Below are 72,089 nucleotides of genomic sequence, written 5' to 3'. Positions count from 1 at the left end.
ATGGGATCATCTCATTACTTGACAGCTGTAAATGTGCTATATAAGCTCCCACCTCAGAGCTGTTCACTTTCCAAGCTCAGAAGCTGTTGCTTACTGCATTTGGAAGACAAGATTGCGCTTTATGCAGGTTGCAAGTGTTTGGAGCAAACTCTCTATCCAGTGTTACCTCATTGGAACAATGTCTCTCACCATTGACAGATCACTTCTGTTATTTCAAGTTCACCTGCCATCTATTCCAACAGCATCGGTGCCATTGAAACTTTCTCACCTTGGTCCTCAGAATCCCACCACGATCAATCCCAGCACCAGCAGCACCAGACACACCAGCAGCACCAACAACACCATCCTTCTTCGCAATCAACTGATGCGGCACAGGGCAGAAGGCATCAGCACCTGACCACATTGCTGCCTGGGATGCCAGGGATGGCCTCACCATGGCCACATTTACTTCACTTGATGCTGTACACCCTGCCTGCCATATAATGCGGCAAGTTGGCACCACCACACACCAACACCATAAAGCATCCCTACAATGCCCAAGCCATTCCTTTCAGACTCATCACCATTGGAGTGGGGGGGGGGGGGGCGGGTACATAATGGGCTGGATTTTGACAGGCCCGAGGAGGTGGGTTTGGAGGCGGGTCAGGTGGGAAAGTTCCAAAAAATGGCGGCGGGCTCCGATCCCGCCTCCAGCCCACCTCTGTGCAACTTTCCCAAAAGCGGGCTTTCAGGCCCCGTTTCGGTCCCGACTCCAAGAGGCGGGATAGGCCTTTAAGGCCCTTAACAACCACTTAAGTGCCTCTATAATGCCATTTTGAGAGGCCTTTCTGAGTTTAACACATTTCCCGCGTGCTGCACGTCTCCCCTGGAACACGCCAGTTAATCCTGGCGGGCTCACAAGTGGATGGCTTACTAACAGCTGCAGCTCCACCATTAAAAAGGAGCTTTCTACAATGACCATTTGCAGGTGGCAGAACTTTGTTTTCTCAGGTCTGGGAGAACTTTTAGCAGGCCTGCTCATTTTGGAAGTTTTGAAGCTGAGATCCATCTCCAGTGTGACCTCTTGGCAAACCCCTCTCCCCACCTTGACTGAGCGCTTCCTCAATTAAGGTATATACCTGCAGCATGGGAACCATTTATTTCCTTTCCTCCTGGACCTCAAATTCGGATGAAGACCAGTCGTGGCAGCAGCAGAACCCGGAACAACAGTAGCACCAACAGCAGGAGCAACAACAGGAGCACCAACCTGCTGCTCACCCATCTGAAGCTTCACAGGCCAGAAGGTGCCAGCGCAGGGAAGGACGTCGCCGCAGGAGATACCCCCAAAACAGGGTTTACAGAGGATGAGCTACCTCAACATGACTGAGCAGCAGTGCCAAAGGAGGCTCAGACTTTCACGAGAGGTAGTGGGTGACATCTTCGCAATGCTGCAGCAAGACCTGGAGCCCAGAGGAGTGGGTGGACACCCCTTACCAGTGGCCGTCAAATTCATCACCGCACTTAACTTTTTTGCTTCAGGTTCATTCCAGGGATCAACAGCAGACATCAGCGGCATCTCCCAGACGGCCGCACACACTTGCATCACACAGGTAACCGATGCCCTTTTTGCCAATGCACACAATTACATCAACTTCTCCAAGGGCCAAGCAAGTGTAACGATGCGTGCGGTTGGATTTGCTAATCTGGCAGGTTTTCCAAGGGTGCAGGGCATCATAGACTGCACACATGTGGCCCTTAAGGCACCCCATCACAATCCAGGAATATTTGTCAACCGCAAGGGCTTCCACTCCCTCAACGTGCAGCTGATGTGTAACCACAATAAGGACATTTTGCATGTTTGTGCAAAGTACCTTGGCAGTTGCCATGACTCCTTCATTCTGCGACAGTCTAGTGTTCCTCCGCTCTTCAGTCCGCCAGACCAACTTTGCGGATGGCTACATGGAGACAAGGGCTATCCCCTGAATACGTGGCTAATGACGCCGTTCAGGAGGCCATCCAACGAAGCTGAGGAGAGCTACAACTCCAGCCACATTTCCACCAGATCCATAATCAAGCAAACCATCGGCTTGCTGAAGATGCGATTAAGATGTCTTGATAGATCAGGTGGAGCCCTCAGTACTCAGCAGCCAGGGTCTCCAGAATCGTCGTGGTCTGCTGTGCACTTCACAACATGGCACAGCATCATGGCTTGCAGCTGCCTGAGGTACAAGTGGCTCATCACTTAGCCTCCTCAGATGAAGATGAGGAGGAGGAGGAGGAGGAGAGTGACAACGAACAGCTTGTGGAGGCGGATCAACCAGCGCCAGCAGCACGCAAGAACATTGCTGACTGGGATGCAAGGGGTGCACTGATCTTGGCCAGATTTACTGCCCAATGAAACACATTTGCCTCACACCTTCTTACCACACCATTGACAATAGACAAGAACCTGCAGCTTCCTATCTCTCTGACCACCATACTAACAATTCCAAGTCACTCTGAGCCCTCAATGTGGAAGTCCCATTTGCGAAATGACACAGCCCACAATGTCAAGAGTTTGCCATCAAGTCATTTTATCACATAAATTCACGGATGGCATTTCAGAATTAAACACAACAGAACACCCAAGTGACTACCCTCGTGACTACTTGTGCTTTATCTTCCTCTTACGCGTGCTCCTACGTGGTGCTTCCCCTGTGGCTTCAGCAGATGTGGAGGCCCCTTGTTCACTTTCATGCTGCTCCTGCCTCGACACCTTTGGCAGGCATCTTCTGGGGTTGCGAGCCTGTGAGGGCTCGCCAACAGTCTGCTGCTCCTGCGACTGTGCAGGAGCTGAGACGCCCATTTCAGTTGGGTGAGGACTCTGGTAGGGCTCTGACCGAGCGCACTGCAGTGGCATGGTCGTGTGAGCGCTTGGAGAAGCGCCTCAACTTCCTTGTTGTCTGCCACCAACATCCCTCTCATAGGTCAGCCCCACTTCAGAGCTAGCAAGTGGCTTGACAGCATGTTGCTGCACTTCAGGGGAGCCATGAGGACCTGTTTCTGCACTGGCAGGCTTGCTCCAGAGGATTTCCACGAAGGTTTGGTTTCTCTGCTCAATAGCTGACCATCGCTCCTCTAGAGATGTCAGTCTATTCTGAACAATGACCTTGTTTTCAAGACCCTGGCGACTTAGGTCCTCCATGGCCCTAGCCATCCTTTCCTCTACCATAGCCATCCTCTCCTCTATGGTAGCCAGCCTTACCACGGAGGTAGCCATCCTTTCCACGGAGGTTGCCATCCTTTCCGTGGTGATGCGTTCATGCGCCAATGCCTCCACAAAGGCTCTGCCCATGTTAACGATGGACTCCTCCATCCGCTCCACCCTGGAGACAAAACTTGCCAGAGACTCCTGCACCTGTTCCTGGAGTTCCAGCACCACTCTCCTTCTGGATGGACCCGGAGGCACAGGGTCGACATGCAGCTGAGCCGAGCTGGGAGAGTCCTGTGCCCACCGACGAGTACTCTCCACTGCTGTCCCTGTCTCCACCATCTGCTAATGCTCATTTGTGAGCTGTGATACATCAGGTGACAACACTACTCTATCTCCCGAAGGTCCCACCGAGGTGTGAGTGTCTGCCCTGGTGCTGGGTGCGCTTAATTCTGCTGACGCTGCACCCTTAGATGTTGCAGCTTCCTCTAATGAGTCTGGTGGCTCAGGCTGTTCCTCCTGGATAGTGGGGAGGGGGGCCTGTTGATGGTCCTATGGGGGATTAAAGGAAAGCGTTAGACATGTGAGATAAACATTGCATGCACGTTGAATTGTTCAGATGATCATAAGTCAATCTGTTTGAGCATTAGAAACAAGATCAGTCGCTCATGTAATGTCAATGAGGGAGAGATGAAAAACTATTCTGTCGCCAACTTGCTCTGATGCGCCCGTCTGCCCGTCCCCCACTTGCACATCCTCCTCGGCTCCCACGATCTCCAGGGCCGCCTCCTCCCAGGTGGTGAGCTGGGCTACTGAAGGTGGCCCTTCTCCTGTCTTCGCCCTTTCCCTCTTTTTGTGGGCTCTCTTTTCCTGCAATGAGGGACACAAGTGGAGTTTGAGTGAGAATGAAGGCGTGAGTGTACAGTGAAGGGATAATTACTAGTCCTAGCCCCTTTAGGGCTACCCCGGATCAGGCGTATTCCTCAGAAGTTCACTTTCAACTAAAGTTTGAGGTAGCCGAATCCTAAAGACGCTTAATTGGGTCTAAAGGTCCAGATTATCTCTCCCTAAAGGAAAGGAACAACCTGAAGATGTTACCATCCTCCAGATAGCACTTTTAATAAGTTTAGCTAGACTGTAACGTTCTGGATATTATGAGGGTCTGGAAAACTCCCTCAGAATTCTGCAACTGCTCACCAAAGAGCGTACAGAGATTGAGTTTGCGAGTTTGATACAGAAGTATTATATGAGACAATTCTAAAAATATATAGATTTATTAAAGAACCTACATGTAATTACAGTAGGTGTTTCAATCACATCATTAACAGTTCCAAAAAGAGTAAGCTTACAATTCTTATTAGAAATCTTAACTTCTCTACAGTTTTACAGATCTTAGTCTTATTCCAGGATATCCACCAAAATCAAATACAGTACCATTGATCCCTGAGATACAAAGGGGTGTAGACTTACAGAGCCTGCCTCTGAAGCCGAGAATCGCTTTGCCCCTTTACAGCGAGTCTACCATCCCATTTGAAAGTTCAATATTTATATCCTTTTTCAGTGGTATTTCCTTTGAAGTTTTCTGCTGATGTAAGCTAATTATCTCTAGTCATTTTTCTGCTGACTTCTGCTATTCTTACCGTCAGTTCAGCTGGTAGCATTAAGAATCGTGTCTCTATCCTAGGTGTTTGGAGCTTATCATAAAAAATGGTGTAACAGCAGGTGCATTTCACTTGATGTCATCTTTACGAAGCCATATACTTCTGCTTCTTTTATGTGCCTGTTTATGAAGTGTACTTTAGAACACCTTAACCAGGATGTACCATTGTCTGCCCCTAAAGATTCAGACCATCGGGAGCCTCCAACCTCCTGTTTCAATAAGGTTATTGATTCAGTGTCAACAACTTATCTTATCTCTATTACCAGAATGCTGTAACAGTTTTAGATTGTTGAGGCTTCCAGATTTCCAGGCCTAGTTTGTCATGTTTTAATAAGGCTAGAATTCTTTCATAGAATGGTATATTTTTCTGAATAGCTAAATGGCTTATTCCTTCACAAGAGAATCCATAGCATAGATGCTTAGAAGGACACAAAGACGGAGTGAGGTCCCAAGACCAAGGGTGCTCCCCGTGTGTTGTAAGTTGTTGTCATAGCTTAACAGTGAAAGGGAGTGTGAGGGCAGCATAGTCAAATAGTTAAGTGAATGTGAACATACAGAGGGAGGGAATGGTTAAGGGTGCAGGGATGAAAGGGCCAAGTGGGAAGTGGAGGAGAAGGTTGACAATGCAGGGTGCTGGTGATGAGAGGCGATGGGGATCAGATTGAGGGTCATGGTGATGTAATACTCACTTGTCCTGTGTGGAGAAGGTCATGAAACCTCTTTCTACACTGCAGCCAGGTTCTGCTGCACATTGAGATGGCACTGACCTCCTCTGCCACTTGCAGCCACACAGCTTTGGTCTGCTGGGGAGGTTTCTTCCTCCCTGAAGAAGGAAACAGCACTTCCTTATGTGCTCTTGCTCCCTCCACCAGGGCTTGGAGGTAGTCCTCATCAAGTTGCACACTTGAGCCTTGAGCTTGCCATGGTTGCATCAATAATCCTTCAGAAGTCTCAGCAACAAAGTAGTTAGGCAGAAAATGAACCAAGGCTGCTTGCAGGCCTTAAATGCAGCTGCATAGATGGCATCATCGGAGGCAAGTTTCAGGACCAAAAGCCTCATTGTGCCAGGGGTTCCCACACACTGGAAATCAAGTGCCCAATTAGGGCAAAATCGCTCAATTGTCCCACCTCACATCGGAGGCAGGGGCGGGACCCGCCGACCACCTGACCCGCCCCCAATGACAAAATCCAGCCCAATGTCTCACCATTCACTGCAACTCACTAAGCCACTTCCAAAGGTGCACAGAAATCTGTCCAAGAATGCAAAGTGTTGAAAATAAAGGTTTCAATGTTTGACACCACATTAACAGAAATTTTACATGAACATTGGCATCCAAGTGCCTACCCCTGTGTGTTGTTAGTTGGTCTGCTTGCACTAGGATGAGGGTGAGTGTGAAGGGTGGCTGGAGAGGTGGGAAAGTGATAATGTAGATAGAGGGGGATGGGTGGAGGTGCAAGGTAAGTTGGTGTAAGTAAGAATGTGCAGGAGTAGGGTAGGCAAGCCAGAGTGATGGGGATGTGATTAGTGGCACAGCAGGATGAGGTTGAGTGTGGCTTTGCATTAACGTTCATGATCTACTGAGATCATTGAAAGGTTTGCACCACTGCAACCTGGTCCTCCTGATGACATCCCTGCTTGTGTCCTCCTGTGCAATGTGCAACCAGGCTGTGTTGATCTCCTGGGCAGGTCTCTTCCGCCCATTGAAAGAGATGAGAATCTCCCGGCATGCTGTGAATCCCTCCATTAACAGATGGAGGGAGACATGGGAAAGCCTGGAAGCAGCCCTGCACCTCTGTGCAGCACTTGTCAGTGTTTGCAGCACCTCAATGCTGTAGATCACTGACAGCACAACTGTCAATATCAATTTGCACATGGCCCCTTTAAGGAAACTGGCTGATGACATGTCATCAAATGACATCATCAGACCCGCTTCCTTCAATTGGCTGGCAAACGCGCTGGGCAGGCTTAACAAGCCCAATCAATATAATGATTCTACAGAGCTGGCTGGAGCCAGCAGCGGGGTCGGGACCTGCCACAGACGTCGCCCGCCCTGGACCCGCCGAGGTTTGGGAAATCGCTGCCTACGTGTTTGGCACAACAGGAGAAACTGAACTACTTGGAGGCAGATTTGCCAACAGAGAAGATGCAAGAATTCTATTGGAGGCTAGAGAGGCCAAGGATGTTGATCAATGCTCTATGCTCAATCCATATTTATGTTTTCTGACTCAAACAGTTCCCAATCATCCAGACTAGGACTTGATGCCAAGCTGCAGAATTCTCTATTGAGCTTCTTCTAACACATCCATGACTGACACCAGGTGTGAGAGGAGATTTACAATGACAGCTCTGCACAGGGCTGAAATATAGCAATGAAATCATAGAATTTTATAATGATACAGTACAGAAGGAAGCCATTTGGCCCATCGAGCTTGCTCTTTGGTAGAGCTATCCAAAACCTGTAAATGTTTTCCCTTCAAGTATTTATCCACTTCCTTTTTGATAGTTATTATTGAATTTGCTTCCACCAACCTTTTGGGCAGTGCATTCCAGATCACAACAACTCAGTAAAAGAAGATCTGTCACTAGGCAGGAGATTTTTACATTATTTTCTCCTATTGCACAGATGAGCGAGTACGCCACATTTTCTTTGGGCTTAACCCTTCCACTAACCTATACCTAAATTGCAGATTGAGCAAATTAATTCAAGACAGCATTAGCCTGTTTCTCTATTTGCCACAATTTTGCTTACTTTTCAACATTAACATTTCACACTTGTGTTGCAGGAATGTCTAGTTCCTATCAAAAGACTGAGGTCCACTCAGGCGATGAAATAAATGAGGTTTAATGAAAACTAACAGGGGGAAAAATTGGGTGAGTAGTGCCACCTGTTAGCGCCTAAAGAGGCAGTCAGTAGCTGTAGCGCCACTGGCTGCGCCTCCCGTGATATTCAGCAGGGGCGCTAATGGTGGCGTTAGCCATTTGCGCTGCGGCGCCACCGCTGACGTCATCGGTGTGCGCAGTGCCCCATTCGCGCCCCGTTCACGATATTTGGTAGCGAACGCCGCAGTTGCGCCGTTCGCTACCCGCGCCCGTATCACGGGGCCTTACTGTGCCGGCAGCGGCACAATTTAAGGTGGAGGTGCGGGGCGACCGCCTTTTTCGGCGGCCGCCTGCCAGCACCTCCGTCCCTGGCCTCCTGATGCCCACCCCCCCCCCCCCCGCGGCATTGCGGACTGTTTCCCGAGAGCCCGGCACTTATCCTTGGTGCCGGGCTCGTTTGCTGGCACTCGCGAGCGGGGATCGCACTGTTGCAGGCCCCTCCCCCTTAACAATTGGAGGAAGGCCTGCAGTACCGCAGCGTGCCGTGCCGCAGCGTGTGGCGTTGTGGCACGTTGCACTGCGATATTCAGTTTCAGCGCCCTAAGAGGGACGCGGAGCACCTCGAGCCTCGTCCCGTCTCCCTCTAGGGGCAATGGAACTGAATATCTGACAATCGCTAAAGCCTCGAACGCTGCGCTAAATCCTGCGCTCAGGCGACTTTTGCGCCACTTTGGCGCCCCAACCCAATTTCTAGGCCATAGAGTTTAACGGATAATTACAGGAGAACATCGAATATAGGTCTAGTCAGTTCAGAGGCTCCATGAAGACTGCTTGGGCGGTCCCGTGGCTGATGTCATGATGTCATCACGTTTTTCCTGCCGGTGGGGGATCACGTGATGAACGGCGTGACGTCATCGCGTTTACCCGCACTATTAAAGTGATCGTGCTCTGTACATGTAAACAGTGAAAACAAAGATACAGACTCAGGCTGTAGCTAACATATTATTAAAGGGAATTATATACAATTGATCGGAGTCCCTTAGTGAATCCGCCACAGTGTGACATTTTTTGAACGAAACAGACAAGGCAAGTATAGCTCAACAGAAATATTAACAAAACCATGAAATAATTATCGGTATTGGCATATAGCATGATCGTGTAGCACATTGGAACTCCAATATGTAGCATGATGGTTTGCAGGTTTGATTCTCTCACCCCGTTGCTCCACCGTTCCTGCTCTCAGCTCCACCACTGGAAAAGGGGATAGGAAAACAATCAGAGGAAGCTCCATCCATGAGCTGCTTTTGTGCACTTCAGGGTAGTTTGGCCAAGGCTTTGGAGTAGTTTGGCTGACTGCTTCTTAGGCTGTAGTCATAGAATGGCCCATCGAGCCTGCGCCGGAGTAACCCTGCTGCAGTTGTACAGGGCCTTGTTGAGACCACACCTTGAGTATTGTGTGCAGTTTTGGTCGCCTTATCGGAGGAAGGATGTTCTTGCCATGGAGGGAGTGCAGCGAAGAGTCACCAGACTGATCCCTGGGATGGCAGGAATGACGTATGAAGAGAGATTCGGTCGATTGGGCTTGTATTCGCTAGAGTTTAGAACAATGAGAGGGGATCTCATTGAAACTTATAAAATTCTAACAGGACTGGACAGACTAGATGCAGGAAGGATGTTCCCGATGTCGGGGAGTCCAGAACCAGGGGGCACAGTCTAAGGATAAGGGGTAAGCCATTTAGGACTGAGATGAGGAGGAATTTCTTCACCCAGAGAGTGGTGAACCTGTGGAATTCTCTACCACACAAGGCAGTTGAGGCCAATTCATTAAATATATTCAAGAAGGAGTTAGATATATTTCTTAAGGCTAAAGGGATCAAGGGATATGGGGAGAGAGCAGGGACAGGGTACTGAATTTGGATGATCAGCCATGATCTCATTAAATGGCGGAGCAGGCTTGAGGGGCTGAATGGCCTACTCCTGCTCCTATCTTCTATGTTTCTATGTTTCTAACCCCTTTTTATTGTCAGATTAACCCTATTAAATCAATGTGTGGTTTGGAGCGAGCAGTTGGGGAGGGTGTGAGGAGAAAATAAATAGCGGGATTCCATGCCAAAAGAAAAAGGTGAAAAACATTTATTGGAAAGAGTTTCACACCAGGCAAAACTTAGCATAGCATCTGCATTCTAAAAGTGAAAGGGTTAAACAGCATGTTGGCAAGCAAGCCCTCACCCTACTAACAACAACTTGCATTTATATAGCGGCCAAAAGTTTCTACTTTGGTCGCAATCGGTAATCCGGGTGCAAATTGCGCTCAAAATTGTGCAAATTTTCAGAAGTGTTTTTTTGCTCAGGTTGCTGCTCAATCTCATTTGCATATTGCCGAATGTAAAATCTGCCATGAACCAGCGCAATCGGGCAACGTTTTAGAATGTAAATTTTTTTTTTTTTAATTGTATTAAAAAAAATTCTTGATATATTTAAGAGTGAAGCCTGGTGCAGTTTTATTAATACTGCGCAAATGGGTTTATCATAAAAAATAAGCATTTTTAATCAGAGTGTCTATTCCACCACCCAATTTTAAGTAACTGAAAATGACTTTAAAAACTATACAGGACCATGTACTAGCTACATTGATGTACAGTATGATTTTGGGCCTCATCATTCAGAACCTTTAAGTGTGACTGTGGTACGTCAGCTGTACCATTCAATATCAGTCCCATTTTTGTTGGAAAACAGATAACTTTGAAGCAACCTAAATAGAAGTTTTCAAAATTATTCAGGGGATGGATAAAATTGATTCTACAATTATTTACAGTGACAAAGGGGTGAAATCCTTTGGGGCATCATTTAAAAAAAACCAGAATAAGTAAAAAGTTAATTCAGGAAGAACTATTTCACACGAGAAGTGGTGGCCCAATAAAGAATAAGCTACGAGGGAAGGCAAGAGATATAAGTGGGCTCAAGAAAAAGCTAGATACGTTGCTGAAGAATGGAGATTGAAGTATCTGGTGAAAAGGCAGGAAGTCGAGGTCACGATCAACTAAAAAAAGGGCAGGTTTGTTGGGACACATGGGCCCAGAAATTCGGGTCGGGGGCTTCCCGCGGGTGCAAGCCTCCGACCTGCACTTACCTTGCGCGCTGGCCGTTGAGCTGTGGGCCCCCCTGGGATTCCAACCCTGGGCCTCCTCCAACTGCTGGCGTGCAGTGCTTGCGTATCCCAGGGGCGCAGTTAGTTCGATGCATCCCCTGGGATCATGTGGGCCATGGGGAGCCAATCGGAGCAGGGAATGCTTCATTCATAAGTTTGACAGGAAGTGCTGTCAAACTTATAAATACTACGAGCCCGAAAACATCACTAAATCTTCAAATAAATTTAAAAAAACATCACATTTTTAAAATAAACTATAAATTACATGAAATAACTATTTTAAACAATAATTTGTTTATAAGAATAAACTTACCTTTCTTTAAAGTATTTAAAAATAATAAACCTGTGGAAAAAATGTTTTAATTTTAATTAATTCCCCACTTACCTTGTAAAAAGCAGGCCTTGCGACTGCTTTTTAAATGTCTAACTTCTGGAGACGTACCCTCCTGGGAAAACCTGCAAAAAAACCGTAAGTTTGATGCGCACGTGCAGCCTCTCCTGCGCATGTGTTCGACCTCTGAACCCCTTCTTTCAGGGGAACGGAAGTGCCGGTTTCCCGCGCATGCGCAGTGCATGCAGGAAACCGGCACTTCCATTGGGCTTGCGGGTGAGTACCCCATGCGTACTCACCCGTGGAGACCCGAAGTTCTGGGCCATGGATATTTTCCTTTTCCTGAAATTCCCTTCAGCCTGCATTTATATCACAACTGCAGCCCTGGTGTGAAGCAATTTTCCTTTGCACCAATGCTAAAGTTGTAGGGTAAATCTGCAATTGAAACCCAACCTGACTGCAGAGGGAAACAAAGTAGACTTTTTCCTTTGTTCTGGAATTGGGTTGGGTTTGACTGGGTTCACAGAAGAAGTTCTGAGTGTTAGTTTGAAGTAAAACCACTTTGCACTGACCTAGAGCTGTAATGTGCCTTTTCAAAGTATTTTGTAGAGTTGGGAAGTGGAATGGATTGGTCACCAGAGGTCAATTCCGCTGAAATTTCAGTCAGTGATTACATCGGGGAGCTCCATAAAATGAGAGAAGAATGGGGGAGGAAAGATCAAGTGAGGATTGAGAATGAGAATGAAGAGAAAGGATGAACTCAAAGAAAGTCCAAAGATGTGCAGGTTAGGTTGATTTGGCTATGATAAATTGACCCTTAGAGTTAGGGGGGATTAAATACGTGGGGTTACGGGGATAGGGTGGGATATGTGTCGGTGCAGGCTCGATGGGCCGAAATGGCCTCTATCTGCACTGCAGATTCTGTGATTCTGTGATTGATTCTGTGAAAAAATAAATCCATGCAGGAGATGTACAAGTCATTAAGCAGACCAAGAGCAGCTGATAACAAAATGAGCAGTCAGCAGCAGAGGGTTGGGGCTGTGTACGGTGCTAAAAAATGTTTCCAGCATTGGTAGTCGAGAGCCACAAAGCGTAACCCCCATGCAGGTTATGAGTAGAATCAAATAAGCTGTGGGTCTAGTTTCTATGGCAACAGTTTCAGATATTTATGTGAACACTTGTGATTTCTTGTTTTAAAAGTACACAAGAAGGAACTTTGCCTGAACCTGGGTTTTATAATTCGGGACCAGATAGACACTCACAGAAAATTCAATTGACCTCAGTAGGATTAATAAGGATTTCTGATGGGAGATCAGAAAAGGGAGTGGCTTGAAGCCCAGTTCTTCTAGGTTGAAAACGGCTCTCTTTGAATTATTGTCTGCTTGGGAGTTAGTTGTGTGCTATTAAATTTTGGTTGGTAAGCAGCTATTCCCATTTGTAGTTTTTTTTTTCAGCTTCCCCCCCACCTCCAAGTAATTTAGAAGAAAAAATGTAGTGGCTAATTGGTTTCAAAAAGTACAGATTTTCATGCAAAGTTTCCCCAATGGAGACTTTATAGCAACACACGGATGCACATGGGCACATAGGAAGTACGAGCTGCCTGATGCCTGCAGTCTCAGCTCTGCTGAGTCCTTTTCATGTGCTCAGTGGGTAGAAAAGATTTTTTTTCCCCTTGTCTTCTCCTCATGTCTTATCAAACGGACTTTCTTTTTCCACACACCTTTGAATGAATCCAAAATATAAACCTTCAAAGACAAATATACCATTGCAAGGCTACAGAGGTGCAATAAGAACCAGAAATATTGAAAACGCACAGTAGGTTAATCAACATATAAAAGAAAAGGGTAGGTCAACTTTTAACGGTGACCTTTAATCAGAACTAATGAAGGTTCTAATGAAGGTTGTACATGAAACATTAACCTGTACTCCTCCAGATACTAATTGACCTGCTGTGCATTGTCAGCACTTTGTCTTTTTCAGATTTACAGCATTTGTAGTATTTCTTCTTATTTCTACTAAAAAAAAAGCACATTCCTTTGCAAACGGCTGTGCTATGTAAATGTTTGATTCCAAACCCAATTTATATGCCTCATGTGAATTTGCTTCTGCTTGATAAAAGGCAGCTCACTGAAAAACCCAAATCCTGACAGTAAAACTGAACATTTTTATTTCACCAAGTGTGCATATTTCAGTCTTCTATTGTATTATCTACAAGATTGAATAGCTTTATTTTGTGGTAGTTCAGCAGTTTCTGCGGCTGTGGAATGTAAGAGGAAGGATTATAAGATTTACAGATAGTGGATTTCCCCACACAACATTTATCTTTATTACAGATGACAAGTTGATAAAATTTGCACATATTTTTGCATGCCATTTTATTAACTTCTCTCTGTGTTCTGCCTTATTAAAGCACCTTCTCTTCCATTTTAAAATGGACTGAATTTCAAATTGGAGATGGCGCAAGTAATGAACATGAACATCATAATAAACTCTGGTGAGAAAGATATAGATAGGTGAAGAGTAACTTTACTGTGCAGTTTGTATGTTGATGAGTTGAGGCACATTAAATGCAACCATTCATCTTGTCAAAGCAAAATGGTTTTGCTTGTCAAAATGACAATAGTTCCAAATATTCAATGTTGCATATTTCCTTCATAAAAGAATTAGTAATATGATTATTTTTAATTGATTGGCCATTTTATTTTGAAAATGAATTAACTCTTAGATTGCTGGAAGGTGCAGGGAAACTAGTCTTCCCGGGTCAGAGAAGTTTATAGGTCGCGCATTGATTATGAAACGGAAATTAGAGATTGGAGGAGTAACCTTATTACTGTAATATTAACCATATACTACAAAAATTAAACAGCTAAAAAATTAACAGAATATGAAACATTTTTAAATACTTAGGAGGTCATTTGCAGCATCAGCAGGGGTAGAAACTAGCAGTTCTGACGAAGGTCATCGACTTGAAACATCGGGGGTGATTTTGCCAGCCCTGGGGAGGCGGGTTTGGAGGCAGGACTGCCAGGAAAATGGCAGAATCTAGGGGCGGGCACCCATCCCACCCCCAACCTGCCTCCGTGCCATCTTCCCAGGAGGCGGGTACCCGACTCGCGCTGGGTTCTGTCTCCTGGAGGCGGGAAGGGGATCACAGCCACTTAACTGCCTGTTAACAGGTAGTTAACAGTAACAGGCAGTTAAGAGGATTATCCCCATTTTTCCAGCGGAGGTGCGGGCTTCCCGACGTCAGGAAACCCTGCCAGGGTCAGCGAGGCGAGCAGTGGGTCGGAGGGGGTCGGAGGGGTCCAAAAGTGCGTTGTGGAGGTGAGTGATGGGTGCAAGTGTGGAGAGGTAAGTATGTGAGGTGAGTGAAAAGTGATAAAAAAGTTTCCTTACCTTTGTTTCTTCCTGCAGGCTTCAGTCGTTGGGGATGCGGAGGCTCTGCATCTCAATGGCAGAGATGACAGAATAACTGCTGCATTCTCCGATGCAGCAGCCATCTGCTTTCTGCTCAGAAAAGAGGTTTGGTGAGCCTTGAGTACAAGAATTCACTGAACATCAGAGAATGTCAGTTTTTGACAGCTTCTCAAATCTGTCAAACGATGACAATTCATCTGCCAAAAACTTTTGACAGATGAAACGTCATACGCAGACGTTCTCTGTAACTGGCTTCCCGCTGGGCGGGCTTAACAAGGTCAATCAAGGGAAAATAGCGTGATGGAGGCGGGACTAAAACCCAACAAGCAGCAGTCCCGCCTCCAACGTGCCCCCATTGGCAAAATCACCCCCATTAACTCTGTTTCTCTCTCTACAGATGCTGCCTGACCTGCTGCGTATTTCCAGCATTTTCTGTTTTTATTTTAAAAACCGGTGGATTAGCTACCAGTTATACACCCTGCCTGATTTACCTTTCTATTGAAAGCAATAAAAAGGGAAATTGAGCTGGGTGTATGACAGGTGACTAATCCCCTCACTCCCCCCATCCTTTTTCTTCCATTCTTTATGATTTAATCTTATTTAACTTTTCATAACTATTTTTTGCCTTTATGTCTCTTGTATGGATCTGAATTGGAAAACTTATCAAGCCTGGGTCATTTTGACTTAACTTGCCCAGCTGTATACTTCGGTCGGTGTGTAAAATGGGCGGCCGATCTGATTGCGTCAGTTTCCTGCCAAGTGGGTTAGGTTAAAATTAACCTTTTGATTCTGAATGAAAACCAAGTACATAGGCCATAATTTCAGCCAACTGCAGGCATCTAAGAAAGACTTACATTTATATAGCACCTTTCATGACCACCGGATGTCCCACAGAGCTAATGAATTACTTTTTGAAGTGTAGTCACTGTTGTAATGTAGGAAACACAGCAGCCAACATACACACAGCAAGCTCCCACAAACAGCCTAGATTTTTGTGCTGGTTTCAGGAGCGAGACTTGAACCCACAACCTTCTGATTCAGAGGCTGAGGGTGCTGCCAACTGAGCCACAGCTGACATGAACAATTAGCCATTGTAAAGATAAACATGTTCACAGTATGTGTGCAACTAGGTCAATCCTTAACATGTGTTATAGCATCTAACAACAACATAATACTGCAAGTGAATTATCTCGTGCACAGCACGGGTAGCCCTATTGCTCCTCAATAAGATAACCTGTCTGTGTTACCAGAAGGATTAAGGTATGTTGAAGCATGCTACCTAACCTTAGCAGTGTACCAATATTAAATAGCTTTTAAAACATCTTTTTGATTTTTTCCCCCACACGCATCTCTCCTCCTTCCCCTGTTGGAAGGATAGCTTGGTGCAGCTGGCGACAGTTCCATACCTGTCAGCTGTGGCTCAGTGGGTAACATCCTCGCCTCTGAGTCAGAAGGTTGTGAGTTTAAGTCCCACTCCAGGGGCTTGAGCACAAAAATCTAGGCTGACACTCCAGTGCAGTGCTGAGGGAGTGCTACACTGTTGGGGGTGCCATCTTTCAAATGAAATGTTAAACCGAGGCCCTGTCTACTCTCTCAGGTGATCCCATGGCACTATTTTGAAGAAGAGCAGGGGAGTTCTCCCTGGTATCCTGGCCAATTTCTATCCCTCAACCAACATAACAAAAACAGATTATCTGGTCGTCATCACATTGCTGTTTGTGGGACCCTGCTGTGCACAAATTGGCTTGTTGCGTTTCCTACATTACAACCGTGACTACATTTCAAATAGTACTTCATTGGCTGTAAGGTGCTTAAGGAATGCCCAGTGGTTGTGAAAAGCGCTATATAAATGCAAGTCTTTCTAGATGCTTTCAATGCTACTCCTTGATTAACTCACCGGATTAGTGCAGAAGGAGGTCCTTGCCCCACCTCGAGCTAGATTTCTCCCCCTCCTCATGGGAAAAGTGGTACAATTTGCCCTCGAGAACTCTAGAAAAAAACCTAAGATTGAATGCCAGTCACATAGGAGATTATAACTCAGATCTCCAAGACAAAATAACAACCCTCTCGCACAGCTTCTGGGCTGGCCCCAGATACAATCTTAAAATTCAGATTGAGTGTGCAGCAGAAAAACATGTCGAATGCTTAAATTCTAAATTTAGTTTCATTGCTCAAGGGATAAAAGTAAACTATCTGACAATCTATGCCGTGCTATACTGTCCTAGTTTATCCTCCAATGTCATAATTTGTAATTCTTTCAAAAGTCTTCAGCACATTTCTGAAAGAATGATTTATTACACACTGATAGAACATACTTTGAATGTTGAACAATTCAATATTTGCTCTTTTGAGAGCAGTTCATTCATTCACTATTGAAATTGTTTTGCTGATAAAATTGACCCTCCAAACAAATATTGGAGAATTATATATATATATTTTTTTAATGCAGTGGTTTCACTCTTCCCAGCTTATTTCTCTTGCCATCTGAACTGAAAGCAAATTCTTTCTCTCCATTATTTTCAAATGAATTTCTGTCCCCAGCTAGCAGCTTCAAACTGCAAATGCATTGCAGAATGAATAGTTTTCAGACTTCAAAGCTGATGTGGGTTGAGAAGAGATTAGCAGTGGTGATGACATTGACAAATCAGATATATTAAGTCTCTGCTGGAGGGGATCTGTTGACGGAAGAGCAGGGCCTTTGCAGAAGGCATGCTGCAGTCTTTCATGCGTTTCAAAAAGGGTAAATATTACAAAAAAACGAAGGCAAATTTGATAGGCACTGCAGCAACCTACGAGTCTTGGTGCAGTTTTGGAAAAAGAACATACAAAAGGAATTGAGCACTTGCAGGTAGATCATTTTATTTTCCAGAGGTTTTACTAAGGAGACTTTCTGATGCATTGTTTGTAATATCAAGTAGAAATGTTGGGCCAGAATTACCTGTCACATTAATGGTGAGGATAACGGTGCTCACCGTTATTTATGCAGAAATCACACAGCAACTTCAGGAGAAGGTAGATGCGCGGTTAAAGGGTAAAGCCCAGAAGTTGCTGTTCGAGGTGTGCTGCTCCGCTGTTAGCTTTGCGAAAATGGCATCTCGCTGTCTGGCTCACCATTGAAATGCATTGAACTATGTTAAGTTGCTTATTTGCACGGTAGATACAAAGCAAACTCATCATTTCAGTCTAAGTACCCTTTTTAAACGGTGTGGTTAAGTCTTAATTACTGCCAAACAACCTCTCTGACACTGAAAATTTACTATTACAAGTGCGCCGTCTCATTCCTTCAGCTTTTAATTGTTGTTGGAGATTTTAAAAATTAATTAAATTAAATTCTCTCTTTTTCTCTCCCTCTCTTAATCCAGTCTTTCTTTCCCTCTCTGTATTTCGCTTTCTTTACCTTTCTTTAACTGACCTGACATTTAATTCACCATTCTAACTTACACTTTCTTCTCAGTCCTTACATGGGCGATATCAGGATACTTCAATCTAATTGGTTAAGGAGATACAGAATTGTTTGCACTGTTCAGACAGATCCCAGATGCCCTGTAGAGGGCGCCGTGCCTTTTCCATCTCCCTCTTACAGCAACCTCTGGTGCAAAGTCTGATGGAAATGAAACGGGCAAGGACAAGTCACCGTTTGTTCGCTGGCTATAGTAAATTCTGGCCCGTTTTTCTTTTGTAAATGGTGCTTTGTTAGCATGAAACAAATGAAGGCATATAGCATTTAATTATTAAAACCTATAATTATGGGAGAGAAATGCAACTCACAGCCGCCCATTTTGCTGGCATAAAATTGAAGTGAGACCTCTGAGTTTCACGTTGTGATCTGTCACACCTGAACTGCATCGGAAGTTATCAGATGCCTATTGACCTGGGCGACTTATAGCCATCGAGGACGCCTGCATGGAAACAGCAGGGGGGCTATTAAATATAAGTAAATTAGGGTCCGGTGCCTGGTTGCCTGGTTAAGGGCCCTTCTGCCAAATTGACCTTTTGGAGCGCCGTAGTCATTCATTCTAAAACCCACACACAAAACCTTGCCAGCAGCAGTCGGAAGGAAGCTGCACCAGCATTATTTAAAGGTATCCGGAGCTGCATTCAGATAACTCTCTGGTTAGTGGCTTTAGACTGCTTGTGGACTTATGTCTATTTCTGGCTCAGTTAGTTACTCTAGCGGATTTCAAAAATTGTTGCAAGTTATTTTTTGGAGCGGCAGGAGAATCTCTGCCCCAGGACTTGTGCACAGTTATTCTTTCAAGATGGCTGTCCTCCTTGGTGGGCCATTGGGGCTGGAGGATGAGGAGGAGGATGAGCAGCAAGTCAATGTAAAGACCTACAGCTGCTGGGAGAAGAGGGCGCAGGAGGGGAGAGTGTCGAAGGCCTTACACCACGCGAGTGTACAGGAACAGAACACCTCGCCTCTAATTAACTGACAACCAGCGTGTCCCACAGCTCCACTTCACCAAGGAGGTTGTAGCAGAGCTACGTCACCTGTTGCAGCACCAACTACAGCCTAGCTCTAGGTCACATATTTCATTGCCTGTGACTCACAAGATGTCTGTAGACATTAATTTCTAAACCTCAGGCTTCACCAGGTAACATTAGCAACATCAGTCAATTTGCAGTGCAATGCCTGCATCAAGCAAGTCACAAATGCACTCATCGCCAAGCAAAACAAGCTCATCTCTTTCCCCATGGAGGCAGTGAAGCAGGAACAGGGCCCTGAGCTGCAGAAACATCAATCCACAGAAACAGTCTATACCAAAGAATCTGATTCCAAGTGGTTCATTTTAAAATTGACATCAAACAAATTGGAATATTAAAGATTGTGCCAACCCCTAGTGCCTGTCCCAAGCGCTCCTTTCTGCCTAATATGGTACTCCTACAAGGTGCGATAATCCTGTGGATGCAACATGGGAGGTGGAAGGTGGTTGCTTATCCACTGAGTGCACGTGAGATGGCCGTGGTGGGTGACCTCAAGGAGCTCTGGCTTTAGGGGGTTCAGCTGCAGACTGCAACACCTCTGGGCAGTCTGGCCCAATCTCCCATCTGACATCAGTGTGGGCACTGGTGGAGGGGCTGGTGTGGGAGCAGGTGTGCTGCCACCTTTAGAGATGACCAGTCCATGCCTCTCCCAAGGCGCAACTGCCATTTTCATGGGGTTCCGCCTCAGCACTCCCACTGCTCTGCATGAGAACAGAACACAGAAGTGATGTGACAGTTTGGAAGTCCCTATCCATGCAAGCTGAAGGAGATGTTCGAACCCAGGGCCATAATGTCAACAGCCTGAGCTTTCACCAAAGCAGTCAGAGCTGTCACCATAGGTTCCATAACTGAGGACCCCACTGCAGTGAGCATAGTGTAACCACGCGCTCCATAGTTGACTGTATCATTTCCATGCTCTGCGTGGTGACCCCACACAAGTTAGAGGTGAACTCTTCCATGTTGTCCGACATTGAGCACAGGCTTACTGGCAGGCAGTCGAATGGACTGAAAAGTTGGTAGCGCATAGCCATGGCTGCACCTTTGAAGTCAACCTCTGTGCCCTCCTGTAAGGTTGTTCCTATCTTCCTGCCCTTGGTCTTGCACACTTGTGCTTGGTGAATCCTCCAGTCCATGCGGGTGCCAATGTCTGCGCTAGTGCCTGAAAGGGTAAGGTCAAGTGACAGTGTGTTTTTAGGAGGACTGTCCTCCTCTTCCACTCCTGGAAGTGAGCCTGTTAGTTGTGATGGACCTGGAAAGAGAAGAGAAGAGAAGGATAAGGGTTAGCAGAGACAGATGAGTGCGAGCTCAAAACATCACCAGGTTATCATACAGAGTGTTTGAGGGAGAGAGTTCAGTGAGAAGAGAAAAGGAAGGTAAGATGGCCAAACACCCTACAGAGCTTATCCTCTACCCTCGCCCTCTGCCCACTAGTTCCAATGCAGTCTCTTCCAAGGGGCACAGGATTTGTACGGATGGTGGCCCTCCTCTTGTTCTCATCTGTTCCCTGGTATTGTGTGGCAGCTTGTCCTGCAAGAAGAAAGGGAATGTGTTACCGTGTGGCCTGCTGAAAGCTTGTGAAGATGTGCGTGTCAGGGTAGAGCCGTGTGAATGGTGCATGAAAGATGCCACAGGTGTGGGGAAGTGAGGGGTGTAACTGAGAGATCAGTAGCAGGTATGGAGTGTAAAAGTAACAGCAGAAGGAGGTTCAGTGAAGTGTGCTGCCTGTGATGGAGGAGAGTGAATGGAAATGGTAGAGGAAAGACTTGAGAGAGCTGGGGCTACAGGTGGTGCAAGGCTAAGGATGGAGTAAGAGAGATGTGAGTCGGAGTGTTACCTTAGCAGCTCTGGTGAGTTCATTGCATTATTACGGCATTGAAGCCAGGTCCTGAGCACCATGCTCCTTGTATTAACCTGCTCTGCCACCTTTGACCACCTCTGCTGGGCAATATTCTTTGGCACTCTGCTCCCATCAGCTGGAAAGAGCAGCTCTCTCCTTCTGGCCACCTCCTCATGAAGACCTCCAGAGCGGTAGCAGAAAATCGAAGTGCCCTTGCAGAACATGTTTTAGCCGCCATCTTCACTTTGCAACAATGACCGAGAGAGGCAGATTGCCTTTAAATGGGGTCACAGCTGCCCGACTTAGCCCCGCCCCCCCAACGCCCACTCAATCAGCGAGCTGCCAATCAACCGCGTGAGCGATGCCCATTTTGCACGTGTGTTTGCTGCAAGTTGAATTTCTGCCCAAGGGCACAAACAACAGAATTACATGGAATATATCGCACAACTAGTCTGTGTTGGTGCTTGTACTCCGCATGAGCCTCCTCCCATTCCATTTACCTCATCTCAGCTTTCCAGACTATCTTCCTGTTCCTTTTCTCTCATGTACTCGCCTATTTTCCTTTTGAAAGCATCTAAGTTATTTGCCTCAAATCACTCCTTCTGGTAGCAAGTTCCACATTCTAACCACTCTCTGAGTAAATAAATTTCTCCTTATTTCCTTATGGGATTTATTAATAACTATCTTGTATTTACGGCCCCTAATTTTAGATTCTCCCACAATTGGTAACATTCCATCCATTTGTTGCACTTTCTCCAGTGCTTCTATGTCCTTATTCTAGTATGGAAACCAGAACCGTGCACAGTACTCTAAGTGCGTCCTGACCAGGGTCCTATACAAGTTTAACATAACTTCACTACTTTTGAAATCTATACCCCTAGAGATAAATCCCAGTGTATTGTTTGCAAATTATTGCAGCAAAGCAATTAAAAATGCTATGAAAAGGGGAGGGGATTTGAGGAGAATTATTTTCACCCAGAGGGTGGTGAGGGTTTGGAACTTACTGCCTGAAAGGGTGGTAGAGGCAGAGGCCCTCATCACATTTAAAAATTACTTGGATATGCACTTGAAATGCCGTAACCTACAAGGGCACGGACAAAGTGCTGGAAAGTGGGATTAGGGTGGATAGCTCTTTGTCAGCCAACACAGACACGATGGGCCAAATGATCTTTCTATGATTCTCTATGAGTCTATGAAAGGATATCACTCCAATAAGGAAGGCAAAGGTTGCGTTGTTAGTTTGCCAGCTTTGGTCAATATCATTTTCAGGCTCTCACTTTGTTGATGGGAAAGTTAAATAACAATAATTGGGAAGAAATGTGATTTTTGGACTTGAGCACCAAGATCAATACTTAATTTAGCGAACCTTAGGGTCCTTGTTGCTGTCCGAGAACCAGGCAACTCATGAAGCTTAGTATATTATACTGTGCAAGCCATGATATTAAAACAATGTTGGCATCAGAAGAAGAAATGCTTTTGTGGCAAATAAAAATAATCTTGGCCAATGGAGCAACTGAAGAAATGTTACACTACCAGATGTGAAAGTGGCATGTTTAGCCTTAGCAATGGGAGGATCTCTAGTGGTTTGTTCTGTGGTTCATCAGAAAGCCTCCTGAACCTTTAGTGAACCTAGATCATAGCAATAGTCCCTGGGATAATGTTACTTCGAGCCAACAGGCAATCGGTAACTTAACACTACTGAATGCATATGACTTAAACATTTATTTGGATTTTAGAAGTGTTACTCATCATCGTTTTAAAAATGTATTTAATTAACATGTTGCCATTTTCTCTCCTCATATAAAACTGCAAATTTCCTTTATTGGAACACTATACAAAACTGTTTAAAGAAAGAAAGAAAGATTTGCATTTATATAGCACCTTTCAAGGCCACCGGACATCTCAAAGCACTTTACAGTTAATGAAGTACTTTTCTTATGAAGTGGAGTCACTGTTGTAATGTTTAGCACCATGGGATTGTGTACAATATAGAGGAGGGTAGCTCTAGTTATATAAAATTCATTAGTGACACCAAAGAATGGATCAGAGGACTGATGTAATGGAGATTGATAACAAAGGGATCTGGCCAAATTAGCAGATGGAAAAAACAATGGCAGATGAATTTTAATGTGGATAAATATACAGTTGGAACAGCAATCACAAAACATGCACTGGGAATTTCCTTGAGGGTTCTCCTGATTTCCTGCTATAACTTTGGCAGGAAATGGCAGAAACCCCGGATACACTTTGTAAACAGGATTTCTACCGATCTTCTGCTGAAGTTACAGCGGCCGAATGAGAGAATTCTCGAAGAAATTCCTGGCAAGATACATCTTGGAGACAAGGTAGAAAAATAAGGATTTGGTTTTGATTATTGACCATTTTGTGAAAGTATCCAGTCAATATGAAAATCTTTTCAACTAACCAGCTCTTTGATGGGAGTAGCCATTCCATTCTGACCCTTCCCTTTTTCAGAATTGCATAGGCATCTTATCGAGAGCCATATTTTGCCTCTGTTGCCATGGCGACTGGGTCAAAACTGGCACCAACTGATGTATGAAAAGTGTTTGGGGACGAAATTCCCCTCGTTTGCGCCACCGATAGGAGGCACTAATGGGGCGCAAATGGCTTTGTGCGTCCCTGAGGTGATAACCACACCTCCCGCGAAATTCGGCAGGAGGTTAGCGGCGGCACTACCGGTTTTCACCCCGATCTTCTGCGCCCGGAGATCATGACGTCATCTCCGGGCGCATCGCCCTGTTAGCTCTTCCAATGCAAAATTCCCATTTTTCGCCTGCCTGTGCACCTCTGTTTTTTAGCGACAGGTTCGTCAGGCGTTTTCCAGTCGGGAGGCCTGTGGAGGAGCGCTATTTAAAGGCGTCCACTTCCGGTTGTTGTTTGTGTCGGCCAGGACATCAAACTTTTTGCTGCTCAGAAGCAAAGAGCGCCTTTTGATTATTGGAAGCGTGTTTGAGATTTCAGAGTTTGCTGCTGAATAAGGAATCTTCATTTGCATTAGGGTGTGATTTGTTGGTTATTAGGCAGTTCTTCTCAGAGCAATGAAGAGGGTCTGCAGTCTGTGTCTGTTCTCCTCGAAGCAAGCAAATCTGCAAATGAGCATCTGGTGAATGATCGGACCTCCCCTTTAAAAGCTGCAAAGAAGCAGCGCAAGTGATCAAATCTGTTTGGAACTCACCTGAAATTCGGCAGCTCTCTGGTGTTAGCGCCCCTGTAGCACCCCACTGACGACATTAACGCTTGATTTAATGCCCCTCTCCCTTCCTGGGGCGAAGTCAGGAAATTTAGGTGAGGTTCAGAATCATTAGCGCTGGGCGCTAACTTTTCAAACATTTTGCAGTTAGCGCCCCCAATTTTGCCCCCTTTGACCCTTAAACCCATAACGACATTTAAAATATAATCCCACCTTTGAGAAGTCAGTCTACATCACTAAAGCACTTTACTTGGACAATGAACAGCTAGCTCTATGCCAAGTGCACAAAGTTATGCTGACGATCACTTGAGGCACCTGACAAATGCTGTTTCTGTTGTAGCTATCCTGATCAGATTATATCATGGCTTAGTACCCCGGCGATGCACTGTAATTGTTTCCAGCACTTGTGTGGCTGTTTTCGCAGATGTATATGTCAGTTAGTAACCGACAGTATTAGCATGACTGGCTTCTTCAAGAAGAGCCAAATGAATAAATGCATGCAGTTCCAGAATTCAATGTTAGGGTAGTATCTTTCTTCAAAAGAACTGTGGATAGAATTTCTGTGGGGGTTCTCCTGATCTCCCTCCATAACTTCAGCAGGAGATCAATGGAACTCCCGGAGAAATGGTCTAAAAAGCTGTTTCCCAGGTTTCTTCAGGGTTTTTTTTCCCACCTTCCACTGAAGTTATGGTGGGAGGTCAAGAGAACCCTAATGGAAATTGTACTCCTGTTTTTAAGCTAAGAAATGCAGTATGGAGGAAACTCCCATAAACTATGGACCGAAATGCTCAATTTTTGTCACAGCATGGATAACTTAGATGTGAGAAGGTTATCTTTCATGGATTGTGACCACGTAACTAGATTTGAGCACACAATTAACAAACCTAGCGTGAGATTAGATATTAGGGCCTAGAAATTCGGTAGCATCCAATTTTGGGCACTTTACCCTCCGAGTCTGACAGCCCGCACTCAAATGGGAAGGTCCAAGGAGCCTGGGAATTTCAGCCTCGGACCTCATTGTCATGTCGATGGCACTGGAGGAGCCCACACAGGTTGAAGCTCCAATTCCAGGTAAGTGATTGGTTTGCATAACATGGGTCTGGAGGAGGAACGGGTGGGCCTTGGAGTCCATGATCGGAGGGCTGTCGGGGGTCGGGTAAGAAGATCGGTAGGCCTGCAGTGCTGTTGGGGGGTCGGAGGAAGATCGGGGAGGTGGCCTGGAGGTCAGAGTCGGGAGTGAAGTTGGAGATCTCGGGACCGGGAGCGGCAACGATAATGATAATGATAAATAGTTACCTTTTTTAAATTCAGTGCTGTTTAGCGTTGGTTTTCCCCAGAGTAAACATCGCTGGCGCTGGCTGCCTCAGACGCAAACCAAATTTGCAAGGGGTAGCAGAAGCAGATGTTAGGCCCCTTATTTGAAAACGTTAATGGCCTAACGCCTGCTTCAGATGTGGGTAAACGACGCCTCTTGTTTGGCCCTTCCTAAAATGGTGTCCGCTGTGGCCCGCGCTGGATGTGGGCAGAAGCGAGGCGGCTGCCATTTTTTTGCCGAAACTGGCCTTAACTGCTGGAGCTAAGCAGGGGAACTTCTTCCCCCAGATTGATTTTTTTCTTTCTGCAGAGTAGTAGGTATGTGCAATATACTCTCTGAAAATGCAATTAATGTTCTGTCAGTTAAGTTCTTTTAGAAAGAGTTGGAGAAACATTTGATTAAGAATGGGGCAGTAGGTTGTAAGAATGTGTTTAGATGTAGGTGATTAAATGCTCAATGAAAGACTATACTGTTGTGACCATGGAAATGTAATCGATAGAATATAACTGGTCAGCACTGACTAATGTAGTTTACCAAGTTATGTTGATAACCTAGAGTTTGATTAGATTTTCAGGTTAAGGAGAAATTTTGCAGAGCTTTGCCTACTTGGAAATGTCATCTGTCGTAAGTCTTCTCCCTAAGAAGGTTAAGTAAGATAGAGTCCAGGGCATGTCAAATTGTGCAATGAGCTGTACAAGGACCAGGCTTGATAGAGCAAGTGGGGTAGAATTTCCATGGGGGTTTTCCTGATCCCCCCCACTGTAGTTTTGGTAGAAAATCAGGGGAACCCCTGGAGAAAAGACTTAAACAGCTGTTTATGGTGTTTCTATTGAGGTTACGATGGGAGATCAGAAGAACCCTTGTGAACATTCTACCCCAATTTCTTCTCATTTCATATTTTCTTACTTCTCATTTTCATATTAACAACAGAAGCCAAAACATTATTATTCAGTACTTTTATTACCAGGCACTAGTTATCTTGCTTCATCTCCACCAAAGAAAGAGTCACATTCAGTTTAACCCCTGCAACAGTAAAAGCTGAGAATTCACTCACATCCCATCGGAGATGTAACTTATGGATATCAAGCGGTCAACTCGCAAACATTTACTATAACTTGAAATAGCTGACTGATCACTTTATCAGAGGAGAATTATATATATTTTATATAAATACACATGTATAATACACCCATTAAATGCACACATATGCATCAGTGTTTGCTTCATTGTGCTGTGCATAATTGATAGGCCAGAAAAATGGTCATTATGGTCACAATGGACATCAAAGAACCTTTATGGGAAACATAACTTATTAATTGTAGCAGTAGAGAACTTAACCTGAAGGTTATGACATTAATCCATAGATTAGATTGCCTATTTTTGGTGGTTACATTTCTCTTTTTTTGGACTGGCTAACTAAAGCATTATGCATTAGTAGAGTGCTCCATTTCAAGCGATGAAAATACTGACTGGATTGCTTGCTTACAGGTACACATTAGGGCTGATTTTCAAATGTAGCACATATCAGACGGGTAGCGGGTGGAGCAATTGCACTGGCTGCCCGATCCCTTTTCATGGTTGGGTCTCATCTGAATCAAACCAGTGAGCTCTACCAGCACTGATCGGGAAGGGGAAGGGCCTGAAGCTTAATGTTGAAGGATTGTGGAGGCAATCCAGGGAGGGAGCCACTGAGAGGTTGGCAGCAGGTGGGAAGATATTTGTGGGGGCCAGGGATACCCCACAAAAAAATCAATGGCACCATGGTTTCTGCCCCCCTTTTCGGAGTGCCCTGCAGCGGCTGCTTAAACCGTTGGTTAGATTGCTCTGCGTCGTGTTCTGCCCATTGGTACCTGGTAATTGCATCAGCATCCCACAACTGTAGGATTCGAAGTTAAATATTGAAATAAGGCTCCAGCCTGCCTTGGGTGGGAGTGCTGTCCACCCAATTTTAGGCCTGCTCAAAAATCGAGTCAAAAACCCGCAATTTCAGGCAGAAGTTTTATTTTAATTTTTGTCCTGCTACCACCCCATTCATGTTAAAAGTTTTAGTGATAGTGAGATGGAAATCATCCCCATTGTCTGTCAGCTAATTAAAGAAATGGTTAAAGGAAAAACATATGATGGATGGAACAGCAAGAAATGTAAAAAGTGAAATAGCACTGGGAAAAGCAAATAAATAAATAATAATAAAAGGTGACTGCCAAACGAAAATGAGAACCCATAGTGACTTTGAACAGGGATTATAGCCCTACTGACAAATATCCAATCAAGACTAGGGGTACAGTAGCATAGTGGTTATGTTACAAGAGGCTTGGACTAATGATCTGGAGACAAGAATTCAAATCCCACTATGGCAGCTAGGGCATTGAAATTCAGTTAATTGAATAAAAAAGCCACTCCTAGTAATGATGATCCATGAAGCTACTGGATTGTTGTAAAAGCCCATCTGGTTCACGAATGTCCTTACCCGGTCTGGGCCTATATGTGACTCCAGACCCACAGCAATGTGGTTGACTCTTAACTGCCCTCTGAAATGGCCTAGCAAGCCACTCAGTTGTACTGTGGGCGTACCTTCAAGACACGGACTGCAGCGGTTCAAGAAGGTGGCTCACCACCACCTTCTCGAGAGCAATGAGGGATGGGCAATAAATGCTGGTCTTGCCAGCGGCGCCCCCATCCCAAAAACAAATATTAAAAAAAAATTAAGATTTGGATGCAACACCTTTTTCTAAAAACAAAATGGTGTTCTATGTCATGAGATTACATATTCCTTTGCACAAGTGCAGTTGCTATCCCAACACAAGTTTTCTTTACACAGTGACTAATTGCTATGTCTCAAGTTACAACAACAAAGGTAATTGATATTTTATTTATTTCTCTTCTATTTCCCTTACACCTATTTGTGAAATGCCGAGGAATGCTTCTTATGTTAAAGATGTTATATAATTGAAAGTTGTTGGCATTCCTTTTTTAAAGTACAAAAATGCTAAACAAATATGCAATTTTTATGGATTTTAATAAGAATTCTTACTGATGGAATATTCAAGTACAGATCCATCTCCCTGGTATGCATGGGACTGTACTCACTTTTTGTTTTGGTAGTCTGAGGGTGGCGCATTATCAGTCTAGACTTCTCTGTGATCTAAGGAATAATTTAATCGTGTTTTTGAGCTAAAGACCTCAAAATGAATGCTTGCCTCTAAAATACACACACTGCGCATGAATAAACATGTATGAAGTAGTCAAACACGCAAGTGTTAGTAACACGTGAGTGAGACTAGGTTAAAAAGTATCAAAGGTTCTTTTCTTTCACTTGGAGGTAACTATTTTTTGGTGTTCCTTCCTGGCAGTAATTTGATAGAAAGTGTGGTACTGATATAATTATGAGCCAACTGAGATCCCAATGTGAGGGCAGAATGATAGAAAAGATGCTACTGTGCTATTACACATGACAATTTTTAGCATTAATATATGGCAGTTTTAGACCATGTTAAACAGCACTACAGACATTTCACATTGCTCTCCAGTACTACTTAATGTAAAACCTTATCTCGGCTTATTGTGTCTGCTACCATAATCAGTTTTGCTATGTTGTAAATGAGTGGTGACTGTACCCTGATTGCCTAATCATTCTTTTATCCATAATATGAATGTATATGTAATGGACTAGTTAGTTTAGACAAGTAAAAAAATTAAAATATAAAAGTGTAGGATCGCACCATGCTTTGTGAACTAAACACTAAAGCCGTAATAGGCAAAGTTGAATTGGGTTGCGTGATACTTGTAACAAACTTATTAATGTATTCATCTGAAATTCCTTTCTCCAATATTGTAACTTATTTACAGGTTTATGCATTTGTTAAAATATCAGACAATGACATTACAGATGAATGTCTGAATGCATTTGTTATTAATATTGCATGACACAGTCTCAGCCCATTTGACTGCGAACAATACCCTCGATATTAGTCACCAAAAGTTAATTTTTCCAATAGTCTAATAACACCCAAAAACAAAGCATTGAGGATTGCAGGTCGACATTCAGAAATTTGTACATATTTTCAGTTTTGGGAGTAGACTATTTCAATCTTGCATGGTTCTGCACCACAGAGACTGCGAACAGTTGCCTTACAGCAACTTAATTCTACTAAAAAGGGACATTGCCTGCTTCAAACAATTTTTCCCTTCTTTCATTCATCCAGTATTTCTTACTTCAGGTTCAGTAGCATGTGCAGGGTAATCTGGAGTTCAAAAATAATGCCATGAGAAGATCAGCAAGTTGCAGCCTCCTCCATTTAGCCTCCTAGGTCTAACACTTTAGCTCCTTTGGACTGTGTAATGTTGCGAAAACCATATGTTTCAGAAACATTTACAGCATTTTCACTTTTTTTTACTAATGTTGCACAGTACAATGTCAATGCCAAGGATTTGCAAAATAATGAGGACCATTCCTGTCTTAGCCTTTGGAACATTTGCTCATATTAACTCCTGAAAATAAATATTGATAAGAGCAACTCCTGCATCCTCATTCAGGCAATTACAGAGTCATTATTATGGCACTGAAAGTCTGGAAGCCAATAATCCTGGGATGCCCTAGTGGATTTTGATCGAGAGCCCAGAACACAACCTCAGGTATAACTGACCTGGAAGTAACCTGGGAACTCTATTTCCCTGAACTTCTTTTCCTCTTTCTATCACTAACAGCACAAGTAATACAGTATTATATTGTTAAGAGATATAACAATTTTGAACTGTGACAAATAGATGAAAAAATTACATCTACAACACAGAAACAGGCCATTCGCTCCAACTGGTCTATGCCAGTGTTATTGCTCCGCAAAAGGCCAATGAACAAAGAATGTGGTGCCTGTGTGACTCCAAGAACTAAAAATTTGAGTATGTTTGAAAGTTGATTTTTTCCCAAGTACAACTTTAGTTTGATTGAAACCCTGGGGGAGAAATTCGGTTTGTTGCGTCACCTATTAGCGCCTAAAGAGGCCGAGAAGTGGGGCGGTAACCAACTAGCGCCCGGGCGCAGCGAACCCTGCGCCTCCTCCCATATTGAGCGGACATTTTGCGCCGGCGCTAAACCTTAGCACCCGCTCACGGGCGCAGGCAGATCATGACATCATTTCAGTGTGCAACGCCTTTTGGGCGCTCCGGACCGGAAATCCAGTGGTGCGCCCCTCCGTTCTGCCTGGTGCTAATAAGGACAGCTTACCTGGAACGTTCCCCAGTTGCTGTGGGGCTGGGGGGGTGTTCTTTAAAAGGGACTGCTGTGGTATAAAAGTGGCAGCCATTTTTGGAGCACAACTTCTTCGAGAGTTAGAGAGAGTTGCTGAGCTGCACATTGAGAGCCATTTCACCACTGAGCCAGCGCTGGCAGAAGAACTTCAGCCTTCTGACCATCACCTTGCTGTTGGTGAGCATATCAAATGGGGAGACTTTCTGTGCGCACTTATTATGGGGGCTGCATTGGAGGGGACCGTCCTGCTGCTAAATCATCTGGAAAGGGCACAGAGACGCAGGGAGAGAGGGGCAGGCCTGGCCAGACGGAGGAGGGCCAACAGACGTCGCCACACCAGACCTTATGCTGCCAGGGTTTTCCGACAGCAGTTTTCCTACTTGAACATGTCGGAGGAGCAGTGTATCAGAAGGCTGCGCTTTAGAAAGGAGGTGGTGACTGAGCTGTGCCACCTGCTTCAGCCAGATCTGCAGCCTCAGATAAGGTGCAGGACATCTCTGTCGGTGGCTGTGAAGATGACTGTTGCCCTAAATTTCTACGCAAGCGGCTCCTTTCAGGCCGCAACTGGGGACATAGCCAACATATCGCAGTTTGCGGTGCATTGCAGCATCCGTCAAGTGACTGATGCCCTGCTTAAAAGGAGGCGGCAGTACATCTCCTTCCCAATGACCCCGGACAAGCAGCGGGAGCGCGCAGAGGGCTTCGCAGCAATAGCAGACTTCCCCATGGTGCAGGGTGCCATTGACTGCACGCACGTGGCTTTGTGGGCGCTTGTATTGAATCCAGAGGAGTTCCGCAACTGCAAGGGATTCCATTCCTTGAATGTCCAGCTGGTCTGTGACCACCGACAGCTGATCCTCGCAGTGAATGCGCAGTTCCCAGGCAGCAGCCACGACGCCTCCATCTTGCGCCAGACTTCTGTTGCAGACCTTTTCGAGGCCCCGGCTCACCCAGGAGGCTGGCTTCTCGGGGACAAGGGCTATCCTCTGTGCCCGTGGCTGATGACCCCGCTCCGTTCGCCCAGCACCCCTGCTGAAGAATGCTACAATGCGAGCCATCAGGCGACGAGGAACATTGTGGAGCACACAATCGGCGTGCTGAAGCAGTGGTTCCGCTGTCTGGACCATTCCGGAGGAGCCCTGCAGTACTCGCATGAGCGAGTCTCCCACTTCGTGGTTGTATGTTGTATGCTCCATAACCTCGCTATCCTACAGACCCAGCCAATGCCACCAGACATTGAAGCACCAGCAGAGGAGGAGGAGGAGGAGGAGGAGCAAGATCATGATGGGAGGGAGGCACAAACTGGAAGGGCCGTCCGTCAGAGGCTGATCAGAAGTCGCTTCTAGGCCCCTCTCACGGAATGCATGCTGACATTCCAAAAAGACGAATGGAACCGTTCTGATACCCCAAAGCCTGTGAAGGGCAAAATGCATGTAAATAGCAGGCATGGCCATTGTAAATAAAGAAAGCTTTTTATTGTACAAAATGTGCTTCCTTCCAACAAGACAAAGCAATGGCAACTGAAAGCAAAACTACCACACTGACACATAAGTGCCTCGCACACCCGGGAAACTGTCCAAAACATAACTAACATTCAGACCAGCATCTTCGGCCTTGATTTCTACAAATAAGTCGTTTCAGCAGCACCTTCCACTCTTTCCCCCTTGATGGTGATCTGCTTCTCTTGCGAGATTGGCCCCTTCCCTCCCTGCAGCTCCTCCGTAATGGGACCCCAGTGGCTGCAGCAAGGCTGGGGGAGGCCTGCTGACTGTCCGAAAGCGCAGATGCCCCTGAGGGACGGCCTGGACGACCTCTGGGCCTGGAGGGCCTGGCTGCTGACTGCTCCATCTGTGCATGGGTGGAAGCAGTCTGTCCTGCAGGTGGTGGCAGCTGCAGTGGAGACGTGCCAGTGGTGGCATCAGGAATGCTGTCATCCTGAGAGCGGACAGCAGCTCCCTGGTCGGCTGACACACTGGCACTCTGACGGGGCAGCACTGCAGCATGCGCAGCAATTGGATGGTCCACAGATTGCTGGCCTGCTGTGGTGCTGCAAGGGCCCCGGGTAATCCTGCCTGATCCAGCGAGGGTGGCAGCAGTCAGTGGTCGCGTGGCCTCAATCTGCGTCTGCATTAGACCAGCGAATGACTGCGTGGCAGCACTCAGCAGTTGTGTGGCAGGTGCCAGTGCTTCGGTGAAGCCCTGGACAGTCCTTTCCAGTGCTGTCCCGAGGCCCTGGACAGTCCTTTCCAGTGCTGTCCCAAAGCCCTGGACAGTCCTTTCCAGTGCTGCCCCAAATTCCTGCTCACTCCTTGCCTGTGCTGCGCCGAAGTCTTGGACACTCCTTGCCAGTGTCTCGATGGATTCAGGCATCCTTGCCACTGCAGCCATGAGCTCAGTGTGCCTCAGCCCAGCCTGGGCGCTCATTTCTGCGAGGGCACACACCTCTTCTGCGCTCTGTGCAGCAGCACTCACGGCCTGACTCGCCCTCCAGGGAGGCAGCCCCCGAGCTTCCCTACCCCCCTTGCGTTGCTGCAGCCCGCTGGTTCCTGGAACTGGTTCCTCCTCAGAGCATTCCCCCCCCCCGCTCCCCTCCAGGGAAGTAGTCTCCCCAGTCTGCAGAGGGGCTGGCTCACCTGAGGGTGGTAGGGATGGTCAGGCTTCCTCCTGCTCGTCGCCTCCGGAGTCAGTGGCAGTGGCAGCTTGAGGGCCCGGCTCCCGAGCTGGTGATGCAGCATCTGAAAGCAGGGAGGTTGAAGAGTGGCTTTAGCAAAAGGACAGGGTGGCAGCAAGGGATGCATGAGTGCTGCAATGCTCTGACATGGGTCCAGAGTGAAAAAGCATGCTGGTGGGGGGAAGAAGTGGAAGGAGAGAGCTCAAAAATGTGATGACCTTACCATCGCTGTGCACAATGGGGTCGGCAGCTCCAGAGGTGACAGGACCACTCATCCGGCTTCCAACAATCTGGTGGACTCGCTACTCGAGGTCTATGAGGGTCTGCAGGTAAGGCCGGCCTCCTCCGGTACGAAGCTGCTCCCTACGGTTCCTGGCCAGCTTGGCCTGCAGGAGAAAGGACGGGAAGTGATGAAACATGCTACCCTAAGCTGACATTACATGCCCCCCATGGTAGAATAGCCCTTACATTATGCACTGAGCTGAATGTGCATGTGTGTTTCCAGAAAGGGCCATGGGTGCTGGCTGGCAGATGGCCATTGGGACTTCGCGCACCCTCTGGCCATAAAGTCAGGTGCAGATGGAGGGATGAAGATGAATGTGAAAAAGGCACTCACCCTAACGACCTGAGTGAGGTCGTTGAACTTCTTCCTGCATTGCACAGGAGTCCTGGGCACCACGCTGCTGGAGGTGACTCTTTGGGCAACATCCCTCCAAGCTCTGTGGTATTCGCTCTGATGAGGCCTACTGCCATTCTCGGGGTACAGCACAGCTCGCCGGTGCTCCACTGCGCCAATCGGGTCATCCAATGCCCCATCGCTAAAGCGCTCCGCTCTCTGCCTGACCCTCTCCATGTCTTGGAAGTTTTGAACGCCACAGGTAGGTCACCACCGATTTTGAGGCCTACAAGGCGTAGAGTGTGGCTGCTGATGTTACTTGACCCGCCCCTTTAAGAGCTGGCCGGCGCCAGCATGTCTCGGGGAAATCGATTATTGACAGCACCTGCGCTGCGTCCGGCCGCCGAGAAATTGAGTAGCGCAGCCGGGTTAGCGCCTTAAGAGTACCGTGCAGCACCTGATTTAGCGCCGCAATCACCTTCAGGGGCGCTGCAACCTAATATCGCTCGAGGTGGCGATAAGTTGCGCCTGGCGCTAAACTTTGCGTTCTGCGAATACTAGCGCCCCAAGCGGGGCGATACCGAATTTATCCCCCCCTGTTCCTTGGCTCCATGCAGTGAAGTTGATTGTGTTGTTTTGCTAACCCATTGCTCTGTTTTAATAAACAGGTGTTGCCTTATTCAACTGTGCCAAGTGTTGCCTCCAAACCTACTAATGAATAGGTGGCCAGGACATGTCTTGAGAGTATCAGATGGAGGATGCCAGAGACATCTGTTACATGTATATTCTTATAAGGGTAGCACTGCAGTGAGAGAACAGACCTGAGGATTGGGAGCAGTTTAGGATCCAACAAAGGAGGGCAAAGTGTTGTATCCGTGTGTTAATGGAGACACGGAATGCAGGAGTTGGTTTCACAGGTGTTTACTGAACAAAGTCTGGAGGTGAACTAACAGATACAAGACACTATACAGGCTTATATAGCCTGAGTGGCCATTACCGGCATTACAGTACACAGAGGCTCTTAAAGGCACATACACCACAATTCCTCCCCTTTTAGACAACCAGTACATAACATTTTAAGTAATCATTAATTAACATATTACAAGAACAATAATCTACACATTTGCTGCAGTTAATCAATTATAAGTCAGTCTCTCTGGAGGCTTCCTGACTCGGTCCGGATAACGCCTCGGCGGTGTAGTAGTTTTTGGTGGTGTAGTAGGTTCTTTTGGCAAGGTCGATTCGGCTTGAATGCCAGTGTCGGGTTCATCTGGTTCCAGTATCACCGGATCGGAGGTAGATACGATGGGTATCTCTGCTTCATCATTAGGCGTATAGAGTTGTGGTGTAGGTTGTCCCTTTTCGGATGACTCTATGATCTGGTCAGCATGGCGCCTTATTATGCTTTCTCCAATGTCCACGGTATACATCAGCGGTTCTAGTCGTGTGCAAATAGTTCCAGGCTGTCTTTTCTCAGTACGGTAGTCCCAGGCCAAAACTTGTTGACCTATCTGGAAGGTTCTAATTGGCCTTTCATTCATGCCTTGAAATTGCCGGTTCTCCACATCCCTTCTGATGTTTGGCTTGATCAAATCCAGCCGGCATCTTAGGCTTCTATTGAAGAACATCATGGCGGGAGTTTGGTTTGTAACCACATGTGTTGCATTCCTGTATGCAAACAAGAAGTTATCTACCTTATGCTGAAGTTTTATGTCTTCATTACCCATGGCCTTTATGGCCTTCTTGAAGGTCTGGACAAACCTTTCAGCCAATCCATTGGTGACGGGATGGTATGGGGCGGACGTGTAGTGCTTAACCCCATTGATTTTTAAGAACTTCCTGAATTCTTCAGACACAAATTGCGGTCCATTATCAGAACAGATCTGTTCAGGCAGCCCATTCCTGGCAAATATGGTCCTTAATACTGTGATGGTTTTTTCCGTGGTGGTGGAGGACATCTTTATTACCTCCGGCCACTTGGAGTGTGCATCAACCGCGATTAAGAACATTGAGTCCATAAATGGACCAGCAAAGTCGATGTGTACCCTTTGCCATGGTGATGAGGGCCACTCCCATGGATGTAGAGGGGCTTGTGGTGGGGCGTTTTGGACCTTCTGGCATCCTAGGCAGCTCTTGGTCATTTCTTCGATGTCTCCATCGATACCTGGCCACCACACAAACGCTCTGGCTAGGTTCTTCATTTTCACTCCACCCAGAGGCCCCTCGTGAAGCTCCTTTAGCACTTTATCCTGGAGTTTGGGTGGAATCACCACTCTGGATCCACACATCAAGGTTCCTCGGCACACTGACAGCTGTTCTCTTCTTTGCGAGAATGCTGGCAACAATGGTTCGCCATGTGCTGGCCATCCCTTCACCGTTAAATCGTAGACTCATGAGAGAGTCGGGTCATTTCTCGTTTCCTTTTCAATGGCAGAATTTGTTATTGGTAGACATTCCACAATGGTTGAGTGGAACATCTCCACTGGGTCCACTGTAGGTGCCTCTTCTACCGTTGGCAACGGTAGGCTCGATAAACTGTCAGCATTCCCATGCTGTTTTGATCCTTTGTATTCTATGTCATATTGGTGTGCCCCTAGGAAAAGGGACCACCTCTGTAGCCTTTGCGCTGTCATAATGGGAACACCCTTTTTAGAGTTGAATATGGAGACGAGGGGTTGATGGTCAGTCATCAAGGTAAATTTTTGTCCGTGTAGGTAATGGTTGAATTTCTTCACTCCCCATACCAGGCTGAGTGCTTCCCTGTCGATCTGGGCATAGTTACGCTCAGCTGAGTTCAATGAGCGTGACGCAAAAGCTATCGGCCGCTCCGAGCCATCAGGGAATCTATGTGATAATACCGCTCCTACGCCGTAAGGGGATGCATCGCACGCCAGTCTGATTGGCAGTGATGGGTTGTAATGAGCCAAAACTTCCTTGGACGTGATCAAGTCTTTGCATTTATGGAAGGCACGTTTACAGTCTTCGCTCCATTTCCAAATTACTCCCGTTTGTAGCAGTTCGTTAAGAGGGTGCAGAAGAGTTGACAAGTTCGGTAAAAATTTATGATAGTAATTTATCAATCCCAGGAACGACCTTAATTGTAGTGTCCGTGTGTAGATAAAGACACTGAAGACAGGAGTTGGTTCATAGGTATTTACTAAGCAAGTCTGGGGGGGGTTTCTAAAGGATATACACAATACACAGGCTTATATAGCCCAAGTGGCAATTACCGGCATTACGCACACCTGGGGCTCTTAAAGGCACATACACCATAATTGCTCTTAAAGCACATACACCACAATTCCTCCCCTTCTAGCTAACTAGTACATCATATTTTAAGTAATTATTAATTACATGTTATATGCAAAATAATATACATTGCTGTATTAATTAATTATAAGTTAGTCTCTCAGGAGGCTTCCTGACTCGGTCCGGATAACGCCTCGGGGGTGTAGTAGTTTCTGGTGGTGTAGTAGGTTCTTCTGGCAAGGCTGATTCGGCTTGAAGGCCAGTGTCGGGTTCTTCGGGCTCCAGTATCACCGGATCGGAGGTAGATATGGGTATCTCTACTTCATCGTTAGATGTATAGAGTGGTGGTGTAGGTTGTCCCTTTTCGGATGACTTGATGATTTGGTCAGCATGGCGCCTTATTATGCTGTCTCCGATGTCCACGGTATACATCAGTGGTCCTAATCGTGTGCAGATAGTTCCAGGCTGCCATTTCTCGGTATGGTAGTCCCGGGCCAAAACCGGTTGGCCTATCTGGAAGGCCCTAGTTGGCCTTTCATTCATGCCCTGAAACTGTCGGTTCTCCACGTCCCTTCGGATGTTGGGCTTGACCAAATCCAGCCAGCATCTTAGGTTTCTATTGTAGAACATCATGGCGGGAGTTTGGTTAGTAACCATATGCGTTGCATTCCTATATGCAAATAAGAAGTTATCCACCTTGTGCTGAAGTTTTATGTCTTCATTACCCATGGCCTTGATGGCCTTCTTGAAGGTCTGGACAAACCTTTCAGCCAATCCATTGGTGGCGGGATGGTATGGGGCGAACGTGTAGTGCTTTACCCCATTGTTCTTTAAGAACTTTCTGAATTCTTCGGACACAAATTGCAGTCCATTATCAGAACATATCTGCTCCGGCAGCCCATTCCTGGCAAATATGGTCCTTAATACTGTGATGGTTTTTTTCCGTGGTGGTGGAGGACATCTTTATTACCTCCGGCCACTTGGAGTGTGCATCAACTGCGATTAAGAACATTGAGTCCATAAATGGACCAGCAAAGTCGATGTGCACCCTTTGCCAGGGAGATGAGGGCCACTCCCATGGATGTAGAGGGGCCTGTGGCAGAGCATTTTGGACCTTCTGGCATCCTAGGCAGCTCTTGGTCATGTCTTCGATGTCTCCATCGATACCTGGCCACCATACAAACGCCCTAGCTAGGTTCTTCATTTTCACTCCACCCAGATGCCCCTCATGAAGCTCCTTTAGCACTTTATCCTGGAGTTTGGGTGGAATCACCACTCTGGATCCACACATCAAGGTTCCTCGGCACACTGACAGCTGTTCTCTTCTTTGCGAGAATGCTGGCAACAGTTGTTCGCCATGTGCTGGCCATCCCTTCACTGTTAAATCGTAGACCCGTGAGAGAGTAGGGTCATTTCTTGTCTCCCTTTCAATGGCAGAATTTGTCACCGGTAGACATTCCACTATGGTAGAGTGGAATATCTCTACTGGGTCTACTGTAGGTGCCTCTTCTATCGTTGGCAACGGTAGGCGTGATAAACCGTCAGCATTCCCATGCTGTTTTGACCCTTTGTATTCAATGTTGTATTGGTGTGCCCCTAGAAAAAGGGACCACCTCTGTAGTCTTTGTGCCATCATAATGGGGACACCTTTTTTAGGGTTGAATATGGAGATGAGGGGTTGATGGTCAGTCAGCAAGGTAAATTTTTGTCCGTGTAGGTAATGGTTGAATTTCTTCACTCCCCATACCAGGCTGAGTGCTTCCCTGTCTATCTGGGCATAGTTACGCTCAGCTGAGTTCAATGAGCGTGACGCAAAAGCTATCGGCTGTTCCGAGCCATCAGGGAATCTATGGGACAATACCGCTCCTATGCCGTAAGGGGATGCATCGCACGCCAGTCTGATTGGTAGTGATGGGTTGTAATGAGCCAAAATTTTCTCGGATGTGATTAAGTCTTTACATTTATGGAAGGCACGTTTACAGTCTTCGTTCCATTTCCAAATCACTCCTGTCTGTAGAAGATCATTAAGAGGGTGTAGAATAGTTGATAAGTTCGGTAAAAATTTATGATAGTAATTTATTAATCCCAGGAATGACCTTAATTGTGAAACATTTTCAGGTGCTGGGGCTTTTATAACTGCTTCAATTTTTTCAGGTGACTTATGCAACCCTTCCTTATTAATTATGTGGCCACAATATGATATCTGATTTTGGAAAAATTCGCACTTGGGGCGATTTGCTCGTAGGCCCCGTTCTTTCAGCCTAGTGAGCACCTGCTCCAAATTGGCAAGGTGCTCGTTGTCGTTTTCTCCTGTTATAAGGATGTCGTCTAGGTAGCATTGAGTCCCCGGAATCCCTTGCAGGACTTGCTCCATAGCTCTTTGCCAGATAGCTGGAGTTGATGCTATTCCAAAAACCAGTCGATTGTACTGGTACAGGCCTTTGTGTGTGTTTATTGTGAGATACTTTTTAGAGGTCTCCTCAACCTCCATCTGTAGATATGCCTGTGCCAAGTCAATTTTTGTGAAACGTTTCCCTCCGGATAGTGAGGCGAAAATATCTTCTATCCTCGGAAGAGGATACTGTACCGTGTGAAGGACCGGGTTTACAGTCACCTTAAAGTCTCCACAGATGCGAATTTTTTTCTGTTCCTCAGAGTTATTTTTCAATGTTTTTTTCATGACTGGAACGATGGGTGTTGCCCATTCGCTCCAATCTATTTTGGATAATACGCCTGCCTTTTCCAAATTCTTCAGCTCTGCCTCGACTGCCGGACGTATTGCGTATGGCACCGGTCTTGCCTTAAAAATTTTTGGAATTGCTGTATCTTCCACTTTTATTGAGGCGGTGATGCCTTTCAAGGTTCCTAGTTTCTCTTGAAACACTTCTTTGGCGTTGGCCAAGATGTCTTTTAATCGTTCAGGTATGATGTCATCATTGTTTTTTTCCTTACTGGTGACCGTCAGTGCCTGAATGGAGTGCCAGTCTAAACGTATCTTCCTTATCCATTCACGTCCCAACAACGGTGGACCACCATCTTGTAGAATGTATAAATACAACTTTTGTATTTCTTTGCCGTTGTATACCACAGGCACCCTTATTTTTCTTTTGGGGTAGACTTTCTGCCCCGTATATGTTTTTAAGATAATGGATGTGTCTTTTAGAGGTACATGCGAAAATAGCCTCTCGTAATCTCGTCGATTTATTACGGTTAGAGCTGATCCTGTATCTAGCTCCATTTTAACTGGGGACCCTGCTATTGTGAGGGTAACCCAAATGGTTTGGTAATCCTCTTTGGCAAGTACATTATGTAATTTGAGACAGCTTAGTCTCTTGTTTCCGGAGTCGCTATCGCTATTCTGGTCTTCGGAGCTACTGTCCGCCATCATTTGTACCTTCCTGTACTTTTCTTTATTGATTTTTTGTTTTCTGTCAGTGGATTTATTTTGTCCAGATTGGCATACCCGTGCAATGTGTCCAATCTTACCACATTGCCTGCATGCTTTGCCCTTGAACCAGCAGTCCCTCTGGTTATGGGTGGATCTGCCGCAGCGATAACATCTTCCGAACTCCTGTGTCATTTTATGGGTGCCGAAGTCCTGTGTCTCTTGTTGTATCTCTGCAGCTCCTTTTGCTGCTGCTTCGTATGATACAGCCATACTGAAAGCTTTGTCCAATGTTAAATCTTTTTCAGAAAGCAGTCTTTTTTGTGTTCCTTCACTTAAGAGACCGCAAACAAATTTGTCTCGAAGATAATCCGATAGTCCTGCTCCGAATTGGCAGTACTTTGATAGCTTTCTTAATTCGGTTAGGTAATCAGCGTTACTTTCATTCTTGTGTTGATTTCTCTTGAAGAACTTGAATCGTTCCGCTATCAGCAGCGGTGTTGGGTTTAAATGCTCCTGCAGGGTATCAACAATTTCTTTAAAAGTCTTGTCCTTTGGTTTGGCTGGAGTGATTAAATTTCGTAACAGCCCGTATGTCTTCGCGCCCATTAAGTTCAGAAGTACTGAAGCTTTTTTTTCATCTGTTATTCCATTTGCAGTGCAATAAACCTCTACTCTTTCCGCGTATGTGGTCCAATCTTCTATTTCGCCATCAAAAGCCTCAATATTACCAGATTTAGGCATTTCAGAAAAGATATGGCGCTTCCCGCGCTTTTTTTTTTCTCTCTGTAGCAACGATATGGCGCTTCCCGCGCTTTCCCGCCGCTGCTACCGATAACAACGCTGTTTATTCACTGTTGGAGACTCGTTCCCGACGGAGGTCTAAACGCTGACCTGCTTGCCGCGCCGGCCATCTCTCGAGTGCACCGTCCCAGTCCGTTATTGCTTGCCTCCGATTTCGCTGCCTGTCTCAGCTGTAGAGCCCGCCGCTGGAGCTCCAGCCTGACGCCCAGGAAGGATTAGCGCAGTACCTGTCACCAGCTTGGCCAGCTGGTGAAACCACAGTTTCTCTTACTTCCTTGAGTCTTCTGGACGCTGGAGGAATCGATGTCCTTGAGGTGCTGCCGAATTGCAGGTAAGTCCGTTTCCACTTCGTCGCCACTGTAGTGTCCGTGTGTAGATAAAGACACTGAAGACAGGAGTTGGTTCATAGGTATTTACTAAGCAAGTCTGGGGGGGGTTTCTAAAGGATATACACAATACACAGGCTTATATAGCCCAAGTGGCAATTATCGGCATTACGCACACCTGGGGCTCTTAAAGGCACATACACCATAATTGCTCTTAAAGCACATGCACCACATTAATTGTGAGACATTTTCAGGTGCTGGGGCTTTTATGACCGCTTCAATTTTATCAGGTGACTTATGCAACCCTTCTTCGTTAATTATGTGGCCACAATATGATATTTGTTTCTGGAAAAATTCACACTTGGGGCGATTTGCTCGTAGGCCCTGTTCTCTCAGCCTAGTGAGCACCTGCTCCAAATTGGCAAGGTGCTCGTTCTTGTTTTCTCCTGTTACAAGGATGTCGTCTAGGTAGCATTGAGTCCCCGGAATCCCTTGGAGGACTTGCTCCATAGCTCTTTGCCAGATAGCTGGAGCTGATGCTACTCCGAAAACCAGTCGATTGTACTGGTACAGGCCTTTGTGTGTATTTATCGTGAGATACTTTTTAGAGGCCTCTTCAACCTTCATCTGTAGATATGCCTGAGCCAAGTCAATTTTGGTGAAACGTTTTCCTCCGGATACTGAGGCGAAAATATCTTCTATCCTCGGAAGAGGATACTGTACCGTGTGAAGGACCGGGTTTACAGTCACCTTGAAGTCCCCACAGATGCGAATTTTTCTCTGTTCTTCAGATTTATCATTATTCAACGTTTTCTTCATGACCGGGATGATGGGTGTTGCCCGCTCGCTCCAATCTATCTTGGATAATACGCCTGCCATTTCCAAATTCTCCAGCTCTGCCTCGACTGCTGGATGAATTGCGTATGGCACCGGCCTTGCCTTAAAAATTGCAGCATCTTCCACTTTTATTGAGGCGGTGACGCCTTTCAAGGTTCCTAGTTTCTGTTGAAACACTTCCTTGGCGTTGGCCAAGATGTCTTTTAATCATTCAGGTATGACGTCATCATCATTTTTTTCTTACTGGTCACCGTCAGTGCCTGAATGGAGTGCCAATCTAAACGTATCTTCCTGATCCATTCACGTCCCAACAGCGGTGGACCACCATCTTGCAGAACGTATAAATACAACTTCTGTATTTCCTTGCCGTTGTATACAACAGGCACCTTTATTTTCCCTTTGGGGCATACTTTCTGCCCCGTATATGTTTTCAAGATAATGGATGTGCCTTTCAAAGGTATATGCGGAAATAGCCGCTCGTAATCCCGTCGACTTATGACAGTCAGAGCTGATCCTGTATCTAGCTCCATTTTAACTGGGGACCCCGCTATCGTGAGGGTAACCCAAATATCTGGTAATCTTCTTTGGCAATTACATTATGTAATTTGAGACAGCTTAGTCTCTTGTTTCCGGAGTCGCTATCGTTCTTCTGGTCTTCGGAGCTACTGTCCGTCATCATTTGTACCTTTCTGTACTTTTCCTTATTGATTTTTTTCCTGTCCGTGGATTTTTTGTGTCCAGATCAGCATACACATGCAATGTGTCCAATCTTTCCGCATTGCCTGCATGCTTTGTCCTTGAACCAGCAGTCCCTCTGGTCATGGGTGGATCTGCCGCAGCGATAACATCTCTCGAAACCCTGTGTCATTTCATGGGTGCCGAAGTCCTGTGGCTTTTGCTGTATCTCTGCAGCTCCTCTTGCTGCTGCTTCGTATGATACAGCCATACTGAAAGCCTTGTCCAGTGTCAAATCTTTCTCAGAAAGTAGCCTTTTCTGTGTTCCTTCACTTAGGAGACCGCAGACGAATTTGTCTCGAAGAGATTCTGCCAGAGTGCCCCGAATTGGCAGTGCTTTGACAGCTTCCTTAATTCGGTGAGGTAATCAGCGTTACTTTCATTCTTGTGCTGATTCCTCTTGAAGAATTTGAATCGTTCCGCTATCAGCAGCGGTGTTGGGTTTAAGTGCTCCTGTAGGGTATCAACAATCTCCTTAAAATTCTTGTCCTTTGGTTTGGCTGGAGTGATTAAGTTTCGTAACAGCCCGTATGTCCTTGCGCCCATTAGATTTAGAAGTACTGATGCCTTTTTATCATCTTCTATTTCATTTGCTGTGCAATATACCTCCACTCTTTCCACATATGTGGTCCTATCCTCTATATCACTATCGAAAGCATTAATATTGCCAGCCTTAGGCATCCTGAAAAAAAAAGGCGCCTCCCGCGCTTTCCTTTCTTCCCTGCAGAAAAAATATGGCGCTTCCTGCGCTTTCCCGCCACTGCTGCTGCTGACAACGCTGTTCTCCATGGTTTTTATTTACATAGGTTTTTTTTTAAATAGCTGGAGACTCATTCCCGCCGGACTCTCTGGGACTTTTCCCTCCCTCTGCTTGGTCCGAACGCCGACCTGCTTTGCAGCGCCGGACGTCTCCCGAGTGCTCCCCCCCTCTATCTCTGTTTGCCTCCGCCTTCGCTGCTCGGCCCCGCTGCAGAGCCAGCCGATGGAGCCCCAGCCCACCGCCCAGGAAGGACCACTGCAGTACCTGCCACCAGCTCGGCCAGCCGGTGAAACCACAGCCTTTCCCTTTTCTCTTTTCTTTCTTGTTTTTCTTCGACTTTCGTCTGAGGAATCGATCTCCTTGAGGTGCTGCCGAACTGCAGGTAAGTCCGTTTCCAATTCGTCGCCACTGTTGTATCCGTGTGTTAATGGAGACATGGAATGCAGGAGTTGGTTTCACAGGTGTTTACTGAACAAAGTCTGGAGGTGAACTAACAGATACAAGACACTATACAGGCTTATATAGCCCGAGTGGCCATTACCGGCATTACAGTACACAGGGGCTCTTAAAGGCACATACACCACACAAAGGATTAATTAAGAGGGGGAAAGTAGAGTATGAGAGTAAGCTTGTAGGGAACATAAAAACTGACTGTAAAAGCTTTTATAGATATGCGAAGAGAGAAAGATTGTTGAAGTCAAGCGTAGGTCCCTTGCAGTCAGAATCAGGGGAATTTATAATGGGGAGCAAAGAAATGGCTGACCAATTAAATACATACTTTGGTTCTGTCTTCACAAAGGAGGACACAAATAACCTCCCAAAGATGTTGGGGAACATAGGATCTAATGAGAGGGAGGAACTGATAGAAATCAGTATTTGTAGGGAAATGTTGTTAGGGAAATTGATGGGATTGAGGGCCGATAAATCCCCAGGGCCTGATAATCTACATCCTAGGGTACTTAAGGAAGTGGCCCTAGAAATAGTAGATGCATTGCTGGTCATTTTCCAAAATTCGATAGACTCTGGAACTGTACCCATGGATTGGCGGGTAGCTAATGTTACCCCATTGTTCAAAAAGGTTGGTAGAGAGAAAACGGGGAATTATAGACCGGTAAGCCTGACATCAGTAGCGGGGAAAATGCTAGAGTCCATTATAAAGGATGTAATAGCAGAGCACTTGGAAAAAAGTGACCGGATCGGACGAAGTCAACATGGCTTTACAAAAGGTAAATCGTGCTTGACGAATCTACTGGAATTTTTTGAGGATGTAACTGGTAAAATAGATAAGGGAGAACCAGTGGATGTGGTGTATTTGGATTTTCAAAAGGCTTTCAATAAGGTCCCGCATAAGAGATTAGCGTGTAAAATTAAGGCACATGGGATTGGGGGCAAGGTATTGACTTGGATAGAGAACTGGTTGGCAGACAGAAAGCAAAGAGTTGGAATAAATGGCTCTTTTTCTGAGTGGCAAGCAGTGACTAGTGGGGTACTGCAGGGATCAGTCCTTGGACCCCAGCTATTCACAACATATATTAATGATCTGGACGAGGGAACTAGATGTAATATCTCAAAAGTTGCAGACGACACAAAGCTGGGTGGGCGTGTGTGCTGTGAGGAGGATGCCGAGAAACTCCAGTATGATTTGGACAGGTTGGGCGATTGGGCAGAAGCGTGGCAGATGCAATATAACGTGGATAAATGCGAGGTTATCCACTTTGGTGTCAAAAACAGGAAGGCAGATTATCATCTGAATGGCAATAGATTGGGAGAAGGGGAAATGCAACGAGACCTGGGCGTCCTTGTTCACCAGTCGCTGAAAGTAAGCATGCAGGTGCAGCAGGCGGTTAAGAAGGCAAATGGTATGTTGGCCTTCGTAGCGAGAGGGATTGAGTACAGGAACAAGGATGTCTTGCTGCAGTTGTACAGGGCCTTGGTGAGGCCACATCTTGAGTATTGTGTGCAGTTTTGGTCGCCTTATCTGAGGAAGGATGTTCTTGCCATGGAAGGAGTGCAACGAAGATTCACCAGGCTGATACCTGGGATGGCATGAATGACGTATGAGGAGAGATTGGGTCGATTGGGCTTGTACTCGCTGAAGTTTAGAAGAATGAGAGGGGATCTCATCGAAACTTATAAAATTCTAACAGGACTAGACAGACTAGATGCTGGAAGGATGTTCCCGATGGTTGGGGAGTGTAGAACCAGGGGTCACAGCCTAAGGTTAAGGGGTAAGCCATTTAGGACAGAGATGAGGAGGAATTTCTTCACCCAGAGAGTGGTGAACCTGTGGAATTCTCTGCCAAAGAAGGCAGTAGAGGCCAATTTATTAAATATATTCAAGAAGGATTTGGATATATTTCTTAAGGCTAAAGGGATCAAGGGATATGGAGAGAAGGCAGGGACACGGTACTGAATTTGGATGATCAGCCATGATCTCATTGAATGGTGGAGCAGGCTCGAAGGGCCGAATAGCCTACTCCTGCTCCATTCTTCTATGTTTCTATGTTTCTATGATAGGAACACAGGGAGAGTGCAGAACTGGGAGAGCAAGGCCCAGGCCCATTTCCATTGGGCTGAAGTTCTACCGTTTTCTGCACTATGTATGCTGGAGTGCTTGCACCTGTTTTCTAACTTAGCCTTGTAACCCCCCGATTTAATGCAAACATTTTTCAAGAACAAAAAGACAATTCTGCAGGGTATGACCCAGGTTTACTTAGTACTCCTATTAGGAATGAGAGTATGGGGCGATCTATGAATGAAGGAGGGCTTAAAATGGCACATATTTTTGTGATGTTTTCAGTAGCATTTTAGTACAATGTTTTCCATTAGCAATTTCTGACTTTTTATAAACAATGCGAGAACATTTTTTTTTTACTCCTTAAGGCAAGTTTGTTTTTGAAGTGCTTCAAAGATAATATTTCATGTTTGAGATGATGAAACAAGGTATTGAAGGGGAATGGATGTTCTCACTTATAATTTTATAAGTTATTCGACAAGATAATAGGGTTCAAAGGCATTTATTGGCTTTCATTGGAATTAAGCATATAATGATAACCATTACAAATAATAATTACACAACTACAATGATAACCATTATTAATAATTACACATATACTCAGAATGTAACTGTTTTCTTACTGGCATGCCATGGAGATCAGCAAGGAGCACATCATGTGTAAAGTTCTTGGGACATCTGCCTGCTAATGCCAGAGGATTGAGCAGGAAGTCAGTTACAGATCTTCCCAACTGTAGCAAAAACACCTGCAGCCACTTACAACATAGGGATGGCTCTGCCAATGGTTGGCAAGGTCACCACTTCCCATAACTGCTATGCCATCATTTCCAGCTAGTACTCCAATATCAGCTAATGTGCTACAAGTATATCAAACATGGCCAGCCCTTTCATCTTCTTTTCCACTAATTGCAGGAGATGGCTGCTCAATATAACCACAATGGTAAATTTTCCAAAGTACAAGAAGCTGCCATATGCCCAGCCTAAAGCCCATGCCTGGTGTCAGTAAATGATTATTTTTGTATTGCAATGGTTTGATGTGTGAAGCCCTTGGGAGATATGTGTACGACGAGGCTTTCATTTCTAATTTGCAGTTTGAATGTGTGCCCTGCTGTAGTATGGATATGCATGAGATGTAATGGGAGATCTGTAAGGTTGTGTGAAGGCTTGGCATGGGTGAGCAGTAAATGTGGAACGTTTTGTGACATTCAATCTTAAGCCATCTGCTGTTGCATAGTACTGTTGGGTAGTCCTACCATGCCAGGTTCCTTAAAATATGCCACTTTTCCTACATCCGTTCCCAAATCCTGTCCGTACTTTGATGCACTGCTGTCTTGTATGGAAGGCACCCTGGAGTGCTGAACAGGGTAAACTTCCTCACACCCATCTCATGCAGTAGTGCATCTACCAGCCATCAAACAGATTCTGGATGCCATGCTTCTCTGCCACTCCATTATGTGCCTCTACATTATTGCCTTCTCTTGCTTTTAGTTGCCACTACTTCTCCCATTATGTGGTATTTGGAAAGGCTGACAAATATTTTTAAAGCAATATAAGAACGGGATAGGGAATAGCACTAAGTGCTTTTTAGAAAGCTAGTGCAGACATGAAGCACTGAACAACCTCCTTCTGTGCTGTAAAATTCTATGATTCAAACTATTGTCGGCCTTTCAGAAGGCTGGAAGAATTTTTGCCCCTATGGAGCCACTTACCTTTAATTGAACACATCTCTTTAAAGGCTTGTGGTTCACATCAGATAGCCCATACCCTCCATCAGCACATCCCCTATACCTTGGCAAACGTGAACAGGGAATGTAATCTAATTGTTAAATAACCTGACCTTGCCAAGTAAGGTCATTAGGATATTAGTGCTTTGTACAGCAATCCCACCACCACATAATCAGCCCCATTCTTCCAATTGCCAACAGCTATTTATGTCTACCTTCTGCAAAGAGTCACACAGACTACTTGCTTTCTGGAGTGAAATGTAGGAATATAGAATTATTCGGTAAATCGTAACTACATATAAATAGTGTGTGGGCTCCTCTGGAAGTAACAACAATCTTATGTCCTTAATGTGAGTCATTAGGCTTGCCTATATTGCTTATTTAATTGGAAGCAAGTGTAACACCTTGGAATAATGTTGAATAAATGCTACTACTTCCCACCCCAGCTGCACCATCTTTCACTGCTCTCTGCCAGAGGAGATACAGTTGATCGCATTTACGAAGGTCAAGGAGCTGATTTCTGAATCATTAAGCTTAAAACTACTTTACATTTAGCTTTGATTTGATTGGTTGCTAATATTTACCATCGCACCAAAAGTGGAAAATTGTGCTAGATCACACTGACAGTAATTGTGCAGCTTTACTGCAGGATTATCATCAAACACCTCTACCATCCACCAAGAGCAACAGCGAGCTGCAGGTGTTTATGTTTGTATAATAAAAGATAGAATACATCAAAGTGTGTTGTGGCACATGTTACTCATATTTTTGTAAAGCATTTCTGTGCAGGATTAAGTTACAAAGCTTTAGTTATATATAAAGCAACTGGCTTTATGTATACATTATATATGAACCATTGTACAGGATACATGCCATTTATACAGATCCTTTATATTATGCTAGAAAAATATAATCAACACAACATAATAGATGTAATAGATATAAAACTGCTGACTGTGATGCACTTTCTCCCACCAAACACACAATTATACACACTGGGATAGAGTTTCCGCTTCGGATGCAGTTGGCGATCTGGGTGCAAATTGCCCTTGAAATTGGTCAGGTTTTGGGAAGTGAAGTTATGGTCCAAATTTCATAATCACAAACATAAAATCTTCCTTGAACTAGCGCGATTGGGCAGCATAATAGAACATAATTTTTATTTCCCCTTCCATTAAAACATATTCATTGATGTATTTAAGAGTGGTAACCTGGTGCAGTTTTATTAATACAGCTGAAAATGGGTTTATCACAAAAAATAAGCACTTTTAATAAGAGTGTCCAGTCCACCACCTGTGAGTAACCTGATTTTAAATCACTGAAAATGACTTTAAAAAACTATACGGAACCATTTACTAGTTTCATCGGTGTACACTAGTCAGTTTCTTAGTAAACTCAAATACTTAAAAACTTTTAAAAGGTGCCTACTAGTGCCTTTGCGCCTAAAAAAAAGCTTAATCTTAAGAGCCTCCTTAAAGTGCTGCAAACGGGTGTAATTGGGGAAAACTCGCCATGCTCATTAATTCTCTCTGGGGGCAGGGCCATTTTTGTGGGCGGGGCTGGCTTCCAGCATGATGTTTTTTAAACCAGCGATTTATGCTGGATGTAATTTGAGCTTGAAGTTCCTCGATCTTTCACACTGTTTTGGCCGATTTCGGGCAAATTGCGCTGACTAGTGGAAAATCTAGGCCACTGTACAATCTCCCTGTATTCTAACTTAATCTTCCCCAGGGCCTTGCAATTGAGGAACTCCTTACTTCCCTCAGCCTGCCCTGCTTCCTACATAACCATCATAATATGTCTCTCACCAAAGCAATATTTATAGCTCATCCTCTAATTCATTTTCCTGTTAACTCATTGGTTCCAAGGGTGCTGCCCTCTCTCTTGCTCTGTTCCTCCTTCATATCAATAATCTCTTCCACTTATCATCCTTCTGTACTTGTTCTTTGGCTGATGTTTCTACTCTACATTCATCAAATTCCAAAAGATTCCTTCCCTCAGTGCACACAGAATACTTTCCTCCCATAGTGCAATGGCTGAGTAACTGCATCTTGACCTCTTCCCTATTTCTTGATGGGGCAATAAAAAATGGCTTTCCTTTCTTCAAAGATGTCATTTCTTTACGTCCTTCCTTGCAAGTCTAACCAACAATTGCCACCTCTTACATCATGGCACTACCCTTTGTCCTTCATCATCTATCAATATTATTGACCTCCTCTACCATTAAACATAGCTCCAAAATCTTAGAATCATAGAATCATAGAATGGTTACAGCACGGAAGAAGGCCATTCGGCCCATCAAGCCCGTGCCGGCTTACAGCAAGAGCACTTCAGCTAGTCTCACTCCCCCGCCCTTTCCCCGCTTAATTTGCTTACATGCTTAAAATTGTCTTTTCTCCTTAACAATTTTAACTCCTGACAAAGCCCATTTCCATCCAAAGCTAAAATATCGCTCCAATATCTGTGGAGGATCTGCTAACAGATATCTCTCACCTGAATAGGATTTGAGAAAAAGCTTATCACAGACAAACCCTCTCTCACCTCTAACCTCCAATTTCCCTACCACAACCTGTCTTGACACTACTACGGTCAGTGAGTCTCTGAATTTTCCTCCTTTCTAAGCTTCAGGTATGCCATCTTATACACTTTCCCTTCTCCCTAGACTCTCACTGTGCAAAAATAAAAAATTGTTGCACAATCAACTGTTTTAACAAATTTTTTCCCCAAGATTTCAGATCGGCGGCCTGTTATAGAAACCCTGAAATGTCCGTTGAAGCCAATGGAAATTAAAGTCAGGGGGTTTCAATAATATGCAGTTGCTCCGCAATGCCAGATTTACACCCGGGCGGTAAGCTGAAAATCTACCCCTAACCCTGTCTCTTTGGCCGTGGCTTTGCTTCTCTCATCCTCCGCAAAATTCTTTCATTTCCTACTTGCCGTTCAGCTCTCTCCTTGTGAAGTGCTCTAAGACATTCTTCTCCCTGAGATGCCGTATAACTGTAAGATTCTATTGTAATTAAGCTTCAAAAGGTTCCAGTGACTTTGAAAGCTTTAGTCCATTTGGTTTTGCCTTAAATGTTTATGATAATAACTTTACAAGATAGCATCAATTTATGTTAATAAGCTGCAGAAATTATTTTTCCTTGCTGGAAGCATCAAATACCATTCTGTATTCAAAACGTTTTATTAGTCTTTGTGAGTACTTGGATGCGAACAGATGCAATTATATGCCTTGCACATAGCATGTCTACCCAGATGGGAGAAAACAGGAGCTTGTGTTTTTATCTCAGCTGTGTTCCTTAAGTACATTTTTTTTTTTACGTACAAGGACAATTTCATCTATTTTTTTCGTCAGGAAATCTGCTGAGCCATCTCGTGAATGTAGTTAGTTATCACCTCGAAGAAGAAAAAAATAACAGGGTTGCTAGTGTTAATAAGAGGTCAAATCCTACTCTCAGCAGAAGCTCTGGGGCTTTTGGTTAGTTTCTGGCATGGGTAATTGATTCTGAGATCTGTCCTATATAGCAGCATGCGAGCACAGCTGGATTGAAGGAAGCTCAAACAATAGAAAGCAATTCAAAGTACTTGTAACAGTTTCTATGATCTAGGTCAGTATATTAAAATCATGGCGCATTTAATCCATTTATACATAACTGTGACTTTTTATAGCTTGTAAAATGAAATACATTTTGTTGCATAACTTTAGCTAGAAAAACAACATCTGTTTGGTTAGATATAGCAGCTGTTTTTGTTTCTGATGTTGGACGGTATCTTCACAAATAGAGTTGTGCATATTTTCAAGTCCTTTGTGTCTGCATTATGTAAAATCTAAAGTAGTGGTCAGTGCAATATATAAAAGGTAATCCATCTGTTATAAAAACAGAACGTGCTGGAAATACTCAGCAGGTCAGGCAGCATCTGTGTAGAGAGAAACAGAGTTAACGTTTCAGGTCGATGACTCTTCGTCAGAACTGGAAAAAGTTGGAGGTGGAACAGGTTTTTAAGCAGGTGCAGGGGCAGGGAAAGGGGGGAGGGGAGGAAAGAACAAAAGGAAAGGTCTGTGATATGGTGGAGGGCAGGAGAGATTAAGAGACAAAAGGGATGATGGTGCAAGACAAAAGGAGATGGTAATGGGACAAGTTAAGAAACAAAATCCTTCTGTTATGATGTTCATCGCTCTTGTGTTTGTGAATTAGAGTCCCGTTGACTCTAAGGAACTAGTTTCAATGATTTAGCATACAAAGTGGAACTTCTCATTTCAGACAAACTAAGAACTTGCCTTATTACCTCAGCTACCACACTTGCTCACCCTAGCACAGAATGGTAGCTAGATTGGAAAAATGGAAAGGATTTCTTATGTCTTCCCTCTTGTTCCTTGCAGCTAAATAAAAGTACAAACAAGTGAACAACAGCCTAGATTGCCAGTGGTAATAATAGAATGATGAAAACTAGAAAATATGCAATGGACATTTTTTGTGATTTGATGAACCTGGAGCATATTATTCAGATCTGCAAGATCTGTTAATGGGATTATTAAGCTCCATTAACTGACTATTTCTATCTATTAACAGTAGCATTAATTGGTTAATTACATACTTTCTAGTTTCTAATTACGTTTTTGTTGGTATTTAGAAAAGATTTGCACTGCTAATCTGGTTGATTACAATACTACTAAAGAAGAAAATAGAAAAACATTTAGAAACCAAAAATATAATAATGAATAGTCAGCATGGATTTCAAAAGGGAAAGTCTTTCTGGACCAACCTCATTGAATTTTTTGAAGATGTAACAGAGAGAGTAGACAAGGGTAAAGTAGTAGATGTAATTTATCTAGATTTCCAAAAGACCTTCGATAAGACACCACTAATGAATGACTAATGAATATGGTCAGAGAATGCGGAGTCGGGGATAAGTAGCGGAATGGACAGCTAGCTGGCTGCAAGACAGAAACCAGAGAATAGGCATAAAGGATAATTATTAAGAGTGGCAGAAGGTGGGAAGTAGGGTCACACAAAAATCAGTGCTGGGACAATTGTTGTTCACAATTTATATTAATGATTCCGACTTTGCAATCCGAAACACAATTTCTAAATTTGCAGAGGGCACCAAATTGGGAGGGATAGTCAACACTGAGGAGGACTGCAACAAATTACATTAATAAAGTTGCAGAATGGGCATATAATTGGCAAATGAATTTCAACATAGATAGGTGTGATGTATTGCATTTTGATAAGAAATATAAGGAGGTACGTTAGCATAGCGGATTATGTCACTGGGCTAGTAATCCAGAGGTCTGGACTAATAATCCAGAGACGTGAGTTCAAATCTCACCATGGTAACTGGGGGTATTTAAATTCAGTTCATTAACTAAATCTGGAATAAAAAACTAGTATCACTAATGGTGATCATGAAACTACCAGATTGTCGGAAAAACCCAACTGGTTCACTAATGTCCTTTTAGGGAAGGAAATCTGCCGTCCTTACCCAGTCTGACTCCAGACCACAGCAATGTGGTTGACTCTTAACTTTTTTTTATTAGTTCATGGGATGTGGGCGTTGCTGGCAATGCCAGCATTTATTGCCCATCCCTAATTACCTTGAGAAGGTGGTGGTGAGCTGCCTTCTTGAACCAGTCCGTGTGGTGCAGGTACTCCCACAGTGCTGTTAGGGTGGGAGTTACAGGATTTTGAGCCAGCAACGATGAAGGAAATGCAATATATTTCCAAGTCAGGCTGGTGTGTAACTTGGAGGGGAACTTGGAGGCGGTGGTGTTCCCATGCGCCTGCTGCCCTTGTCCTTCTAGTTGGTAAAAGTTGTGGGTTTGGAAGATGCTGCCGAAGAAGCCTTGGTGAGTTGCTGTGGTGCATCTTGTAGATGGTGCACACTGCAGTCATGGTAGTGGAGGGTGTGAATGTTTAAGGTGCTAGATAAGGTGCCAATCAAGTTGGCTGCTTTGTCCTGGATGGTGTCGAGCTTCTTGAGTGTTGTTGGAGCTGCACTCATACAGGCAAGTGGAGAGTATTCCATCACACTCTTGACTTGTGCCTTGTAGATGTTGGAAAGGCTTTGAGGAATAAGGAGGTGAGCCACTTGCCACAGAATACCCAGCTTCTGACCTGCTCTTGTTGCTGCAGTATTTATCTGGCTGGTCCAGTTAAGTTTCTGGTCAATGGTTACCCCCAGGATGTTGATGGTGGGTGATTCGGCGATGGTAATGCTGTTGAATGTCAAGTGGCGGTGGTTAGACTCTCGCTTGTTGGAGATTGTCATTGCCTGGCACTTGTGTGGCATGAAAGCTACTTGCCACTTATCAGACCAAGCCTGAATGTCATCCAGGTCTTGTTGCATGCGGGCATGGACTGCTTCATTACCTGGGGAGTTGCGAATGGAACTGAATGCTGTGTAATCATCAGCGAACATCCCCACGTCTCACCGTATGTTGGAGGGAAGGTCATTGATGAAGCAGCTGAAGTTGGTTGTACCTAAGACACTGCCCTGAGGAACTCCTGCAGTGATGTCCTGGGGCTAAGATGATTAATCTCCGAGAACCACAACCATCTTTCTCTGTGCTAGGTATGACTTCAGCCAGTGGAGAGTTTCCCCCTGATTCTCATTGACTGCAATTTTACTAGGGCTCCTTGATGCCACACTCGGTCAAATGCTGCATTGATGTCAAGGGCAGTCACTCTCATTTCACCTCTGGATTTCAGCTCTTTTGTCCATGTTTGGACCAAAGCTGTAATGAGGTCTGGAGCCAAGTGGTCCGTGCAGAACCCAAACTGAGCATCGATGAGAAGGTTATTGGTGAGTCAGTGCCGCTTCATAGCACTGTCGACAACACCTTCCATCACTTTGCTGATGATTGAGAGTACACTGATGGGGCAGTAATTCGCTGGATTGGATTTGTCCTGCTTTTTGTGGACAGGATATACCTGGGCAGTTTTCCACATTGTCGGGTAGATGCCAGTGTTGTAGCTGTACTGGAACAGCTTGGCTAGAGGCATGGCTAGTTCTGGAGCATAAGTCTTCAGCAGGACAGCTGGGATGTTGTCGGGGCCCATAGCCTTTGCTGTATCCAGTGTTCTCAGCTGTTTCTTGATATCACATGGAGTGAGTCGAATTGGCTGAAGACTGGTTTCTGTGATGGTGGCGACCTCAGATGCGGCTGATATGGATCATTCACTCAGCACTTCTGGCTGAAGATGGTTGCAAATGCTTCAGCCTTGTCTTTTGCACTCACGTGCGGGGCTCCACCATCATTGAGGATGGGGATATTCACGGAGCCTCCTCCTCCCATTAGTTGTTTAATGGTCCACCACCATTCACGACTGGATGTGGCAGGACTGCAGAGCTTTGATCTGATCTGTTTATTGTGGGATCACTTAGCCCTGTCTATAGCATGCTGCTTCTGTCATTTGCATGCATGTAGTCCTGTCTTGCAGCTTCCCCAGGTTGGCACCTCATTTTTATGGCTTAATGATAATGGTAGAGTGAGGGATATGCCGGGCCATGAGGTTACAGCTTGTGGTGGAATACAATTCTGCTGCTGCTGATGGCCTCATGGATGCCCAGTTTTGAGCTGCTAGATCTGTTCTGAATCTATCCCAATTAGCATGGTGGTAGCGCCACACAACACGATGGAGGGTGTCCTCAGTGTGAAGACGGGACTTTGTCTCCACAATGACTGTGCGGTGGTCACTGCTACCAATACTGTCATGGACAGATGCAGCTGCGACAGGTAGATTGGTGAGGACGAGGTCAAGTAGGTTTTTCCCTCTTGTTAGTTCTCTCACCACCTGTCGCAGGCCCAGTTATGTCCTTCAGGGCTCAGTCAGCTCGGTCAGTAGTGGTGCTACCGAGCCACTCTTGGAGATGGACATTGGAGTCCCCCACCCAGAGTACATTCTGTGCCCGTGCTACCGTCAGTGCTTCTTCCAAGTGGTGTTCAACATGGAGGAGTGCTGATTCATCAGCTGAGGAAGGGCGGTAGGTGGTAATCAGCAGGAGGTTTCTTTGCCCATGCTTCACCTGAAGTCATGAGACTTCCTGGGGTCTGGAGTTAATTTTGAGGACCACTCCCTCCTGACTGTATACCATGGTGCTGCCACCTCTGGTGGGTATGACCTGTCCCTCCGACAGGGGAGAGGACATACCCAGGGATGGTGATGGAGGAGTCTCCAACATTGGTTGAAAGGTATGATTCTGTCAGTATGACTATGTCAGGCTGTTGCTTGACTAGTTTGTGGGACAGCTCTCGCAATTTTGGCACAAGTCCCCAGATGTTGGTGAGGACATCTTTGCAGGGTCGACTGGGCTGAGTGTGCCGTTTTCGTGTCCGAAGCTGCTGCTTTGGTCGATGGCACGTGGTCCATCAGTTTTATTCTTCTTATTGCTTTTCGTAGCGGTTTGTTACAACTGAGTGACTTGCTAGGCCATTTCAGAGGGCAGTTAAGAGCCAACCATATTGCTGTGGGTCTAGAGTCACATCTAGGCCAGAGAAGTTAAGGACGGCAGATTTCCTTCCCTACAGGACATTAGTGAACCAGATGGGTTTTTACGACAATCCATTAGTTTCATGGTCACCATTACTGATACTAGCTTTTTATTCCAGATTTATTTTGTTAACTGAATTTAAATTCCCCAGCTGCCGTGGTGGGATTTGAACTCACGTCTCTGGATCATTAGTTCAGATCTCTGGATTACTAGCCCAGTGACATAACCATTATGCTGCCATTCCCAGTAATTACCCTCTGAAATGGCCTAGCAAACCACTCAATTGTACCAAACCGCTACAACAAGGTCAGCACTGTGGGAGTACCTTCACCGCACGCACTGCAGCGGTTCAAGAAGGTGGCTCACCACCATCTTCTCAAGGGCAATTAGGGATGGGCAATAAATGCCGGCCTTGCCAGCGATGCCCACGTTCCGTGAATGAATAAATTTTTAAAAAAGGTCACATACTACTTGGAAAATAAGAATCTAAATGAGATAGAGGAGCAAAGGGATCTGGGAGTACACATACACAAATCACTAAAAGTTGTGATACAGGTCAATAAGGCCATAACAAAAGTGAACTAGGGTTTATTTCTAGAGGGATTAAATTGAAAAGTAGAGAAGTTATGTTAAAATTGTATCGAACCTTGGTTAGACCACACTTGGAGTACTGTACATTTCTCGTCGCCATATTATAAAAAGGATTTAGAGGCACTGGAGAGGGTGCAGAGATTTACAGGGATGATACCAGAAATGCGAGGGTATGCATATCAGGAAAGGATGAACAGGCTGGGTCTCTTTTCTCTTGAAAAGACAAGACTGAGAGGTAACCTAATAGAAGTCTTTAAAATTATAAAAGGTTTTAGAGTAGATATAGAGAGAGTGTTTCCACTTGTGGGGAAGAGCAAAACTAAGGCCATCAATATAAGATCGTCACCATGAAATCAAATAGGGAATTCAGAAGAATTTTTTTTACCCAGAGAGTGGTGAGAATGTGGAACTCGCTACCACAGGGAGTAGTTGAGGTGAATAGTATAGATAGATAGGCATATGAGGGAGAAGGGAATAGAGAGTTATGTTGATAGAGTTAGATGAGGAAGGATGGGAGGAGGCTCGAGTGGAGCATAAACACCAGCTTGGGCTGGATGGCCTGTTTCTGTGCCGTATATCCTATGTATTTCTACGTCATAGCATTTTCTATCTTGATTGAAAAATTGCAAAGGAAATAAAATCAAATTATTCCTTTACTAGTGTGTGATTAAGTATCTTTATTATTCTAAATTCCCCTTTATCACTCCCACCCTGGGCGTAACCCTGGTGCACTCAAGTCTGCATCACTTGAAGTTGAGAGACTGAAGATGGAAAGTGGGATTCCATCTTTGGTCTCTCAAGTTCAAGGGTTGCAGATTTGAATGTACCTGGTGTACAACTGTTCAGCCATTCATCACCAATTGTGGCTGGACCACATTAAGCACTATGGGGCCTTACTTTCCTCTGCTAAAACATTTTACTATTCCTGGGTTATCCTGGAGTGCAAAGATAGCCCCAGTTTACTTGCTCCATTACCAGTTATCTCCTTTAACCCCTTTCCCTTGCCATGGACTTCTTTGTCACTAAGATTGAGACCATGCATGCCTCTGCCACATTCCCCACTTTCCCCTTGCCCACCAAACCAAACTTCTCCCAAGGTTCCTCCCCACCCTAGCCCTGAACCCACATCTTTCTTTAGCTTCTCTCCTGTCTATCTTCATGCCCTCTTTGACCTCATCTTGTCTATGAGACCCACCTCCTTCTCTCTTGACCCTATTTGCACTAAACTGCTGACCTCCTAACTTCCTTTCCTGACCCCCATTGCTAGCTGACATTGTAATCAGTTCTGATGAAAGGTCATCAAACTGAAACGTTAACTCTGTTTCTCTCTCCACGGATGCTGCCTGACCTGCTAAGTGTTTCCAGCATTTTCTGTTTTTATTTTAGATTTCCAGCATTCGAAGTTACTGTCCCCCCTCCATTTCAAAGTTGCTGTCATCAATCCTCTCCTCAAAAAAAAACACCCTTGAACCCTCCGTCCTTGTAAGCTGCCGCTCCATCTCTGGCCTCCCTTTCCTCTCCTTCAATGTGTTGTTGCCTGCCAGACACATGCTCATCTTTCCTGCAACTCCATGTTTGAAACTCTCCAATCAAGTTTCCGCCCTACCACAGCACTGAAATCATCTTATTCCAAATCACAAATGACATCCTCTGTGACCATGGTGCATTATACTTCCTTGTCCACCTCAACCTTTCTGCAGCCTTTAACATGGTTGACCACACCATCCTCCTTGAACACCTCTCCTCTGTTGTCCAGCTGAGTGGGACTACCTTGCTTGGTTCTACCCTTACCTATCCAGTCATAGCCAGAGAATCTCCAGCAAATGACTTCTCTTCCTGCCCCCACACCATTGCCTCTGGAGTCCCCCAAGGACCTATCCTTGGCCCTCTCCTATTCCTCATTTACATGCTGCCCCTGGGTGACATCTTCTGAAGAGATGATGTCAGATTCCACATGTACGCTGATGACACTAAGCTGATGACACTACCTACCCCCTCTCTACTGCCTCTGTGTTGTATACCTGCTTATCCGACATCCAGTCCTGGATGAGCTGCAATTTCCTCCAATTAAACATTGGGATGACCGAAGCCATTGTCTCCCCCAGCCCCAAAAGCACTGTTCCCTTACCACCAAACCCATCCCACTCCCCGGCCACTGTCTCAGACTGAATCAGATTGTTCGTGACTTCTGCATCCTAATTGACGCCAAGCTGAGGTTCCAATCCCTTATTCTCTCCATCACCTCCATAACATCAGTCATTTCCGTCCCTGACACAGGCTACCCACTGCTGAAACCCTTATCCATACTTTTGTCACCTCCAGACTCGACTATTCCAATGCTCTCCTGGCAAGCCTCCAATCCTCTACCCTCCGTAAACTTGAGCTCATCCAAATCTCTTAGTGCCTGTATCTTAACCCGCACCAGGTTCCGCTCACTCCTGTGCTTACCGGCCTACATTGGTCTAACAACACCTTGATTTTAAAATTCTCATCCAAGTGTTCAAATTTTCTTGGTCTCACCCCTCCCTATCTCTGTAACCTCCTCCAGCCCTACAACCTTCTGTGAACACTGCGTTGCTCCAATTCTGGCCTTTGACACATCCTACACTGCCTTCGCCCCACCGTTTGGGCAGTCATGCCTTCAGCTGCCCAGGCCCTAAGCTCTGGAATTTCCTTCCTAAACCTCTCCACTTCCCAACCCTTCCTTTAAAACCATTCTTAAAACCTGCCTCTGCGACTAAGCTTTTAGTTACCCCTTCCTGTTATCTAGTTATTTGGCTCTGTGTCAATTTCTGTCTGATTACACTTCAGTGAAGCACCTTGGGACATTGCCTACGTTAAAGGTGCTATATTAATTACTGGGATGTTAAAACGGAATGGTTGGAATTTTTCCAGAAAAGGCAGGGAATCTAAGTCTTTGTCTTGAAATGGTGTTTTTGGAAGAATATGGAGGAAATCAGTTTCCCTACCTGCTGGTGGCTGCCTAGCAACAGCACAGCATTTCATCAGTTTGTAATTTCACCTCAGAATGAAATGCGTGTGGCCTTGTCTGGAGTGTTATTCGTCTTCATTATAATTTTGTAATTTGAGTTGTCAAATCCACAGCAGCTGCTTGTTGTTTGTTAACTCTACATTTAAAGCTTGACTGGATGACACCTTGTCAGGAAAATTGTATAGCTGGCCATTGTACATCTCTGGCTGAAGAGTCTGGGCAGCAGAAAGTATCAAAAGGAAAGAACTGTGTCCAAGTTTACAGCAAGGGGACGACAGTTTCTGACTAATGATGACTTGTTTAAAGAAAGAAAAGCTTGCATTTCTATAGCGCCTTTCACGACCACCAGACATCTCAAATGGCTTTCCAGCCAATGAAGTACTTTATTTGGAGTGTAGTCACTGATGTAATGTGGGAAACGCGGCAGCCAAGTTGCGCACAGCAAGCTCCCACAAACAGCAATGTGATAATGACCAGATAATCTGTTTTAGTGATGTTGATTGAGGGATAAATACAGGACACCGGGGATAACTCCCCTGCTCTTCTTCAAAATAGTGCCATGGGATCTTTTACGTCCACCTGAGAGGGCAGATGGGACCTCGGTATAACATCTCATCCGAGAAACGGCACCTCCGACAGTGCAGCACTCCCTCAGTACTGCACTGGAGTGTCAGCCGAGATTTTTGTGCTCAAGTCTTTGGAGTGGACTATGAACCCACAACCTTCTGACTCAGAGGCGAGAGTGTTACCCACTGGGCACTGATTATTACTAAGGTCATATGGTCAAGCAGACAGGAACTGTCTAACAAACTTTTTATACGGAATTACAGTAATTCATTAGCCAGGACAGTAATAGTTCTGCTTTCTTGTGCTGGCAGTGAATGTGTCAACTGTTAGCTTGTAGGGGACACCCAACGAGGCTGCTGACAAGGCTCACACTCAAATGAAAATTGCTTTGGTTCCTTCTGAGGGATGAAATGTGCCAAACATGAATCTGATTTGGGGAATGTGGTGTAGGCAGTCATCTGTTAAAGGTCACACTCAAAGATATAAACAGCAACCTAGCCAAGAGCTGGCAATGCCCATTGCCACTTACTTGTGTGGTTTCTTCCTAAGACAGGCCGCCACTCTCTGAGATATCATTCTGCACTTCTAATACAGTATAATTTCAGGTCCAGTGTTTGAGGTCCTTCCATGGGGAGGCTGCAATGAGGTAAGAAATAACACTTGCATTTGTAATGCAATAATAAAAAATGCAACACTTTATGAAACAAATCTTGAACCAAATATGTAGCAAATGTTGTATTATCTTTTAGAATTAAGAACAATGGACTTCACTGCCTGCTTAACTTTGTGTACCTGCTCCCTGGTGCTCCAGGGTTGCATTGTGCTCAAGAAATGCTTTGTTAAAATATTTTAAAAAGAAAATATATTGATTATTTTAAAATGAAACAACTTGAGACTGCACATATGTTTTGTTTATGATTCCTCTGAAAAAATTATTTTACAGGCTCCTTTTATGTCAGAATGCCTTTGAAGAAACAACCCCCTTCAAAAGCTTTCTCATGTGCCTATATAATCTTTGAATTAGCTATGATTATTTCATTACTGCCCACATGACAAAGTAGGAGACTGTCAGGAACCTTAATGTGCAGAAATCAGCTTGGTAGCTGTGTAATAGGCAGATGAATTCTGCTCCAGAAGACAGTTTTACAGCTTGATTTGCTGTTTGTCATATTCACTTAAATAATAAAGGGCCTTTTTCATTCTTTATCGAGAATGCTAGCAATCACCTGATGGGAACTCAGTGAAGCAGCTTGTCATTTGCTTTTATCTCCATATAGGTGAAACAAACTCACTGGCTGCAGATAAGAAGCCCTGGAACAGACCCACTCAAATATAGCTGTCCACAATTTATCTCAGGTTTTTGCTGTTCATCTGTTAGTGCTCTGTGTGCAATGGAGCATTAAACTGCCATCCTCCGGGAGCAGGTTCCCTCCATAGAGCCGCAGTATGTCACTTTATTGAGAGTGTTTGAATTGCCCTGAACCTCTCTGTGGTGAACTAGGCAGAGAATATGCAATCTTGAGTCTAATCAGAACATGTAGCTTTTACAGGCAGTAGTGCACAGTAACCAATTTACACCAGCATGTTTCACATGGTGGGTTGTGATTGGGTTGAGCCATTTCAGTGAGACATCCACTGATACATTTATGCTCATCAGTGATGTGTCAGCTGAGTTGCAAAGTTGAAAATATCTTGAGCAAACAGCCTGCCAGGTTGAAGGAATGAGGTGGGAGGCAACAGTGCTGGCAAAGAATATAGCAAGGTCATCCAACTTATAGCCTGCAGTGTTCCAGCCCAGAGCAGGGAATGTTTTTTGATTGTTATAACTGGCATTTTTCTTAACTGGCTGGATTTATCAAAACCATTTCACAGGGTCACATACAATAGATTGTGTGATAGAATATAAATTGTTTTTTTTTAACACAAAGCTGCTACTTTGTGAAACTATCTGTACATCAGGCAATGGGGACAGTTGAGAGCTGTTTTCTCTGATGTGCTGTGTATCACTGCGGTCCACACTTATACTCAAAAAGCTGGTATTTTTCTAAATCCATTGAAACGATACTTCTACACCTCTATATTTTAAACTTTGTAATATTAGTATTCACCACACTGAACAGCAATGTAATAAAAGCTGCAATGAATAATTCAATGGGTTATTATTACTATGAATTGCATTATTAGAAACATAATGTGTAGATATTAAACAAAACCAGTAAAGTAACAACCACCACAGTGTTGGCTGTATAAATTGCTTAAGTCTTAGAATGCAAAATAATGTTTTGAACAATATATTTTTGTCACACTATGCATTAAAAAAACATATCAATCTGGGGATGAAAGAATATAGGAACAAGGTGGATTAATGTGATTAGAATTGTTTGTGCACGTAAAGGGTAAACGTCAATACAGACTGGTTGGGCCGAATGACCCGGTGCTGGCCGATTTCAGGGCAGCCCAATTTTGCATGGGGGCCTCAAACAGGCATTTGGCCAACTATTGCATATGAAAAGGTTCCAGCATCTGTTGCATGGGGGCCTCAAACAGGCATTTGGCCAACTATTGCATATGAAAAGGTTCCAGCACCTGTTTCAGGCACGAGCCCTGGATGCCTATTTTTCTGCCGTCACCAAAATGGAGGGCGGTGCACTTCTGGTGCGTAATGAGCATGCATGCCCCGCCCACCATATTGGTTGCTTAGGTGCCCATTTTGGCCTGAAAATGGGCACGGTGACGTCGAAGTTTTAGGCCATAGTTTTTGTCTTGTTTTGAACACTTTGTACAAAAATAATAAATTGCAGGACAACGGAGTATTACAATTTAAACTCTTTTAATGAAGCATCAGGTCTGTGAACTCAAACATACATACAGCACCGTGTGGACAAGATGGAGTCAGGACCCCCTGGGTCTTCTAAACAATAGCAGTCCTTACAGATGCCTGCAGGCCAATGACAACTCAACATGTGATCACATATGAATATAATAGGTATTCCTTGCAGATGCCTGTGGGCCAATGATAATTCAATATGCAAATGTTACATCCCCTTTCTTTTAAAAGAAAAATGTTATGCATTATTTTGAACCTTTCTTCTACATAATGTTCTCAGTAGCATCAACATATAAGTAAATCAACATTTAACTAGCACTGAAAACATCTCAACGTTTCAATAACGATGTACAGTATTTTTAGGGCAGCGATCCGCCTACACCCTTTGACAGTTCACAAGTCAAGGATAACTCTATTGTGCAGCGGCAGCAGTAGTCTAGCTGACCTGTCATAGCATCTCTTTTGGTGTTGCTGTCTCTGTACATGTTTTGCCTGCACTTGCTTGCAGCTGACGACCTGCCAGGGCCTGTCTGGGATACGGTGAGGTATCATGGGCTCTTTGACATTTGATGGGCGGCGTTCTAGATAAATGGAACATTTTCCAACAATGTCCTCAATGTGTTTGCACATTCCAGGCCAAAACATAATGTCACGTGTCAGGGCGAGGCTGGTTCTGGACCCAAGAGGCGAGAAGCAGGTATGCAGTCTTAAATAAAAGTACTTTACTAGAATCACACAGTTACAAACATAGGAGCTCAAGACAAGCAACCACTAGGCCAAAGGCTTGTCAAGACTGAGCACAGAGGGAAGAAACCACAGAACTTAAATACAAGCAAAACCAGGTGCAACCAATGAACCTGATAAAAGGCAGTTAAGTAAACAAGTAATAATTTAGCAAAAGGAAACAAACAAGTGAAGGTGCCATCTAGGGGTTACTGAGGGAACTAACCGGCACCCTCACAGGACCCCCTCTCCTAGGAACGGCTCCTGACATTCCTCCTGGATGATCAGGGTGGCGACGGCGAAAATCCCTGATGAGTTCAGGATCCAAAATGTCCCAGGCCGGAACCCAGGAACACTCTTCAGGACCATAACCCTCCCCATCGACCAGGTATTGAATGCTCCTCCTAACCCGGCGACTATCAAGGAGGCGAGGGACAGTGTGGGCTTGCTGACCGTCGATCATGCGGGGCGGGGGTGGGGGGGAGGTCTGGAAGCAGGGACCAAGGGACTGGTAAGTACCGGCTTGAGGTGAGAGACGTGGAACGTGGGATGTATCTTCATCGACCGAGGAAGGAGGAGCCGGTAGGCCACTGGGTTTACTTTTTCCAAGATCCTAAACGGTCCGATGAACCGGGGAGCCAACTTGCGGGACTCCACATGGAGCGGAAGATTCCGGGTAGACAGCCAGACCTTCTGTCCGGTCCGGAACCAAGGAGCTGGGCGGCGGTGTCGGTCAGCCTGCACTTTCTGCCGAGAAGAAGTGAGCTGCAAGGCGGATCGGACCCTTCTCCAGGTACGGCGGCAGCGTTGGACGAACCCCTGGGCAGCCGGGACTCCTACCTCCCTCTCCTGTTCAGGAAAGAGTGGCGGTTGGAAGCCATATTGACATTCGAAAGGTGAGAGGCCCGTGGAGGAGCTCTGAAGGGTATTGTGCGCATACTCTGCCCAGACTAGATACTTGCTCCAGGTGGAAGGATTGGAGGACACAAAGCTTCTTAGCACCATTTCCAGATCTTGGTTGGTTCTCTCAGTCTGGTATTTCGACTGTGGGTGGAACCCAGAGGAGAGACTGACGGAAGCGCCCAGGAGGGAACAAAAAGCCTTCCAGAAGCTGGATGAGAACTGGGGACCACGGTCAGAGACGACATCCAGGGGCAAGCCATGGAGGCGGAAAACATGCTGGACAACCAGCTGGGCAGTCTCTCTGGCAGAGGGAAGCTTGACAAGAGGGACGAAGTGAGCAGCCTTAGAAAAGCGATCGACCACAACTAGGATGGTAGTGAATCCCTCAGATGGAGGTAGCCCGGTGATGAAATCCAGGGCGATATGAGACCAGGGACGGCTGGGGATGGGCAAGGGATGCAGGAGACCAAGCGGGGGTTGTTGGGATGTCTTGTTCTGGGCACAGACGGGACAAGCGGAGACAAAGGCCCGGGTGTCGGCTTCAATAGAGGGCCACCAGAACCTCCTCTTCAGGAACTCGGGAGTCCGACGGATCCCAGGATGACCAGTCAATCGAGAAGAGTGCCCCCATTGAAGGACCTGGGCGCACACCTGACTGGGGACATAAAGGCTATTAGGAGGGCCTCCTCCAGGGTCAGCCTCCTGACGTTGGGCCTCTTGCACCACCATCTCAATCTCCCATGTGACGGGAGCAATGATGCAGGAACTGGGGATGATAGGTTCCGGGGTCCGGTCCTTTTCCGAGGGGTCATACTGGCGAGAAAGGGCATCCGGTTTGAGGTTCTTAGACCCTGGGCGGTATGACAGGAGAAAGTTGAACCGGTTAAAGAAGAGAGACCACCTGGCCGGCCGAGGATTGAGGTGCTTGGCGTCCTGGATATATGTCAGATTTTTAGGGTCGGTCCAGACGACAAAAGGATGCTCTGCTCCCTCCAACCAGTGTCTCCACTCCTCCAAGGCCAACTTAACTGCCAAGAGCTCCCTGTTGCCGACATCGTAGTTACTCTCTGCTGGCTTCAGATGACGGGAAGGGAAAAGAAGGCACAGGGATGTAGCTTTTGGTCCTTAGGGGAGCGCTGGGACAGGACAGCCCCGACTCCAATATCCGAGGCATCCACCTCTACGATAAAGGGCAGGGTGGGGTCCAGGTGTACCAGGATGGGAGCAGAGGTGAAATGTTGTTTGAGCTCCTGGAAGGCCCGTTCCGCTTCAGAAGACCAATTAAACCGTAGAGACGAGCCTTTGGTCAACGCGGAGAGGGAGGCGGCAATGGAGCCAAAGTTACGGATGAAGCGTCTGTAAAAGTTGGCGAATCCCAGGAACCGCTGAACCTGCTTAACCGACGTGGGACGCAGCCAGTTCAAGACGGCTTGAACCTTGCTAGGATCCATCTGGACGCTTCCACAGGAGATGACGTAGCCCAGGAAGGTGACCTTAGAGACGTGGAATTCACATTTCTCGGGTTTGACAAAGAGACGGTTCTCCAAAAGCCTCTGCAGAACCTGTCTGACGTGTTGGACATGCTGCTGGGGGGACTTTGAGAAGATGAGAATGTCATCCAAATAAACAAACATGAACTGGTTCAGCAGGTCCCGGAGCACGTCATTGACCAGAGCTTGGAAGACAGCAGGAGCGTTAGTGAGACCAAAGGGCATGACGAGGTATTCCCAGTGACCACTAGGGGTGATAAAGGCAGTCTTCCATTCATCCCCCTCCCTAATGCGGACCAGGTTGTATGCGTTGCGGAGGTCAAGTTTGGAGAAGATGGTAGCTCCCTGCAGCTGCTCAAATGCTGAAGACATCAAAGGGAGAGGATAGCGGTTCTTAATGGTAATTTTGTTAAGCCCCCGATAGTCTATGCAAGGCCTGAGACCACCATCCTTCTTTACAAAAAAGAAGCCAGCACCCGCTGGGGAGGTGGAAGGGCGAATGAAACCTGTAGCGAGGGCTTCCTTGATGTATTCTTCCATGAAAACATTCTCAGGGCCAGAGAGAGAGTAGAGCCGACCCTGAGGGGGGCTCGTGCCAGGCAGGAGATCAATGGCGCAGTCGTAGGACCGGTGTGGGGGGAGTGTAGTGGACCACTTCTTACTAAACACAGCATAGAGGTCCGAATATTCAGGGGGCACATGAGCAAGGTCCAGCTGATCAGCTGGCTCGGGAGAGGAAGGACGGGGCGGACTAGGGAAGACCTTAAGACAGTTGGTTAGACATGAAGGACCCCACTCCAGCACAGTCCCAGTAGTCCAGTCAATGTGAGGGTTGTGAAGAGAGAGCCACGGATGTCCAAGAACGAGAGGGAGCTCAGGTGAATCGATAAGGTGAAACTGCAGCAACTCTTGATGTCTCTCCCCTACTTGGACATGTAATACTCCAGTGATATGATGAATACGCCCAGAACCAAGGGGCCTGCCGTCGAGGGCGGTGACTTGTAAAGGCTTGTCAAGGCGGGAGAAAGGAATTTTCAGGCTGCGCACAAGGGTGGCATCAATAAAACAGCCAGCGGCCCCTGAGTCAACAAACGCCTGGAGGTTGTACTGTTGTCCCTCCCAAGAGAGACGAGCGGGGAGCAGGGTTTGGAAGACAGAAGGGGTAGGAGAAGGGATTTGATCTGTCCATATTTTCCCAATCCTCCTGGCTTTTTCCTGAAGCTCAGGGCATGTGGCTCTGAGATGGCCAGACAGGCCACAGTAAAGACAACACCCCTCTCTCAATCTCCTCTGTCTCTCAAACTGGGAGAGCCGAGTTCTGCCGAGTTGCATAGGTCCCTCTTCGGAGCTAACAGGTGGACTCGGGGGTACTTGGAAACTCTTGGTCCGATTCGAAACACCGGAAGATCTCACCTCTGTGGAAGTAGTGAACCTCCTCTCTCTACCACGCTCCCGGAGGCGGTTATCCACTCTAATGGCAAGGGAGATGAGCATGTCAAGGTCCTCCGGAACCTCTCTGGACGCCGGTTCATCTTTGATAGATTCGGAGAGGCCATGAAGAAACGTGGAGAGAAGGGCCTCGGTGTTCCAGCGGCATTCCGCAGCGAGTGTGCGGAACTCAATGGTGAAGTCGGCTATGCTGCTGTTGCCCTGGCGGAGATTCAAAAGTCTCTTAGCTGCCTCCCGCCCACTCACAGGATGGTCAAAGGCTTTGCTCATCTCTTCGGTGAAAAGGAGAATGTCCGAGCAGACGAAAGATTGCTGCTCCCAGATAGCGGTAGCCCAGGCGACAGCTTTTCCCGAGAGTAGTGATAGGATGAACGCTACCTTAGAGCGGGGTGATAGGAACATGGAGGGTTGGAGTTCAAAAACTAGGGAGCACTGGGTCAAGAAGCCGCGACACTTGCCTGGATGACCGTCATAGCGCTCTGGCGCTGGTAGGTGAGGCTCTCGGTGAGTTTGGAGATCGGCGACCGGTGAGGTAGTATCCAAAGGAACTGACTGAGGAGGAACATCCTGAGCAGAAGCCACAGCGGCTGGGTGTTGAATGGTCTGAGTCCACGTATCCACCTTGTCTGAAATGCTTTGGAGAAGTTGCTTAAGGCTGCCGAGGAAAGCACCTTGAAGGGAGAGAATAGCACAAAATTCCTCCATCACTGCTGGGTCCATAATGGCTCAGTCTTGCTGTCAGGGCGAGGCTGGTTCTGGACCCAAGTGCAGACAGATGAGGCGAGAAGCAGGTATGCAGTCTTAAATAAAAGTACTTTACTAGAATCACACAGTTACAAACATAGGAGCTCAAGACAAGCAACCACTAGGCCAACGGCTTGTCAAGACTGAGCACAGAGGGAAGAAACCACAGAACTTAAATACAAGCAAAACCAGGTGCAACCAATGAACCTGATAAAAGGCAGTTAAGTAAACAAGTAATAATTTAGCAAAAGGAAACAAACAAGTGAAGGTGCCATCTAGGGGTTACTGAGGGAACTAACCGGCACCCTCACAGTCACGTGCTCTTTGTTTGCATGAATTTTTTGTCAACATCTCTTCTCTGAGACTGGTAGGAATGATGATTTTCTCCCCTTTGAAGACGATTCCGTTGATTTGTGACAGTTCGTCTCTGTGGTTCCAGAATTCAGATATGCTCCGAGGGCATTTCCTCCTTTCCTCAGGCCATCCTTCATGTATGACTTTGCTCAGCAGTGTGAGTTGTGCATCTTTCTCTGTTCCTGCTCGGATCTCCTTCAGTTTTGAGTCACTCACAGGTAAGTTGTTGTACACCATGTGTACCTGCACATCCATGCCTTCATTGAGTCTGCTGTCCTGGTAGCTAAGAGACTTTCTGGAGAGCGTGTCTGCGACAGGAATGTCTTTGCCTGGACGGTGAATGATTGTGAAGTCGTACTTCTGTAGCTGAAGGATCATTCTCTGTAGACTTGGTGGGGCTGCGGCTAGTGGTTGCCTCATGATTGACTCGAGGGGCTTGTGGTCGGATTCCACAATGACCTGTCGGCCATAGACGTACTGGTGGAAACGCTTGCATCCAAACAGAATTGCATATAGCTCTTTCTCAATTTGAGCATAGTTGATTTCACTATCTGTGAGAGATCTGGAAGCGTAGCCGATGGGCTTTCCTTCTTGCAGTAATACTGCGCCTAGTCCGTACTTTGACGCGTCCACTTGTAGTCTGAGCTCTTTGTTGGGGTCGAAGTAGGCAAGAACTGGTCCTGGTTCTCTGATGATTAGGTCTTTCATTTTCTGAAATGCTGTGTCATGTTGTTTGTCCCACAGGAACTCATTGGGTTGTTTGAGCAACTGACGCATGGGTGCGTTGATTTCGGAGAGGCTCGGGGCAAACTTGGCTAAGTAGTTAACCATGCTTAATACTGTCTCTAGCTCTGCGCGGTTCTTCGGCGGCTCCATCTTCTTGATGGTGGAGATTTTCTCTGGATCTGGCTTAATGCCATCAGTTGAGAGGCGATGCCCGAAATAACTGATCTCGGTGGATCCGATTATGCTTTTCTCGGGGTTGAGCCGGATACCTTTCTCCTATGATCTTTGTAGCATCGCACGGAGGTTCCTGTCATGTTCCTCTCTATTCCTGCCATAGATGAGGATGTCGTCTACGATTGCGACTACTCCGTCGAGGCCTTCATAGGTTTCGTCGATCTTCCGCTGGAATTCATCCTGAGCTGATATAAGACCAAATAGTAAACGCAGAAATCGGTAGCGTCCAAATGGTGTGTTGAACGTTGTTAGCTTAGATGACTCTTCCGTGAGCTTGATATTCCAGTATCCTGATCATGCGTCCATTACACTGAAGTAACATGCTCCCACTAGCTTGGATGTGATGTCATCTAGCGTTGGTAGAGGGTAGTGAGGGCGTTTGATAGCCTTGTTCAAATCTCTGGGGTCGAGACAGACTCTGAGCTTGTCTGTACGTGGTTTCTCAACCAGTACTAACGTGTTGACCCACTTTGTCGGTTCTGTTTCCCGGACGATAATTTCTGTATTCTCCATGCTCTGCAGCTCCTCCTTCAGGCGACTATGTAGAGCAAGGGGTATCCTTCTTGGTGGGCAAACCACAGGGGTTGCTGCTGGGTCAAGGTGAATAGTGCATTCACCTGGGAATAGTCCGATTCCTTTGAAAACGTCAGCAAACTCCTCCATGACTGTCTGCTTCTCAACTGGTGCTGTCAATGATAGCACTAGCTTGACGAGGTCCATGTCTAAACATGCCTTTAGACCTAGCACTGGAGGTGCTTGAGTGTCAACAATGTAAAAGTCCAACATCATGTCGCTTTCTTTGTACTTGCATTTCATCACGCCTGTGCCTTTTACATTGAACTGCTCACCCCCATAGCTGGTCAGTCTGCGTGAGGTGGGCTGTAGCTCACACTCATCCTTCAAGCTGTGATACTCACTCAGCGGAATTACATTAACCTGAGATCCAGTGTCTAGTTTAAACTTAACCTCTTTGCCCTGTTTTCTTATCTCAATATCGGCAAAAGCTTGCTCAGTCTCTGAAATCTGTTTTTCCTGTGACACAGAATCAATAAACAGTTCCTCTGCATTTGGCTCTCTATCTGGCATTTGGCTGTCACTCACTGTGTGTACTGCTTTTCCGAAAACAGTCTTGCAAACTTTAGCAAAGTGGTTCCGTTTACCACATTTAATACATTGCCTTCCTTTGGCAGGGCAGTACTCCTTTTCTCCATGCCAGTTGTTTCCACAATATCCACAGTTTTTGACGTGTTTTATGTCTGTGTCGCCCATTTTTAGAACTCTCGCTGTTCTTTCTGTTCTGAAACACGCTCTCTGGGCAGTGTTCTTTGGTGTGTATCTATTAACTGTGTGCACTGGCTGTTCACTCGAGCTGCTTGTGGCGCCAGTTATGGTTTTCAACTGTGCTTGGGCTATCTTGTGCGATCTAGCTATGTCCATAGCTTTGTCCAGTGTTAGCCCGGACCCAACATTCAAAAGTTTCTCTCTCACTTTAGCTGAATGTATTCCAAACATGATGCGGTCTCTGGCCATCTCATCTTTATCTGCATAGCACAGTCTTTTACCAACAGTTTTAACTCAGTCACGAACTGTTCAAACGACTCACTAGCTCCTTGTACTTTCTCCTGAAACTTGTACCTAGCGAATATCATATTTGTCTTGGGCATCACATATGCTTCGAAACGGTCAAAATAACTCTTCAGTACATTTGCTTCATCCGCGGTGAGAGACCATGTGT

This window comes from Somniosus microcephalus, chromosome 16, assembly GCF_052327205.1.
Source record: "Somniosus microcephalus isolate GS21.2 chromosome 16, FLI_Smic_1.0, whole genome shotgun sequence".
In the NCBI taxonomy this organism is placed as follows: Eukaryota; Metazoa; Chordata; class Chondrichthyes; order Squaliformes; family Somniosidae; genus Somniosus; species Somniosus microcephalus.
This window is presented reverse-complemented; position numbering follows the sequence as displayed.